The following is a 72,089-nucleotide window of genomic DNA, read 5'->3' on the forward strand; positions in this document are numbered from 1 at the left end:
CTCTTGCCATGAAGCAAGGTGTTACCTGAGATTGGCTTCCTATAGCTGGTGGTTTCAATTTTGCCATCAGCGTTACCCTTAATAGTGACATCCAGATAGTTAATCTCTTGTTCATTGATGTCAAAAGTAAAGGTCAGATTAAGTTCATTCACATTAACCAATCAATAAAACTTTGGACCTGGTCTGTATCTCCCTTCCATACCAGAAACAGATCGTCTATGAAACGACGGTATACAATGATGTTCTCAAGAAAGGGATTACTCTGTGCAAAGACGTGGGACAGCTCCCACCACCCGAGATATAAATTGGCGTAGGATGGGGCAAACTTGGCCCCCATAGCTGTCCCACATCTCTGCAAAAAGTACTCCCCCTCAAACTCAAAGTAATTGTGGGTCAACAAAAATAGAGTTCTTGAAACGGTACGGTGAATGTGGTGTGATCATTCAAAAAGTAGCGTATTGCTTTAATCCCTTCATTATGGGGTATAGTAGAATAAAGATACACCACATCCACAGTAACCCACATATACTCCGGTTTCCACAACAATTTCTCAAGGATACTCAGCACATGTGTGGTGTCTTTTAGATAGCTGGGCAGTTTCTGTACCAGTGGTTGGAGAACCGCGTCGAGCCACTGGGACAGATTCTCAGATAGAGAGCCAATACCGCTCATGATCGGACGGCCCTTTACCTCCTCCAAAGATTTATGCACCTTTGGTAGGTGGTGGAAGATTGGGGTGACAGGGTGTTTGACTAATAGATAGTCAAACGTTTCTTTATCCAGGAAACCCAATTCCAGTCCTTCATCCAAAAGGCTTTTCAATTGCTTCTGAAATAGCCACATCAGATTGTAATCCAATTTCGTATAGCTTTCTTGGTCATAAAACTGCCTGTGTGCTTCCCTGATGTAATCAATCCTATTCTGCACCACTACAGATCCTCCCTTGTCCGCGGCATTTATAACTATACTCTTATCCTTACTAAGTTTGTTGAGGGCTGCCCTTTCTTTGTTAGAGAGATTACTCTTACCTTTAAATTCAGTTTTACTCAATTTGATAAGGTCAGCCTCTATGCGACTATAGAAGGTTTCAAGGGTGTTACCTCTGGACTGTATTGGATAAAAAGTGGAAGGTTGCTTAAATAGATAGACTTGTTGTTCAGATACATTTTCATTCATTTGTTGATCTTCCCCTGAGTCTCCTTCACTATCACTGAATGTAACCTGCCTGCCACCTCTGCCCCTTGACCTCCTATTGCGTCTATTGCGACTGTTGTTTCTCTGTCTGTTTTGTTGCTTACGTGCCAAAAACCTCTGTTGTTTATTCCATATATAAACAGTATTGGATTGGTAATCAGAGTTATCCCTAATGAATTTAGATTGTTTGTGTTTCATTACTTGTACTTTTACATCAGCTACTATTTTAGATAGTTGTTGGACAAAACAAAGCATCATTCCATTCCTCAATAAATGATTTGTCATCTGTTTCAAAGGCAGGGAACTTTTGTAGTCTCAGTCCTCTTGGAATCATCCTTTGTGAGAAATATCTCTCCAAAGTCCATAAGTCCCACTGTAATTTCTGTTCTTTGGTTAGTATAGTTTCCATCTCCATAAACAAAGCACTTAAAGTCATTACAGTCCTATCGGTTGAAAAAACTTTATCAATGTCCTGGGGTGAACAATTCCTTTCAGTAACTGGGATTAATGAATAAAAAGTCTGTGTCTGTTCTTCCATGTTTGGGCAAAATGATGATGAAAACTTGAGCAAAAATAGGCTAGGTAAATATAAAAAACCTTTTAATTGCACACTTCATAGAGACACCTAAGACATAGCCAGTTTGTGTCTAATATGAAAGGAGAAATATGGAATTGAAGGAACTCCCTTAAATGTGCTTTATTGGCCTACCGTACCCCTAAAATACAAAAAATGACAAAGGGGGTACCAATCCTGGGGGTACACAAAACTGGTGGAGCGGATGCATGTGTGCTCAAATTCACTATACAATACTGACCGGCAAATGTATAAACAAAACAGCCAAATCCTTCTCATATAAAAGATTTATGCAAATGGTGCAATCAAAGTGCCGCCCACTGTACTGCCCTGGTCAGGTGTAGTGAAAAACGTATATGCAAGTGTGACCAGAGTAGATACGGCAAACAAAGCAAGGCAATATACAAAACACTGTAAATACTTGTATTCCTCATTAAATCACAGCATAGATCTTGAAGACGGCAAAAAACACAGTCTTAGGACAAAATTCCCACTTCCTCCGGTTATGCTTACAATGAGACAAAAAGCGTTACTCACGTATTAGGATCCTTGTTGGGCTGGATGGAAGGTTAATCCGTTTCAGCAGGGGTAGCATATACGGCGGTCCTGGGCAACAAACCTCTCTTTTTACACACCTCTTGTGATAATTTTGTCTCACCAAACTTCAGAGAGAATTTAATAAAAAATAAAATAAATGGAATGTAGCTCTATTCTTGTAAACAGCAAGTAAATATAACTTATTCTACTAGCATGTACAAGGTGAGCATTTACTTTTAGTAATTGAAGTGAAAAGTATGGTTTAAACCTCTATGAATGATAATAATAAATCTTATGAGAGATACTTATTTAGCCTCTATAATATAAGCAATGATTCATTAATATTATCAAAAAAAAGAAAAAATGAGAAAAAAATCCTTTATATTCAGGATAAGAAACGAAGTGATAGAGTTCAACTCTAGATAAGTAATGTTCAAATATCTTTCCTTAAGTTTCACGCACTCACACAAACACTCTAAAATATATATACAAAGTTCCAGCACACACGCAATATTGACCAGCAAGGAGGAGGTTAATTCAGTGTAATACACCTCAGGTAAGTAAAAACACTTAGCGTTATATTTGGAAACCTTATGATTTGTATACAATACGATACCCAAACCAGCGTGGTGACAAGACCAGATTTTCTCAGGAGCGATGGTGTAGCGTGGAGAGCGGTAATAACAGCAGAGTAAGTGCTAAACCGGAGATTAGTAGAGAGCGGCGTTCCGGTAGCAGCTTGTGTGAGTGCGGCTTCAGCCGCGTGTGATAGAGTTCCGGTAGCGTAGGGATACGATTAGAAGTATCAGTCCAAAAGATTCAGGAAAGAAGTGCAGCAAACTTTGAGATACAAACAGCCTTCAAAAAATAAAATACTTAAGACCTGAAAGGGAAAAGTAAACTGCTTGGAAAGAGCAGTAACCAGGATGAGAGAATCCACTTTAATTTTCAGGCACTGAGTAATGGAAAAGTACTTCCTTAAATAGGAGGAAGTGCTGATAGTCAGAAAGTCTTAAAGGGATATCACATCCCCCCCTTCTCAGGGAATCACCCCCGGGGATTCCAGACCAGGTTTAAGGGGGTAACGATGATGAAATGACTTCACCAGACGAGGGGCATGAACTTCTGAATGAAGATGCCAGGAATCATCCTCTGGACCGTAACCCTTCCATCTGATGAGATATTCTAATCTTTGTCGTCGAATCCTAGAATCCAGTATTGATTCAACTTCAAATTCCTCTTGAAGATCCACTGAGATAGGAGGTGGAAGATCAACTGCCGTGCGTGTTATTGAATGAAAAGGTTTCAATAATGAAATATGGAAGGTGGGATGAAACTTGTAATCCTTGGGTAACGTGAGCTTGACCACATTGGGATTTATTATCTGCTCTACAGGGTAAGGTCCCAGAAACTGGTTAGCCAATTTCTTGCTAGGGACCTGAAGTTTGAGGTTTTTAGTAGATAGTAACACTAAGTCACCTATTTTATATTCAGGTCCAATCGAATGTTTCCGATCATAGTATTTCTTTTGGTATTCCTTAGCCTCAGCTAGATGTGTTTTCAATACTTTCAATCGATCTTGAAGTTTGGAAGAAAAATCTAAAGCTGAAGGGGAATTCACTGTTTTGTGGGACAAGGTTAGGGTGTTAGGATGGTACCCATAAGTTGCGAAAAAGGGGGATGTTTTGATTGAGGAACACAATGAATTATTATGAGTAAATTCTGCCATAGGAAGGTAAATTAACCAGTCATCTTGTAAATGTGAAATATAACAACGTAAAAAGTGTTCAATGGTCTGGTTCAGTCTTTCTGTCAACCCATTTGTCTGTGGATGGAAAGCAGTAGTGTAGTGATGATCAATTTTCAGTAGCTTACACAAAGATCTCCAGAAGGAAGAGGTGAATTGGGTACCCCTATCAGTAATAATATTAGAGGGTAAACCGTGTAGTCTTACAACCTGATCAAGAAATACTTTAGCTGTAGTCATGGCAGTTGGTAATCCCTTGAGTGGAATAAAATGAGCCAGTCTTGTTAAATGGTCGACTACTACCATGATAGTGTTATATTGTTGTGATGCAGGTAACTCCACTATAAAATCCATGGCAATAGTACTCCATGGTTTATCTGGAATGGGCAGAGGTCTGAGTAACCCTATGGGTTTTTTATGTTCAATTTTATTTCTAGCGCAATTCTCACACCTAGAGACGTAATCATAAATATATTTATTCATCCCTGGCCACCAAAACTTACGACGGGTAAGTTCAATGGTTTTCTGTATCCCTGGGTGACCAGATATGGTGTCATCATGGGTGTGTGTGAGAATGGAAGATCTTATTTTCTCAGGTACGTATAACTTTTCCTCATGATAAAAAAGACCTGTAGTAGGATCTTTTGAACAATTCTGTAGTGGTATTGAATCATGTTTTAGAGCAGTGTAAATCTCTTCTTCTAAGGGTGTTAAGGTACCTATTATCTTTTCTGGAGGGATAGTGAAGTTAGGTTGTTCATGAGGAAGTAACTCATGAATACGAGAAAGTGCATCTGCCTTTGTGTTTTGACTCCCTGGTTTATAAGTTATTAAAAAGTTAAAGCGATCTAAAAAAAGTGACCACCTTGCTTGTCTAGCTGTTAAAGTCTTATTCTTCTTTAAGTATTCTAAGTTTTTATGATCAGTATAAATAAGAAATGGAATTACTGATCCTTCTAGTAGGTGTCTCCATTGTTCTAGTGAACACTTAATAGCAAGGAGTTATTTATCTCCAACACTATAGTTAGCTTCAGCAGAAGTCAAAGTTCTTGAATAGAACGCAATGGGATGAACTTCACCTGTCTCCTTATTTTGTTGGGAAAGAATAGCCCAAATGCCTGTGTTCGATGCATCAACTTCCAACAGGAATTGTTGATCAAATTTAGGCAGTGTTAGTATTGGAGCTGTTGTGAACATTTCCTTAAGACTATCAAAAGTCTTCTGGGCTTGTTCAGACCACTTAAAGCGATGTTTTATACTAGTTAATTGTGTTAATGGTCTTATCACTGAGGAGAAGTTTTTAATAAATTTACGGTAATAGTTTGCGAAACCAATAAATCGCTGTAATGCTTTTACTGTAGTGGGTATAGGCCAGTCTTTAATTGCGGCTACTTTTTCAGGATCCATTTCTATTTTGTTTGGGGTAATTATATAACCCAAAAACTTTATTTTAGAGACATGGAAAACACATTTTTCCAGCTTTGCATATAACTTATGCTCCTTGAGACGAGTAAGAACCCACCTAACATGTTTTTCATGTTCTATGGAAGATTTCGAATAAATCAGAATATCATCTAGATATATGATGACACAGATATCCATTAGATCATGAAAAATCTCGTTGATAAAATGTTGGAAGGTTGCGGGAGCATTGCTTAGACCAAAGGGCATTACGTTATACTGGAAAAGACCATAACGGGTTCTGAACGCGGTTTTCCATTCGTGTCCTTCCTTTATGCGAATAAGATTATAAGCGCCCTTTAGATCTAATTTTGAGTAGATTGTGGCCTCATTTAATCTTTCTAGTAACTCTGGTATGAGAGGTAGAGGATACCTATTTTTAATTGTTATTTCATTCAATGCCCTGTAGTCAATAATAGGTCTTATTGTTCCATCTTTGTTGCGTACTAAAAACAGTCCTGCAGCAGCAGGGGATGTTGAGTGTGAGATGAACCCTTTTCGCAAGTTTTCATCTAAATATGATCTTAGATATACCAATTCTTCTTGTGAAAGAGGGTAAATCTTTCCATGTGGTATTTGAGATCCCGGTATTAAATCAATGGGACAGTCAAATTCCCTATGTGGTGGGAGGTTTTCTGCCTCCTTGAGGTCAAACACCTCTGCCAGGTCCTGATAAATTTGAGGCAGCTCATGTTCTATAGTAGAGATTACCTGATAGGGAAAACAAGTCTTTATACAATAGTCAGAGTCAAAGTTTACTTGTGGTGATGACCAGTCAATATGAGGATTATGTATTTGTAACCAGCTAAATCCTAAGATGATAGTATGCATGTAGATAGGTATGAGGTCAAAAGTAATATATTCAGAATGTCCTTGGTCAGTTGTTATGAGTAAAGGGATTGTCTGATGGGTAATGGGGCCCTGTTGTATAATAGAACCATCAATAAGTTTAACTGAAACAGGATGCGTTTTGACAACAGTTGGAATTTTATTGAGCTTAACATATGCTATATCTATATAATTTCCTGACGCCCCAGAATCAATCAAAGCATTAGACCGCACGTTTTTCGGATCCCACTGTAAAGAAAAGGTGAGAGTGAGATGTGGATTTTGGGTAATGTGAAAAATATTGTGATTGAAACTACCCTTACCCTTTTTCTGTCTCAATAGAGATGGACAATTTGTGACGGAGTGGTCCTTTTGTCCACAATAAAGACAGAGATTTTCTAATCTGCGTCTGTTTTTTTCTTCTGGGGTTAGAGGACCCCTTATCGTTCCAATCTCCATAGGAACCTGGTTTGAAACAGCTTTCCATAGGAACCTGGTTTGAAACAGCTTTTTCCATGGTTGTAGAACAGGGATAGGAACGTCTGGGCACATCTTCATAGGAAGCTCTTTCAGCCTTTCTTTCACGTAACCTTCGGTCCAAAGTGGTGCTTAATTTCATCAACCCATTCAGTGTGTCAGGCATCTCTAATCGTGACAATTCATCTTTAAGGGATTCAGAGAGACCCAATCTGAATTGGTTCTTTAAGCTGATCTCGTTCCATTGAGAGTCATCTATCCACATTTGAAATTCAGTAATATATTCTTCAATGTTTCTTTTCCCCTGTCTCATAGATCTTAATTTATTTTCAGCTGTTATTTGAGTGTGGGAATCCTCATACAAGGCAGTCCTAGCTAGAAAAAATTCTTCAAGCGAATCTAATATTGGATGTTCACTTTCAAAGAATCTATTGGCCCAGGAGCGTGGCTCCCCCTGGAGGAAGGAAATAGTGGTACAGACCTTTATCCTTTCACTATGGTATGTTTTAGGTCTAAGTGAGAAAAGAAGTTTGCATGCACTTTTAAAATCCCTGAAATCGCTGCGCTTGCCAGAGAAGGGTTGTGGGTATTGTATGTGAGGTTCAGCAATTCCTGCTTCTTTCCCTGACATACAATCTTTTATTAAGGTTTTGAGAGCTTTATTTTCAGTTTGTACCTCTGTTAAGGCTCTAGCAAGATATTCTAGTTTTTGATGAATATTAGAAAATTCATTTTTAATTTCATTTGGATCCATCTTCCAAAAAATAAAAAAAAACTTTATTTTTGAGGCCTGAAAATTCTGTGATAATTTTGTCTCACCAAACTTCAGAGAGAATTTAATAAAAAATAAAATAAATGGAATGTAGCTCTATTCTTGTAAACAGCAAGTAAATATAACTTATTCTACTAGCATGTACAAGGTGAGCATTTACTTTTAGTAATTGTAGTGAAAAGTATGGTTTAAACCTCTATGAATGATAATAATAAATCTTATGAGAGATACTTATTTAGCCTCTATAATATAAGCAATGATTCATTAATATTATCAAAAAAAAGAAAAAATGAGAAAAAAATCCTTTATATTCAGGATAAGAAACGAAGTGATAGAGTTCAACTCTAGATAAGTAATGTTCAAATATCTTTCCTTAAGTTTCACGCACTCACACAAACACTCTAAAATATATATACAAAGTTCCAGCACACACGCAATATTGACCAGCAAGGAGGAGGTTAATTCAGTGTAATACACCTCAGGTAAGTAAAAACACTTAGCGTTATATTTGGAAACCTTATGATTTGTATACAATACGATACCCAAACCAGCGTGGTGACAAGACCAGATTTTCTCAGGAGCGATGGTGTAGCGTGGAGAGCGGTAATAACAGCAGAGTAAGTGCTAAACCGGAGATTAGTAGAGAGCGGCGTTCCGGTAGCAGCTTGTGTGAGTGCGGCTTCAGCCGCGTGATAGAGTTCCGGTAGCGTAGGGATACGATTAGAAGTATCAGTCCAAAAGATTCAGGAAAGAAGTGCAGCAAACTTTGAGATACAAACAGCCTTCAAAAAATAAAATACTTAAGACCTGAAAGGGAAAAGTAAACTGCTTGGAAAGAGCAGTAACACAGGATGAGAGAATCCACTTTAATTTTCAGGCACTGAGTAATGGAAAAGTACTTCCTTAAATAGGAGGAAGTGCTGATAGTCAGAAAGTCGTAAAGGGATATCACACCTCTCTTGTTAGGTACTGATCGGGTATCTGTGATGCCTGTTCACCCATATACAAACAGTCCCCTCTGCTTGCTGGTCGCTGTTCTCCGACTTCCTGGTCACATGACACGCACACCTGCATTCCCCTCTCCACCTCCTATTGGCTGTCCGGTCCCCATGATTGAATGCTCAGGCACTGAAAGGATTCCAATATGATACAACCGGCAAAGTAACATGAGGTGAAGAAAGCAGGAATCCAAATGCCAAGATTAAAAGTTCAAATGCTTTATTATCCAAAAAATTAAAAAATCAAAACGCCATCAGTTAATAATGCACAAAAACATGGTAGATAGATAGAGCTTGGGACACTGAGTCCTTGCTGCACTGGCTTACGTGTTTCAGCCGTAGACTATGTACGAACCACAAACATACATATATGCCCGTGGTCAGACCATGACCAGGTCGTAATGGTTCTAGAATCCAGGAACACTACCACAACCAGACCCTTATGGAGGTTGCCTCACCACCTCTTAGCTGATATTCCCTTTAGGGAAGAACTTCAGTCCGAAATAACAACTACACTACAGATTAAGGACACTCCCGAAATTTGTGATGATATAATTTGGGGGGCATTTAAGGCCACCACTAGAGGCCTATTTATTCGCAAACAAGCACACCTCAGGAAACAGGCGAGTCTCACTCTATCTCAAGCTCATAGTAGGTTACATACACTAGAAACGCAACAACGCACCTCAGGTAACGTTGACCTAAGTCAGGAGGTCAAGGACCTTAAGAGACATATATGCCAAATAGAATTCAGGAAGACACAGAATAACCTTTTAAGATTAAAGCAGCATATGTACTCGAAGGGCAACAAGGCTGATACCATTCTTACCAACAAATTTAGACAACGTAGAGGTGTTACACTCATACATGAACTTAAACATGGTAAACAGGTATACCGGTTGCTGTCCTTAATTGGCCAGCAGTTTAGTGACTACTATTCTGCACTTTATAATATCCGGGAACAGGCAGGACTCATGCAATCACCCTCCACACAGATAGGTACATTCCTACAATCTTTGAAACTCCCTGCCCTCGATGAGGCGCAAAAGGGATGTATAGACGTCCCAATCACCTGTCAAGAAGTGAAAAAAGTCATTAAAAATATGAAATCTCTAAAGGCCCCGGGCCCAGATGGATTCACTGCAATCTTTTACAAAACATATTGCAATGAAATTTTACCTATCCTTACTAGATTCTTTAAATTGGCAATGGAGGAGGGTAACTTAAGGAGGGAATTTCTGGAGGCCTCCATTATTGCTATCCCCAAACCTAATAAGGACCCAACGTCATGCTCTAATTACAGACCAATATCGCTAATTAATACAGATATTAAAATTTACGCGAAAATCCTGGCCAATAGGCTAGCAAAATTATTGCCCTCCCTAATTAACCCAGACCAAGTAGGCTTTATCCTGGGTCGAGAGGGCCCAGACAATACTAGGAGACTGTTAAATATTCTATGGGAAGCTCAGAGATTAAATAAACCCTTGGCTGCCCTTTCTCTTGATGCGGAAAAGGCCTTTGTCCGGGTCCGTTGGGACTATTTATGGAACATCCTAGAGGCCTTTCAGTTCCCAGCACAAGTTATACTCACAATAAAAGCCTTGTATTCAGATCCCACTGCCTTGGTCAGGGGCCTTGGGTGTTGTTCCCCATCTCGAATGGTACATGACAAGGGTGCCCTCTCTCCCCCATCCTTTTTGCTCTGACCATCGAGCCCCTTGCCGCAGCTATTAGAGAAGATAAAGACATAGTGGGAATTACTTTACATGGCACGACACACAAGGTGGCACTATTTGCAGATGACACCACTATCTTCACCTCTAAACCAGTACAAACTATACCCAAACTCTTATCCTTACTGGAGACTTTTAGCACCCTCTCTTTCTATAAATTAAATCAAACTAAATCAGAAATCTACTTGCAGGGATTCTCGGAAGATATTTCCACACATATACATAACAAACATCAATTTGTATTTAATACTTCTCACGTATCTCACCTTGGAGTTAAAATTTCTAACTCCCTTCCCCAGACTCTAGAAGACAATTATAAGCCTCTCCTTTTGGAACTCAGATCCTTAGGCCGGAGGTGGAACTTTAAAACGGTCTCATGGCTAGGTCGTATTGCCGCCCTTAAAATGAGCTACCTCCCTAAACTCACATATGTATTCAGATGCCTCCCACTCAGAATCCCTCGCTCCCTCATTCTACAATTCCAGAGCGCATGCACCAAATATATTTGGCAGGGTAAACCCCCTCGAGTCGCCCATAGATACTTGCAGTACTCCAGAATGGATGGGGGGATGGCCTCCCCATCCATATCTAGGTACTATGAGGCGGCAATGCTCACACATATTTCCCAGTGGGGCGTAATTGGCTCAGATAGTAGATGGAGGAACGTAGAACAGGCGTCACTGCCATTTGAGCTGTCATTAAGGGACCTAATTTGGACACCTCCTCAATGCAGGAGACTCCTTTGCATAACAAACCTAGTGATAAAAGAATGCCTTGCAGTCTGGGATCAGATACGTCATTATAAACAAATAGCTCCTTACCCCTCTCCTATAACTGCCCTAACTGGGCTCCTCTCGGGCCTTCCAGACTCACACCCAGGCACCTGGGCTAAATTAGGTTTCAGTAAAGTCGCGGATTTATGGTCCTTGACCTCCCAGGGAGCTTATGTGGACCTAGCCCACATCGACAACCCTATGCCGATGCCATCATATATGGCCTTTGAATATATTAGAGTAATAAGCTTACTCTCCAGATGGGGCTTCAAACCCTCCTCTTCTCATTAGCTAACTATTTGGGAGACCAGGTGGCAGCAGGGCCGTCGGTTGGGCAAACCGTTATCACTACACTACACTCTTATAGAAGGTGCGACTCCTGTAGATAAGGCCCCTCACATCCTTAAATGGGAACAGAGGCTGAACATATCAATCCCAGTGGAGGAATGGCACCGCACACTCCTACTTACAAAAAAGGTATTACACTGTGTCAATATATATGAAACGTACATTAACCCCTTAATGACCGTACCATTTTTCAGTTTTCTTACCCTTAATGACAATGGCTATTTTTACATTTCTGCAGTGTTAGTGTTTAGCTGTAATTTTCCTCTTACTCATTTACTGTACCCACACATATTATATACAGTTTTTCTCGCCATTAAATGGACTTTCTAAAGATACCATTTTTTTTCATCATATCTTATAATTTAATATAAAAAATATATAAAATATGAGGAAAAAATGGAAAAAAAACACACTTTTTCTAACTTTGACCTCCAAAATCTGTTACACATCTACAATCACCAAAAAACACCCATGCTAAATAGTTTCTAAATTTTGTCCTGAGTTTAGAAATACCCAATGGTTACATGTTGTTTGCTTTTTTTGCAAGTTATAGGGCAATAAGTACAAGTAGAACTTTGCTATTTCCAAACCACTTTTTTTCAAAATTAGCGCTAGTTACATTGGAACACTGATATCTGTCCGGAATCCCTGAATATCCCTTGACATGTATATATTTATTTTTAGAAGACAACCCAAAGTATTGATTTATGTCCATTTTGGTATATTTCATGCCACCATTTCACCGCCAAATGCGAGCAAATAAAAAAAATTGTTTACTTTTTCACAAATTTTGTCACAAACTTTAGGTTTCTCACTGATATTATTTACAAACAGTTTGTGCAATTATGGCACAAATGGTTGTAAATGCTTCTCTGGGATCCCCTTTGTTCAGAAATAGCAGACATATATGGCTTTGGCGTTGCTTTTTGGTAATTAGAAGGCCGCTAAATGCAGCTGCGCACCACACGTGTATTATGCCCAGCAGTGAAGGGGTTAATTAGGGATCTTGTAGGGACCTTGAAGGGTTAATTTTAGCTTTAGTGTAGTGTAGTAGACAACCCAAAGTATTGATCTAGGCCCATTTTGGTATATTTCATGCCACCATTTCACCGCCAAATGCGAGCAAATAAAAAAAAAGTGAAATTTTTCACAATTTTAGGTTTCTCACTTAAATTATTTACAAACAGCTTGTGCAATTATGGCACAAATGGTTGTAAATGCTTCTCTGGGATCTTCTTTGTTCAGAAATAGCAGACATATATGGCTTTGGCGTTGCTTTTTGGCAATTAGGAGGCCGCTAAATGCTGCTGCGCACCACACTTGTATTATGCCCAGCAGTGAAGGGGTTAATTAGGTAGCTTGTAGAGAGCTTGCAGGGTTAATTTTAGCTTTAGTGTAGAGATTAGCCTCCCACCTGACACATCCCACCCCCTGATCCCTCCCAGACAGCTCTCTTCCATCCCCCACCCCACAATTGTCCCTGCCATCTTAAGTACTGGCAGAAAGTCTGCCAGTACTAAAATAAAAGGTGTTTTTTTTTTTTTTTTTTTTTTTTTTTTAATTATTCAGCTGTGATGGACCCCTGCCTTAACCCCCAACCTCCCTGATCCCCCCCCAAACACCTCTCTAACCCTCCCCACCTACCTATTTGCCACCATCTTGGGTACTGGCAGCTGTCTGCCAGTACCCAGTTTTCCCCAAAAAATAAAGTGTGTGTTTTTTTTTATTTTTAGTTGTTTTTTCATTTTTTTCTGTAGTGTAGCTGCCCCCCCCAGTACCCCCACCCCCCTAACCCTACCAGATCCTATTATTTTTTTTTTTTTAAAAAAGTTTGCTGCCCCCCCTCCCTCTTAACAGAACTCATTGGTGGCAGTGTTTGCCACACGCACGCGCGCACACGCAGGCCCCCCCTCCGCATGCTCCCAGCATCCGGCGTGCACAATGCACTTGTAGGAACCGGATGCCGGGTAGCGATGGGCCGCCCACCCTCCTCCCTTGTAAGCTCCCACCCACCAACGAACGGCCCCATCGCTACCGGTGCAGAGAGGGCCACAGAGTGTCTCTCTCTGCATCAAGTGCTTTTTAAAGGGTATTGCAGGATGCCTCAATATCGAGGCATCACTGCAATACCCTGAGAGCTGCTGGAAGCGATTGCGATCGCTTCCAGCACTCTCTTAGACAACTGACGTACCAGGTACGTCCATTGTCACTAACTGCTAGTTTTTGCAGGACGTACCTGGTACGTCAGTTGTCATTAAGGGGTTAAGCTTCTCATGCATTGGTACTACGTGCCAACTAGGTTGGCCGCACTCTTCCCAGCAGCCTCTGCAGCCTGTTGGAGGGAGTGGGCCCATAATGGTGACATGCTCCACATCTGGTGGCATTGCCCCAAACTCCAATCGCTATGGAATCAAAGTTTCGCTACATTAGCAAGCATGGGAATACATATCCTCAAAACACCTGGGGTGGCCCTTTTTCATTTAGGTACACACAAACTACCCAGACACCAGGGTACACTATGCATCTATTTATTCTCTGCTGTTAAGCTTTCAATAGCTAGGGCCTGGAAAAGAACCAGCCCCTCCGCTTGGTCGGACGTAGTCTCCTTGATGGCCTACATTTACTCAATGGAAAAAAATATATACTAAACCAGGGATAAGTTAGACTCTTTTAAGTTAATCTGGTCAGACTGGAAGGACAGATTTAATACCCATTGGCTGCCAAACTTTGAGGCGTAAATAAAAATCTCCTATCCGAGGGAAGGAGGCAAGGCCTTCTCTCTCTTTTCGACCTATTCCCCCTCATAGTAGAAGTGATCTTCATATACTCTGGTGAATTCAACCCTTAAGACGTCCCCTCACCCCTCCCTTTCCCCCCCCCCTTTTTCCCGGCCATCCTTCCACCTCCCCCCCTCCCCCCCCCCCCCCCCATTTATGCTATGGTATCTGGATCCAGCTGGCTCCCCTTTGTGTGTTGGGGAGAGCTAGAATCCGCATTGCTAAGCCATTTTTGTTATGACATTAATACTTGTTGTGATTTGATACTTACCCATTGATGTACATGTAACCTGTATTTGTAGTACGCTTGGATCGTACTGTTGTTTGTACACTTTTATTGTTGAAAATAAAAAACATTTGAAACAAAAAATAACAAACTAAATACTTACCTGTAAATTAAACCCTAAGCTAGCTACAATATAACTAATAGTTACATTGTATCTAGCTTAGGGTTTATTTTTATTTTACAGGCAAGTTTGTATTTATTTTAACTAGGTACAATAGTTATTAAATAGTTATTAACTATTTAATAACTACCTAGCTAAAATAAATACAAAAGGACCTGTAAAATAAACTCTAACCTAAGTTACAATTACACCTAACACTACACTAATTACCTAAACTACCTATAATTAATTACAATTAATTTAAATAAACTAAATTACAAAAAACCCCACTAAATTACAGAAAATAAAAAAAGAATTACAATTTTTTTAAGCTAATTACACCTACTCTAATCCCCCTAATAAAATAAAATAAAAAAAAAATACTAAAATTCCCTACCCTATACTAAATTACAAATAGCCCTTAAAAGGGCCTTTATCAGCTCTTTTACCTGTAAAAAAAACCAATACCCCCCCAACATTAAAATCCACCACCCACACACCCAACCCTACTCTAAAACCCACCCAATTCCCCCTTAATGAAACCTAACACTACCCCCTTGAAGATCACCCTACCTTGAGATGTCTTCTCCCAGCCAGGCACAAGTGGACCGCCAGAGGGGTAGAAGTCTTCATCTGATCCGGCCAGAAGAGGTCCTCCAATCAGCAGAAGTCTTCATGCAGGCGGCATCTTCTATCTTCTTCCATCCGGAGTGGAGCGGGTCCATCTTGAAGACATATGATGCAGAGCATCCTCTTCCTTCTTGATCCGACGACTGAATGAAGGTTCCTTTAAGTGACGTCATCCAAGATGGCATCCCTTCATTTCCGATTGGCTGATAGAATCCTATCAGCCAATCGGAATTAAGGTAGGAAAAATCCTATTGGCTGATGTAATCAGTCAATAGGATTGAAGTTCAATCCTATTGGCTGATCCAATCAGCCAATAGGATTGAGCTCGCATTCTATTGGCTGTTCCAATGAGCCAATAGAATGCGATCTCAATTCTATTGGCTGATTGCATCAGCCAGTAGGATTTTTCCTACCTTAATTCCCACTACTTCCCCTCTTCTTTGCATATGTTAAAGGGACAGTCAACACAAAAATAGTTTTAACATATATCTATAAAGTTGCCCTAGATAATTTTTTCCAAATATATGCCAGTTTTTAACGATAATCCATTTTCAAGTTAAATCACTTACTTTTCACCCAGCTGCCATTTTAAAATATCTGTGTAGGGGGGCGGAGCCTTGAGAGGCACTGGAATGGTCGCATAAGTGCCGAGCTCCGGGCAGATAGTATGGATTAAAGGCGAATATGGCTTAATAGTAGCTGTTACAAAGGGCTGAAAGTATTATGAGACTGACCGGACCATCAGTGTGCCTTTCAAAGTAAAACAGCACGACAGATCAGTCGACAAGGAGGACAAGTTTGCAGAGCGCTAAAGAGCCGCAGGCCGGCGGCCATATTTGAAAAAATCCCACGCGGCAGGATTGAACGGTCTCCTCTCCTGGGAGATGGGCATCGGAGTGTGCGGTCACTCAAATAGCTCCGTAGATGACACCGGAGCATGCAAGTGAGGAGTAAGAAACATTTAAAGGGAGACTGCATGAGGCTAGAAGGAGATTGACGACAGAGCACGGGACAACCAGAGCCTCTCACATAAAAATTGGGGAGAAAGAAGCAGGTATGCTGAGCGGCTAAAAGATAGCTATGTAACATATTTAACACCCATAGACTCTCCCTAAACCTGCTTGAAGGGTCACGATGTGCCATAATGTAAAAACGTCATAATAGTTATTGTTAGCACGCAACATACAGAGATAAATATAAAGTTTGCAGAAGACATATAAGTAAAGGGACCTGGCAGACACACAAGACGAGAAAAGTCAGACCACACACCAGAATAGTTTTTAATGGTGGATACCCAGACTTTTGAGTGATCAGTGGGAGACAGTTTGCAAGCAAGGCAGAAAACAATTAAGTGTCACCATATTGCTTTCATAACGGCTGGGACTGAGAAGAGGCCTAAACACATAGATGAAAGATTACATCATGGCAGCTAGACGGAACATAAAGGCTACACCTGTAAGCAAACAAACATCAGCCTCAATGTTCTTTAAATCCTCAAGGGGTGAAAAATCCCCAGAACAGCATTCTCCACAGTCAGATGAGGAGAGAGACCTAGTTACCAGACAACAAACTGAGGCAGATAATCAAGCACCAATAACAAAAGCTGATCTTGAACATCTAATGTCAAAGCAAGACATTTCCACTAATTTTGAGAAATTGTTAGATAAAATGGAAACCCTGCAGAATACTGTAACTAACAGCCTTGCGGAGCTTAAGCAGGAAATAGGTGATTTAGGCTCCAGAGTGGATTCGCTTGAAGAAAGTGGTGATGCATTGTCAGAGGGCCTGAATGATGTTACATCTCAAGTGTCTTTGCAGCAGCAAGAAATTGAAAACATTCATGATAAGCTAGAAGACCTTGAGAACCGCAGCCGATGCTGTAACATACGCCTGAAGGGCGTCCCCGAATCTGTGGGCCCTAAAGATCTCAACACATATCTACTCAACTTATTTCAGGGTATCACTGGTGCTGGAGGAGAGGAAAAATTTCAGATGGAGAGGGCCCACAGGGCTCTTAGGCCAAAGCCTAAAGGAGAAGAACCGCCAAGGGACATTATTGTTCGGATGCTCAGATATCAAGAGAAAGAGGAAATCTTGGCTGCAGCCCGCAGAAACCCCACATATAAGCACCAGGGAAACATCATACAATTTTTTCAGGACTTATGTTTGAGGACACTACAGAGGAGGGGGGCCCTCAGGCCTCTCACATCTATGCTGAGAAAGAATCAAATCCCATACAGATGGGGATTCCCGTTTGCCCTCCATATCTCATGGGAAAATAAGATATTCTCCATCAAGGATCCGGAGGAGATACCGGAGACATGCCAAAGATTGAAGCTAGATCCTCCGACCCTTCAACCACAGAGGTCTACTATTGGAAGCGATTTCCAGAATAAGCAGCCGTTTCAGAAGAAATGGACTAAAGTCCCGGAAAAGAAAAGAAAAACGTGAAGACAAGGAAGCGGCATCATATCGGTAATGTTGTGACGAGTTTTGCAGAGCTCGCAGTAAGGACTAAGGATCAATGGTTCCTTTTTCCTGTGGACATTGACTATGCACACCCAATGATTCGACGGACAGATGAGTATAATATTTAGACGTTTGAATGTTTTTTCACTGTTGCAGGATATGGCTTGACAAGGCCTTGGGGCCTTCTATTACAGAGGTGGACCTAAACAAGTGGCGAAAGACCTAGTTCACCGGGAGACTTATCTATTTGTACACCAAATTGGGTAACCACCCGGAACTATCTAACAAAACTTTGAAGGGTCCATCTCTCCCCTTGACGGGGGGCCCGAAACAGGACAAAAATCCATGAACACTATACAGAAACAGAAACAGCTATTAGATTTATAGTTTTAATGATTAAAAAGCCAATGACATGGTTTAAGACAGAAGAGGAAGTTTTGTAACTGCCATTTTAGTTAAGATGCTTTGTTGGTCAGCTATGACTGAAATTGTTATTGTTCATATTCAAGGTTATTATTTGTTATTGTTATTTTTATTTACTCATTTTTTTACTCAGGTGGTGCCGTACAATGGTAAGGTCCGGGTTTCTAGGACTCAGAGAAAGGTATGGTGGCTAGAGGGGACATGGTGCTCCAAGTTAAAAAGGTACGCTCATAAGACAGGCCGACTTTCCAGACAAAGAGAGATTAGGGGACTGGAGGACAAGAGGGGAACTACGTTTAGATGACAAATAGCTTAGCCTTAATTTCTCACAATGCAAGGGGTCTTAATACAGATATAAAGCGCAGAACAGCTATGTCGCAATATCTGAAATTAAAGGCTAAAATAATATTCTTACAGGAGACACATTTCACAGAGTCGGCCATCCCAAGATATTGGTCAAATCATTTTCCACACCACTTTCACTCTACAACTGACTCCAAAAAAAGAGGGGTATCTATATTGATACATAGATCTTTAGACTTTATAGTGGATAAAGTATGCAAGGATAAGGAAGGTAGATTTGTGATAGTTCAGGGCACGATGCAAGATACAAAAATAACGCTTTGTAATATATATGCTCCAAATGAAACTCAAAACGCCTTCTTTTCTCAATTGTCACAAAGACTCACACAGTGGTCACAAGATAGAATAATTCTGGCGGGTGACTTTAATGTTAATATGGCTCCTTTAGGGGGATCAGACAGCGGGAAATTGACAAGCAAACAACACAGAACTAACAGCATAATAAAGTCCATTAAAACCTCACTGGCAGAACATAATTTGGTGGATTCGTGGGAGGCAGTGGGCAACTCAGGACATGATTATACTTACTACTCTCCAGCGCATAAAACTTATACCACTCTTGACTATATATACGTGAGCCAGATCCTCACTCCTAATTTAGTTAACTCAGGTACCCAGGCATGTGCCTGGTCAGACCATTCACTAGTATACTTGGAACTCTTGGGGCTCTTAGACTTTTCCAGGCAAAGATCTTGGACATATAACCCAACATTATTAGGGGACCCCGGGGTTCATGGGAGAATTCAAAAAGCACTGAGGGAGTACTGGGATATAAATGAAAACTCAGTCAGGAACCCGTTAGTAAGCTGGGCCGCTCATAAACCTTTCCTGAGAGGACTTCTTATAAAGGAGAAGTCGATCAAAAACAAACAGTCAATTAAATTAATAAACACACTTCAGGGGGAGGTGGAACAACTGGAAAGGGAACACCAACGTACTCTATCTGACAGGACATATAGAACACTGACCGCTAAACGGAGGGAATTGGCCAAAATACAAAACGACGCATCTATAAGAGCGGCCTTAAGGCTGAAAGCCCAGTACTTTGTGTTTGCCAACAAACCGGACAGATATCTAGCACATAAATTAAGAGAACGGAACAAGTTCTTCTCTATACCTAAATTATTTCAGGATAACGGGGTCCTGACCTCGAATCCGCAGGAAATATCAGATAGCTTTGCTCGGTATTACGAGAACCTTTATGACGGGAAGAAAGTGGCCCCAGGGAATATAGCACAACAGACAACTAGATTCTTAGACAAGGCAGGACTAAAAGTGATAGAGGACAGTGACCTTAAGAGTCTCAATGCGAAAATCACGAGTGCAGAAGTCTTAGGGGTGATTAGAGATCTAAAAGTGGGGAAGGCGGCAGGACCAGACGGACTGACAGGGGAATACTACAAACTCTTTAAAAAAGAACTACTACCTCATTTAGTCAGTTTTTGTAATGGGATTATGGATGGGTGGACGTTACCACAAGAGTTGCTGCAAGCAAAGATTAGAGTGATACCAAAAAACGGGAAAAATGCAAAATACTGCCATAACTACAGACCGATATCTTTGATAAATCATGATATCAAAATATTCGCAAAAATTATGGCAAACAGACTAAAGGTGATCTTGCCCTCGCTGATCCATCAAGATCAGGTGGGGTTCGTTATGGGGAGGGAGGCCCCGGATAATGTAAGGAGAGTGGTGACCCTAACAGACTACTTGATGGCGTCTAAGAAACCAGCTCTACTACTGTCGCTAGACGCAGAAAAAGCGTTCGACAGGGTAGACTGGGATTTTATGTTTCGAGTGTTACATACCATGGGTTTCAAAGGAGAGTTTATACAGGCACTTAGAGGCATCTACTCCAAACCGACGGCGATGGTGGGGGCGGCGGGATACCTGTCGAGACCAATAGATATTTTGAATGGAACCCGTCAGGGGTGCCCGTTGTCGCCGTTATTGTTCGCAATATGTATAGAGCCACTGGCTTCGTACATCAGGAACGAGGAAAATATCTCAGGGGTGCAATTAGCCTCCTCTGAATATAAACTAATGTTGTTTGCGGACGACGTTCTGTTGACACTTACTAAGCCACTGTATTCCCTACCTAATCTGTATAGAGTATTGGAGGAGTTCTCAAATATTTCAGGGTACAAGATCAACCGAGACAAATGCGAGGCTTTGCCGATTTTTCTACCCCCCCACACTAAGAAGGCTGTGGAGCTGAACTTTGCTATTACCTGGGCAAAAACTAACATAACATATTTAGGGGTTAAGATGAACGGAAAGATTGAGGATCTATATAGGTTAAATTATATACCTATCTATAAAGCTATTAAAAAGGATTTGGGAAGGTGGAAAAAGGGTTACTTTTCGTGGTATGGGAGGCTCATGTCCGTCAAGATGAATGTCCTGCCTAGGCTAATGTACCTTTTTAGAGCCCTACCTATCAAAATCCCAGTATCGGAACTAAGAGGCTTACAGGAAGATCTGTTGAGATTTCTGAGAGGAGATGGGAAGGCAAGAATAGCCTCTCAACTGTTGAAACAACATAGACGGGTAGGGGGAGTGGGAGCCCCTAACTTAGTGGAATATTATCAGGCCTCCAGATTGGCACAGACGGTGGTATTGGGCAAATCTAATAATGACTTAATTTGGCCAAGGATCGAGGCGGAATTGGTAGGTTGTAATAGCTCAGCAGATATTTTATGGGACCCGGAGATACATAAAATGTCGAGGGGGTACAAATCCTCAGTTACTTTGGATTCAATCAACTTGTGGAATAAGATTACGAAGGAATTAAAATTATGTAGGACAGAATCTCTAATTATGCCAATTAAATTCTTATTGCCCACAGAATTGAGAAAAGTAGTGAGCAAGTGGGAAAATAAGGGCCTGTACAGGGTGGCAGACTTTCTAAATAGCTCAGGTAAACTCACGTTTGTCCAGGCCAGAGAGAAAATAGAACCAGAACAGTTAAAGTGGTACATGTACTTGCAGATTTCCTCTGCGATATCAAAATACATGACACACAAACAGGCACAACCGACAACGGGACTTGAGAGATTGATTAGAGCCCCCACTAGGGGTAAGCGACTGATTTCCCAAATCTACCTGTTAATTCAGGAGGCCAAGTATAGCACCAAGTCACCCTTACTAGAGAGATGGGAAAGAGATACATTGGAAACTTGGGAAAAGAGCGAGTGGGATGAATTGATGCTAGATGCGAGCAAGGGACTGATTAGTGCGGACATGAGGGAAAACTGCATTAAGGTTTCTTTTAGATGGTACTTGACACCTGTAAGGACAGCACACTATACCTCATCACAACAAGGCAACTGCTACAGAGGTTGCCAAGACAGGGGGACTTATAAACATATGTGGTGGGATTGCCCGGGGGTCCAGTCACTGTGGAGGAGACTCTCAGACCTGATAGGGTCTCTGCTAGATGAAAATGTAAACTTGACGATGCCTCAAGCACTACTACACGACAGGGTGAGGCCATTCAATGCGTCTATTAATAAGTTTATTAAAATTCTTTGTACATGCTTGAGAATTTGTGTGGCTAGGCATTGGAAGGTAGGGACACCCTCATGGCAAGAGGTAGAGGATAAAATCTCGGACACATTTAATATGTCAGAATTGGCGGCCTGGACACAGGGTCACCCTGAACAGTTTCAGAAGGTATGGTACTATTGGATATTGAGGAAAAAGTAGACGGAGTAGGCAGAGGAAGCCAGTATAGGGGAAGTCACCCAATAGGACACATGATAAGGGAACCTGATGTCGTTACATTTATATTTAGAGACTTTAATGAGTATTTTATTCAAAACATACACAAATTGTAATTCACTTCAAACTTAGAAGAATTGGCACCACCTGAGGGGGGAGGTTGGTTGGGAGGGGAGGAGGGGTTATAGGATGGGTTTAGTTAAGGTTTATGGTACAGGTATGGGGCTCACCCTACAAGACCGATGATAAATAAAGTAAGGTGTATTTAAACAACAATGGTTTGGCAAGGTCTGTAATGTATATATGGCAGACTACCTCATATGTACTAGTTATTGTACTGTTTGATTAATTTTCATGTTTATAAATTGTAAACCAATAAAAACTATTTCAACTAAAATGTCTGTGTAGCTCTACCCCTTTTTAATAATCTGTGACATCATTAAAATCCTGTGTTCCCTGTAATTGTTCTAAGTTACTTGTAACATTTTTTTTGCGCATGTGCAATGCGCCTATTGTACTCGGGCCACGTTCTTCACAATAATATAAATGTCATCTACTCCTTTAGGATTCAACTTTTTTTTTTTTTTTTTTTATCCTAAAGTAATTTATTCTCATTTTTAAGCCACCAATATCAGATTAATGTTTGTTTGTTTTAGTAATATTTTCCAAGAAATACCTTACAAGTAAAACATAGGGCAAAATCCATATCACTAGCAGAGAAACACTGTGGCATCTCTTTACAATTTTGATATTAATAAAAAGATCATTTTTCTTTATTTTTTAAATAAATATTTGCATGCTGCATTTGTTATTCAAAACACAATTTGATAAATTTCAAATTTAAATGAGCACAAATCCTTTTAACTTTCAAATTTATATTTAAATGACTGAACATTTCTTTGAAGTATGCTTCTCACGCCATTATTTAAAGTTTGTATTCTATTTTGAGTGGCACTAGTGTATATTTCATCACATAGTAAATAGTTATATATGCAGACACTGGTCCCTAGACATATACAGAACTCAATATTTATAGATAGGCTGTAGAGTGGAAGGCTGGGTAAGGTGTTATGTAATGATATATGTTTGAATTACACAAATCCTTTTTTTTTTTTTTTTTTTTTTTTTTAAAAAGCTTTATTGAATGTCCAGAAGTAGAAGTTTTACAATCATTGATAAACAAACAGGAGTTACAGATCACATATTATGCATATCTCTAGAAAGAAAGCAATTGTGTCAGTTAAAAAGTAAGTCTTTCTTTAACAAACCTCCTAGTTCATGGTGCTGGTACATTGTTCACAGTTGTCAGCGTGTTTTTTAAGCAACATATTTTTTCAAAGTTGTATCCAAATGTTAGGATAGTAAACTAGCTCGGGTATTTAGTCATACCCAATTAGAGGGGTGAGAAGATAGAGAGGAAAGAAGAGGGGGGGAAGAATGAAAACATAGAAAGACAAGCAGGGGGAGGAGAGAGAAAAAAAAAGGGGGGGGGAGGAGGGGGGGGACAGGGAAGGAGAGGGAGGGGATGAGATCCTGCTCTCAGTGTTCCGCCCATGCTAACAATTTTGAAAATCTTATTTCAGGATTCTGATGTCAATTTTTCCTGTATCACACATTGTTCCATGGCTCTTTTAAATATGTGCACCTCCAGGGCCACACCCCCACTCCAGTTAGGTTAGCTATTTCCGTTTGAAGTTAAAATATTTTTCAAATATCTTTCCCTTCCCAGATTAACCCCTTAATGACCGGACCATTTTTCAATTTTCTTACCCTTAATGACAATGGCTATTTTTACATTTCTGCAGTGTTTGTGTTTAGCTGTAATTTTCCTCTTACTCATTTACTGTACCCACACATATTATATACCGTTTTTCTCGCCATTAAATGGACTTTCTAAAGATACCATTATTTTCATCATGTCTTATAATTTACTACAAAAAAATAATAAAATATGAGGAAAAAATGGAAAAAAACACACTTTTTCTAACTTTGACCCCCAAAATCTGTTACACATCTACAATCACCAAAAAACACCCATGCTAAATAGTTTCTAAATTTTGTCCTGAGTTTAGAAATACCCAATGTTTACATGTTTTTTGCTTTTTTTGCAAGTTATAGGGCCATAAATACAAGTAGCACTTCGCTATTTCCAAACCACTTTTTTTCAAAATTAGCGCTAGTTACATTGGAACCCTGATATCTGTCAGGAATACCTGAATATCCCTTGACATGTATATATTTTTTGTTAGAAGACAACCCAAAGTATTGATCTAGGCACATTTTGGTATATTTTATGCCACCATTTCACCGCCAAATGCGAGCAAATAAAAAAAAAACTTTACATTTTCACAATTTTAGGTTTCTCACTGAAATTATTTACAAACAGCTTGTGCTATTATGGCACAAATTGTTGTAAAAGCTTCTTTGGGATCCCCTTTATTCAGAAATAGCAGATTTATATGGCTTTGGCATTGATTTTTGGTAATTAGAAGGCCGCTAAATGCTGCTGCGCACCACACGTAAATTATGCCCAGCAGTGAAGGGGTTAATTAGGTAGGTTGTAGGGAGCTTGCAGAGTTAATTTTAGCTTTAGGGTAGAGATCAGCCTCCCACCTGACACATCCCACCCCCTGATCCCTCCCAAACAGCTCTCTTCCCTCCCCCACCCCACAAATGTCCCCGCCATCTTAAGTACTGGCAGAAAGTCTGCCAGTACTAAATAAAAGGAGTTTTTTTTTTTTTTTATAAAAAAAATAAAATATTTTAGCTGTGATGGACTCCTGCCTTAGCCCCAACCTCCATGATCCCCCCCCCCCAGCTCTCTAACCCTCTCCCCTATCTAATTGCGGCCATCTTGGGTACTGGCAGCTGTCTGCCAGTACCCAATTTGCCCCAAAAACAAAAGTGTTTTTTGTTCTTTTGTTTTTTTTTATGTTTTCTGTAGTGTAGCAGCCCCCCACAATACCCCTATCCCCCTCCCCTTCCCAGATCCTTTTATATTATTTTATTAAAAAATCTTCCCCCCCCTCTTCCCTCCTCATTGGTGTCAGTGCCAGGTAATGCGCATGCGCATGCACGCCCCCCCGCACGTTCCCGGCACCCGGCGTGCACATTGTACTTCTAGGAACCGGATGCCGGGTAGCGATGGGCCGCCCACCCGCCTCCCTGTTACGCTCCCACCCACCAACGAACCGGCACCATCGCTACCGGTGCAGAGAGGGCCACAGAGTGGCTCTCTCTGCATCAGAGTCTTCTAAAAAGGTATTGCAGGATGCCTCCATATGGAGGCATCACTGCAATACCCTGAGAGCTGCTGGAAGCGATTGCGATCGCTTCCAGCACTCTCTTAGACAACTGACGTACCAGGTACGTCCATTGTCATTAACTGCTTGTTAATGCATGACGTACCTGGTACGTCAGTTGTCATTAAGGGGTTAAGTTCATATGTTCGTGTAAGTCAAGTTTCCCTATTTTAAGGTAGTGAAACCTCTCCAGACCGAGCAGATCTCTTACCCCATTTTTCCATTCATTGAAGTTTGGCACGGTCACCGATTTCCAGTGTTTTGGAATTAATCCCTTTGCACAGTTCAGCATCAGTAGGAAAAGTCTATGCTTTGCTTCCACCACAATCTTAGGGAGACCGTGGTATAGCAGGTATTGAGGGTTCGGGGGTATAATTACCCCAAGAAGCCGACTACTCTCTGCAAGAACTCTCTCCCAGAATTCACAAATTCTCGGGCAAGTCCACCAAACGTGCAAAGTGGAGCCCATCTCCCCACATCCCCTCCAACATTCATCACTTGCCTGTGGATAGATCTTATGCAGTCTTTGAGGGGTCAGGTACCATCGGCTAAAGAATTTAAAATGCATTTCTTGCAACCTCATAGATACTGATGCCGTCTTTGCCTTATTAAAGATCTGCAGCCACTCCTTGTGGGTGATGTTTAAGTCAAGTTCTGCCTGCCAAGCTCCTGTGTATGAGGGCAGCACCTCATCATTACCTGTCAGTAGTAGCTTATACAAACGGGAGATCAAATGACTAGGTGTTTGAGCCAGTGTGCAAATATTTTCAAAGGCGGTCTTCTCTCTCGTGAGAGGGGTCACATCTTTATGTCCCTTGATATAGTGGTGAAACTGTGCCACCCTAAACCAGGATGAGAAAAGCCACCGATTCCATTTCATAAGATTTTCCTGAGTTTGAAGCTTGCCTTCATCGAAGGCATTAGATATGGCGGCCTCTGCTAGAGTGTAAGTATTTTTCGGGGATCGGGCTTCGTTTGCCAGAGCGTTATCTGGGTTTTCAAAGGCCAGTGTTACCGGTGATGGTCTAGAGGAAATGGATATGTCTTTTTTGACCCATGAGTCCCACTCATGGAGGACATCATTTAGGAGGGGGTATTGATGTATCAGAGGGGTCCGATTCTCAACTGATATCCACGCAAGCGCGCCTACATTACCCCTTTGTAAGATGTCTCGGTCCAAATGAACCCATGCTTTGTCTGCATTATTATGGCACCAGTGAACTAGGCGCTGGGCATTTATTGCTTTAAAATATGTTTTCAATAGGGGGACTCCTGCACCTCCCCTGTCTCTAGGCAGATACATTGTGTTCTTTCTAATTCTTGGTCTTAATCCATTCCATATATACGCCTCCATTTCTGATTGAATCTGGTGAATGAGGGGCACAGCCGACAGGAGGGGAAGCGCCTGCATGACGTACAGGACCCTTGGTAGCACATTCATTTTGACCGCATGGATACGGCCCATCCATGAAATGGATTTATTTTTCAATCTGGCCATATCTTCAGTCACTGCATCTCTAATCAGCTTGTAGTTCATCTCAACAAGTTCGGATAGAACCGGAGTCAGATATACCCCCAGGTACTTTAGGCGATGTTTCGCTATACTAAGAGGACATTTGTCGCATGTCTCACGAAAGGCATCAGCCGGTACAGACACGTTCATAATCTCAGACTTAGACAAATTCAGTAGAAAGTCCGAGACCCTTCCAAATTCCTCAAATTCAGCTAATAAGGCCAGAAGTTATACGGATGTGTCGGACAGTGTCACGAGGACGTCATCCGCATACATTGCCAGCTTGTGCTCCCTATAGCCGACCACCATTCCCGAAATGCTAGGATTATTACGAATCTTACAGGCCAGAGTTTCCATTACCAGTGCAAATAGTAAGGGTGACAGGGGACACCCCTGCCTCGTCCCGTTAGTGATCGAAAAAGGTTTTGAGAGCATACCATTTACCCGGACCCTAGCACTGGGTATGGAGTATAACGAGAAGATCGTACGGATGATGCCGTCACCAAATCCCAGCTTGACCAACGTATGTCGCATAAATGACCAGTTGATTCGGTCAAAAGCTTTTTCAGCATCCGTGGACACAAGTGCCAACGGTGCTGAATTATTATGCGCATAAGATATCAATTGAGTTACTTTGAGGATATTATCCCGGGCCTCTCTACCCGGGACAAACCCTACTTGGTCTGTGGAAATGAGCTGCGGTAGGAGCTTAGCAAGGCGATTCGCTATGAGTTTTGCTAGCATTTTTAGATCCGAGTTTAAGAGTGATATCGGCCTGTAGCTACTAGGCTGCTTTTCAGGTTTCCCTGGTTTATGTATGACTGAAATATGTGCCTCGAGCATAGATTCCGGTAGGACAGCCCCCTCTTGTAGCTGATTAAACATCTTTAATAGATGAGGTATCAGTTTATCCTGAAATACTTTATAATAACGCATTCCGAACCCATCTGGGCCCGGACTTTTACCCCCTGGGAGTAATTTGATCGCCAGTTGAATCTCCTCTACCGTGAATGGGGCCTCAAGTTGCTCAGCCTCTGCCTGCGTTAATCCAGGCATCTCTACTCCATCCAGATAGTCTAAGATAGCTTTCTCTCGAGTTTCTTCAAGTGCCCCCTCTTGGCTCCCTGAGCCTCTAGGGTGTAAGTTATATAAGGTTTCATAATAATGTCCGAAGGTACCAGCAATTGCAAGGCCTTCTTGCTGATCCTTACCAAAATGGTCAGTAACCTCATAGACATAGGTTTTGAGTCTCTGGCGTGCCAGTGCTCGGGCGAGCAGCTTCCCCGCCTTATTTCCATGCTTGAAGTAATGTTGTCTAAGCTTGAGAGCTTTTGCTTGTTGTTCTGCCTGTATGTAGCTCAGAAGAGCTGATCTCGCCCCCGCTAGATCCGCCTGTAGTGCGCTGTCGGTCGCGCCTTATGGGCGGTTTCCGTTTGTGCCACTTTCTCAAGGAGAGCGGCGTAGAGGGACCGTTGCTCCCGGCGTAGAGCCGACACATGTCTGATCAAAACGCCCCTTAGGACGCATTTATGCGCTTCCCATACTGTGGTATCAGCTATTTCCTCTCTCATGTTATTTCGGAAGTATTCTTCAATAGTGCCCTCTAGTTTTTGTTTTAATATGTTATCATCTAATAATGATTCGTCTAAACGCCAGACAAATGAAGTGTTTGGCTTCTCCGGCCACTCTATGGAGCATTTCACGGGGGCATGGTCAGACCAAGTGATTTGTCCTATACTACTGCTAGTCACGAGAGGCAGCCCCGCTGAGTCTGTGAAAATGTAATCGATCCTTGTGTACTTCCCATGTGGATGGGAATAGAATGAGTAGTTCTTGACAGTTGGGTGCATTGTGCGCCATACATCATGGAGAACCAAGTCTCTCATACATTTAGTTATCTGCTTGACTACTCTGTGCTTGGTACTGGATAAGCCATCTGAAGCATCCAAAGTGGGGCAGAATGAGACGTTAAAGTCTCCCCCTAAGAATATAATCCCTTTCTGTGCTTCTAGGATCTCGTTCTTTAGTTTTTTTGAAAAAATATCTTGTGCCAGATTTGGGGAGTAAGCATTGACAAAAGTTACATATTTCCCATACAGGGTTCCGACTAAGATCAGGTATCTGCCATCTGGGTCTTTTATAGTCTGCTCCATCTGGAAAGGCACACCAGTCCCAAACAGGATTCCCACCCCATTTTTTTTAATCGGGCCAGAGGCAAAGTATGCAACTGGAAAGTGTTGGTTATACCACTTGGGTTCTCTATACTTGGAAAAATGTGTCTCCTGGAGGTACACAATATCCCCACCCATCCTCTTAAGATCTTTAGTTACAATTGATCGTTTCCCTGGGTTATTGAATCCTTTAACATTAATTGTGATAAGTTCCATGGTAGAATTACCAGTAATTCTCATTTTGCTAATCAGGTAATAAATTGTGATGGGGAGGTAGGCTATTTAGTAATGAGAGGGCTATTTGACCACTAAGTTAACGGGGGGGGAAGGAGAGAGAGGAAAAAGAAAAAAAAAAAAAAAAGGGGAGGGCGGGGAGGTAAGAGAGAAGAAGGGTATGAGAAAGAAGAGACTAAAGTATAGTCAATGAGCAGCACAAGCAACAGATAAAGATAAAAAAAAAGATAAGCAAAGTAGGGACAGAAAAGGGAGATATAGCTGTCCCCGGAGGGACTTTTAGAAATAGAGAAGAGGTAGGAAGTTAGTAAGAGAGGAACAAAGTGGGGAAAGTATAGTCAATCTCCACTAAGAACAATTGTAAATAAACAAATAAACAAATAAGGGGGGTAGTAACCCCTATACTCTCAGCAAATGAATTATGTTTTTTTTTTAACTGTATAACTTGTGGATAAACACAACAACTTGGTGCTAACACATACATTTTGATTTACCATATCAGATAAAGTAGGTACATTCTGCGAGTAGCTGCCCATAGACTATTTACAGTGCCTATAAGGGCACTTAGCGCTGCAACATAACCCAAGGCATCCCCATCCCATGAACTAAAGGGCACCGGCCAGTCTAGGTCCACCATTGCTGCATTTTAATTTAGTGGTCGGTGTTGACTAGTCGGTGTCATATGTTATTTCCCTAGATGGGGGCGAGCGCGAAGGACTTATCTCCTGGCGCTGTAGGGGATTAAAGCGTTATCTAGTTTATATTTATATTTTGGCATCCCTGTTGTTATATGGCATACACAGCTAGAAGTGTCATGTAGCGCGCGGGAACAAGGCAGTTAAGGGCCAAGGTACCCTAGTGCCCAGGGCGGGGCTCGTATGGCGAGATAGACCCAACCCCAGGCCAGAGCACTGAGCAACAGAAAAGTACCATTGTGTCCAAAATCAGAACATATTCCTACAAACCTTAATTGAAAACATGGTATATTAATTACAATAAAGAGGTATGAACTGGCTTAAACAGTGACATTAAACATTAAGGTGTTAAATTTCTCAAAACAGAGATTGCGATGACCGTACAGCCATGCCAGCCCATCATTTACAGATAAGCAGCATCGCCCCATAGTCAACTCATATATGTCAGCCATTATTGTCCACGGCCAGGGTAGCGTATCAGGCACGATGTTACATCATATGGAGCATCTGTGAGAAGCCGCAGACATAACTATCCACAAACTTAACTGCACTTTTCAACATCCAGGAGCAACACATATTAGTCAATGGCCAGTACAGAATAATAACTACTTGCTATAGTGGCATCGTATCTGTAGCCAGGTCCAGGTATCTAATGTCTCCCCCTATTGAGGGAGTCTATTGTGTACATCAGTAAAAGTCTACTTTATAAATATCAGAGTGTAAATATAAGGGGCACAGCAAACATTATACTTAGCTGCCAGATGTGTCGGTCCAAGTCCTGTATATGTGGTGTCCGCCATATTTGGTATATGGCCGGCCTCGTAGTTCTACCTACAAGCCCATGCCATGTCTATACCATGGAGAGGCGTGTGGTTCAGGGAGGCCCCCTGCCCTGCTGGATTCTTTCTGCTCTGTTCTTTGAGCTTGTTCGGCCAGGGGTTCAATAGGCCTAATTTGTAATCCAAGGGCTTGGTTAAAGGCTGGCAGGTCAGCTGCCGTGCGATATGTGGCTGTAACTCCATCCTTGGACGCTATCAAGCAGGTTGGGAAGCCCCACCTGTATGGGATTCTGTGTTCTTTGAGGTTCAAAGTAAGAAAGCGCATTTCTTGCCGCTTTTGTAGTGTTGCAGGGCACAGATCTGTGTAGACCTGGATCTCTACTCCCTCATGTGTTAGTGGCTGCCTGTTTCTGGCATGTCGGAGTATATCTTCTCTATCTCTGTACGATAGAAGCTTGACAATAATGTCTCTAGGTGGAGCTCTAGCAGGCGGTTTAGGCCTTAAGGCCCTATGAGCTCTTTCCACATGAACATCTGCCTCCTCTGGGTTGTTTTTAATGCTTTTAAAAAGCTTTTGAATATATTCGTTAATTTCTGCCGGTGCCACAGCCTCAGGAACACCCCTTATTCTCAGGTTGTTCCGTCGGCTCCTATTTTCTAGATCTTCAATTCTTTCATTCAAGGTCAGAATAGTTGTGTCCTGTGTCTGTATGCAACTGGCATTGTGCTGCACATCAGAGCGTAGCGCCTCCTGTGATTCTTCCACTAACGTGACTCTGTGGTCTATATTGTTCTTTCTTAAGCTCACCGAACATATTTCTCATCTCCATGATGGCTTCCTTTATATCATTTTTAGATGATAGATGCTTTATGTCATCTTTTGTGATATAGCCACTGTGCTTAGGGTCAGTGTTGTGGGCAGCTGCTGTTTCCTGCATGTTAACAGAATCAGGGGTGTCCTTATGTGATCCCTGACTTAGATCTACCGGTATGAGGTAGCTATCCATGTTGGATGAATGTGTGGCCTTATTAGGTTTGGTACCTCTTTTGCTTGTCATTCTTATAGAGTGTACTGCATGTGTCTCAAAAGATAGACTTTTCTGCTCAGTCCTTAATTAGTTAATGTAAAGGCGTATGGCTCACACGTGGCGTTGTATAAATGGCAGCCTAGTAGCATCTATTATTTCCCCACCGTGCTATACTCTTATGCCCCAGCAGTTCCGTGCCTCTAAACAGTAAAACCACTATGCATGTAAATTTTAATATGCTTTCTTGTTTCAGTCTTTCATGAAAATATTTGGGCCAGTTCTTTGTCAATGGCATATATCTGCCCTTCTCTATGTTCAATGTGTCTTGTTCTTAGGAATCTCAAGCGCCAAGTGACGCTACTCACCGCTCCACAGATTGTCCTCTCGGTCCGTAGGCAGGCCACCGGCAGCCGCGCTGCTGTCTTTTAATTTTTTCCTCCTTCTCTCAAGATCGTCAGCTGCCGGGACACGCCGCGGCCTAACTGCCTCTTCACGGGCCTATGTGAGCCGCAACTTCTTTCGCGAGAGCCGTATCCCAGCAAGCGTAACTTTATGACCGCTGCTTCAGATGTAGAGAATGTCCCTCAGGCAGCATCCCAGAATACCGGTCAGTCAGCGCACCGGCTGTGGCTAATCTCCGCTGTTAGTTTGCTTTGCCTGTTCAGGTAGGAGGATGCGGGAACCAACAGGGCGTAGTTCCGATCCGGCAGTTTGTAGGCCTCACCTTATGCTGCCCCTGTCAATCAGTCCCCGTGTTATATTTCGCCTCAGACCCTTTATGGCCATATGCTAGGGCCAGCTGTGTCCAAATATGTCAGGTTTTAGTGCTGTTTGCCGTGTTTATCCTAGTGCTGAGAGTATTAGGGTATCAGAGCACTATCAATGTGCAGCCATTCACTTTAACAGCCAGGCTCCGCCCCCCAGGATTCAACTTTTTAAGTGTTCAGTAGATCATAAAAGGAAACAGGTGTTATTATGAAAAAAACGATCTAGGGCAACTTTATAGATATATGTTAAAACTATTTTTGTGTTGAATGTCCCTTTAACATATGCAAAGAAGAGGGGAAGTAGTGGGTGTGGTATGGGTTGGATCAGAAGTGACGAGGAACAGTTTGTCCTGGCTATTAGCTTAGGACTTGAAATTTATATATATACCAGTACTTTATAGTGATGCTGTATCACTTTGATTTAGCATATGAGTATAATGTCCCTTTTAGTGAGTTCTGCCCCTGTAAAGTCTGCACTATAATTTCTCTTCTAGCTGTTTTTGAGAATCAGGACTTTAGTAGTCTGGAGAAGTGAGCACAATAAATAGGGTCCCCCTGCTGGCAGACAAGTGCACTGCAGATAAAATTGATAATGTTCTGAAGCATTCTGCCTAGCCTGTCAGGTGTCGATATAACTGTGCAAAATGGACTGCTGCAAAACAAAAGCTAGTTTGAATAAAATAACTAAAAATAATAGGAGTTATAAATTTCAAACTATCAAAGGGAATTGGATCAAGCCCTAAGGCAATCAGCATGCAAAGTTCCATGAAAATACATTCAGCCATGTCAGCTGTAGAACTGACCTAAAATCACAAATATAAGTCAATGAAATTGTTCTTAAAAGCAGCACTTTTTTCTTCATTAAATAGCTTAAAAATGGCATTACCCATTTAATCAAAATTTGGCATTTTTGTAGTAAATAGTAATTAGTAATAGCTACAAAACTGCCGAATTTCAGTACAAGAATATTTTTGCTTCAAAATTATGCAACTTTGAAAACTGAAATGTAAACAGAAACTTTGGTCAACTATAGCTGCACAGTGTGTGTGTGACAGGTGTTATTTACAAATACTTATACCTTAATATATTTATAAAAATGTTATTTCCCATAGAAGCTAGTAAACATAAGCTACCACACAAAGGAATAGATTTCGAGTGGTGCGCTAACAGTTACAGATGAGCGATATCGGGTTTATTGTGGCTGTTGGCGTAAGTCGGATGGAGCGTTCGTATTACAAGTTAAAAGAAAATGCGAACATGTGAGAGCATTTGTGATTGTACTAGAATGATTACCGCATCCTCAGAACTCTGGATAACTGTTTTGCGAAACAATAAATTGTCACAAAGCACATCAAAAATATACTTTAACGTAAAGATACATACATATACACAGAACAAAAGATGATAGATAGATAGATAGATAGATAGATAGATAGATAGATAGATAGATAGAGAGATAGCTATGTAGATATATATGTTTATATGTGTGTACATATGTATGTTTTTATGTACAGTGGGGCAAAAAAGTATTTAGTCAGCCACCAATTGTGCAAGTTCTCCCACTTAAGAAGATGAGAGAGGCCTGTAATTTTCATCATAGGTATACCTCAACTATGAGAGACAAAATGTGGAAACAAATCCAGACAATCATATTGTCTGATTTGGAAAGAAAAAACAGAAGCGTCACATGGCCCAATATTGTTTGGTCCAGAACTTGTAGATCTTAGAGTAATAAGTAAACTCACATTTGGTAGAGCACCTCAATTAGTGCTAAATATGCAGTCTGGGATCTATTCGGTCACCCAGAAGACCAACTTACTGCACAGGAGCTGATGTCTGTGTGGACAGAAAGGAGACACAGGTGCCTATATGGCCTAGTAATGTTGGTACAAAGATACAGATACAAACAATGAGAGGAATGGTACTCACAATAGATAAAGCACCTCTTGTGATGCTATAGCATCACAAGAGGTGCTTTATCTATTGTGAATAGAATAGATCCCAGACTGCATATTTAGCACTAATTGAGGTGCTCTACCAAATGTGAGTTTACTTATTACTCTAAGATCTACAAGTTCTGGACCAAACAATATTGGGCCATGTGGCACTTCTGTTTTTTCTTTCCATAGATTGCTGCTCCTGGATCCTGGCCTGGATCATCACAGATAGCTGCCTTCTTTCCTCTCCAGAGACTTTACATTATTTATCACTCTTACTGCCTCTTTTTACTGCCGTATATTTGATTGATTTGATTGATTTTTTAGGCATTAAGATATATGCTCACTTATTAATTGTATCACATTGTTATTGTTTAACACTGTTTAACACTGTTTATTGTATGATATATTTTCTTATATTATCTGCTATACATATAGTATTATTTTAGATATATACATGTGTATATATGGTTTAATATATGATATTTAATGATATTGCTTATTTTGATCATTAGTATCTCCTATAAATATTTTTATCACTCAACTTGATACCATACTGTTGGTTATATTTTCACACCCACAATCATTCACTTTTATTAATTTTAATATATCTTTTTGACACAATAGGAAAGATATTTTCTTTAGAGTCTCTAATTGTTTCACTTGTCTATTAGTAGGGCGCCCCCTCACTTTCTTTGCTGATTTGGAAAGAATTTATTTGCAAATTATGGTGGAAAATAAGTATTTGGTCAATATCAAAAGTTCATTTCATTATCTTTGTTAGATATCCTTTGTTGGCAAAGACAGAGGTCAAACGTTTTCTGTAAGTCTTCACAAGGTTGTTACACACTGTTGCTGGTATGTTGGCCCATTCCTGCATGCAGATCTCCTCTAGAGCAGTGATGTTTTGGGGCTGTCGCTGGGCAAAACGGACTTTCAACTCCCTCCAAAGGTTTTCTATGGGGTTGAGATCTGGAGACTGGCTAGGCCACTCCAGGACCTTGAAATGCTTCTATGAAGCCACTCCTTCGTTGCCCGGGTGGTGTGTTTTGGGATCATTGTTGATCATGCTGAAAGACCCAGCCACATTTCATCTTCAATGCCCTTGCTGATGGAAGGAGGTTTGCACTCAAATCTCACAATACATGGCCCCATTCATTCTTTCATGTACACGGATCAGTCATTCTGTTCCCTTTGCAGAGAAACAGCCCCAAAGCATGATGTTGCCACCCCCATTCTTCACAGTAGGTATGGTGTTCTTTGGTTGCAACTCAGCATTCTCTCTCCCCCAAACACGATGAGTTGTGTTTCTACCAAACAGTTCTACTTTGGTTTCATCTGACCATATGACTTTCTCCCAAACCGCTTTTGGATCATCCAAATGTTCTCTAGCATACTTCAGACGGGCCCGGACATGTACTGGCTTAAGCAGGGGGACAAGTCTGGCACTGCAGGATCTGAGTCCCTGGCGGTGTATTGTGTTACTGATGGTAGCCTTTGTTACGTTGGTCCCAGCTCTCTGCAGCTCATTCACTAGGTCCCCCCGTGTGGTTCTGGGATGTTTGCTCACCGTTCTTGTGATCATTTTGACCCCACGGGGTGAGATCTTGCGTGGAGCCCCAGATCGAGGGAGATTATCAGTGGTCTTGTTTGTCTTCCATTTTCTAATTATTGCTCCCACAGTTGATTTCTTCACACCAAGCTGCTTGCCTATTGCAGATTCAGTCTTCCCAGCCTGGTGCAAGTCTACAATTTTGTTTCTGGTGTCCTTCGACAGCTCTTTGGTCTTCACCATAGTGGAGTTTGGAGTGTGACTGTTTGAGGTTGTGGACAGGTGTCTTTTATACTGATAACAAGTTTAGACAGGTGCCATTAATACAGGTAATGAGTGGAGGACAGAGGAGCCTCTTAAAGAAGAAGATTTGTTTCCACATTTTGTCTCTCATAGTTGATGTATACCTATAATGAAAATTACAGGCCTCTCTCATCTTCTTAAATGGGAGAACTTGTACAATTGGTGGGGCGGCTGACTAAATACTTTTTTGCCTCACTGTATTTATATGTGTATTTATGTGTTTATAGACATACAGTATATGTATATATAAAGTAAGAAAAAGGCTTGCACTCGCTGGATTTGTGAAAAGTGTTTTAATTAGCACAAAAAGTATGTAGCACATACTTTTTGTGCTAATTAAAGCACTTTGTCACAAATCCAGCGAGTGCAAGCCTTTTTCTTTCCTTATCATCATATTTGCCTGCACCCTGGTGGATGCTTTTTGAGTGGGAGTGCACTCTTTTTGCTACATTATATAAATATATATATATATATATATATATATATATATATATATATATATATATATATATATATATATATATATATATATATATGCACATTGGAGACCTTTGCGGTTAAATAGATGAAAACATGTTAAAACATATTTATGCAATATTCATATTAAATAAAGTATAATACTCTGTGTTTACACAAAATATATTTAACATTCTAGTGCTCTGCACGTAGGAGCATATGTTATATGTATTAACTACATATATGTTTTTAGAAATAAATAGAACATATTCTGCTATGTAAAGAACATTAGAACATGAAATATTAATATTTTCATGTCGGGTTAGCGCAAATGAGAATATACGAGTTGGGTGTTTTTTTCCAACTTTTTTGTTCCATTGACTTCTATGGGGGGAATACGTTAATGCGCGCATGATATTCTAGTTTTGGCTTTTTGCACGCATAAGGTTAGTACACAAGCAAATACTTTTAACTTTCAACTCAATACGAGCGCTACCCGAAAAGCACAAAAATCTTACTTGTAGCAGAGTTAGAGCACAAGCAGAAGCGTTAAATACTGCTCCACTTGTAATTTGATATTAAACAGCTTAAAAATGAATGACCAATTTAATTGAAATTTGGCATTTTTGGAGTCAATAGTAATAGCTACAAAAATGCCAAGTTTTTGGGCAATTATATTTTTGTTTCCAAGCTATGCAACAAAACTGAAATCTAAACATAAACAATCGGCTAGATTACGAGTTGTGCGTTAAGATAAAAAAGCAACGTTAAGAGGTCCTAACACTGCTTTTTTACGCCCGCTGCTATTACAAGTCTTGCAGGTATAGGTGTACCGCACACTTCTTTGGTCTTACTGCAAAACGACTTACGTAAACTTCGTAAAGTCTTTTTTCTTTGGGACTTCCATATTGCCGGTATTACGACTCTGTCCTGGGAGGCCAAAAAGTGAGCGGTACACCCTACCCCGTCAAGAGTCCTAATGCATTTAAAAGTCAGTTGTAAAGAGTTTTATGGAACAACGCCATAACATAAAACTCATAACTAAAGTGCTAAAAAGTACACTAACACCTATAAACTACCTATTAACCCCTAAACTGAGGCCCTCCCGCATCGCAACCACTAAAATAAAACTTTTAACCCTTAATCTGCCGCTCCGGACACCGCCGCCACCTACATTATATTTATGAACCCCTAATCTGCTGCCCCCAACATCGCCGACACCTACATTATATTTATTGACCCCTAATCTGCCGCCCCCAATGTCGCCGCAACCTACCTACACTTATTAACCCCTAATTTGCCGCCCCTAACGTCACTGCCACTATAATAAACATATTAACCCCTAAACCGCCACTCTCCTGCCTCGCAAACATTAGTTAAATATTATTAACCCCTAATCTGCCATCCCTAACATCGCCTCCACCTACCTACATTTATAAACCCCTAATCTGCCGCCCCCAACGTCGCCGCAACTGTAGTCTAACCCTAACTCCCCCTAATTGAAATATAATTTAAATAAATCTAACTAAAAATTCCTATCATTACCTAAATAATTCCTATTTAAAACTAAATGCTTACCTATAAAATAAATCCTAAACTAGCTACAATATAACTAATAGTTACATTGTAGCTAGCTTAGGGTTTATTTTTATTTTTTTACAGGCAAGTTTGTATTTATTTTAACTAGGTAGAATAGTTATTAAATAGTTATTAACTATTTAATAACTACCTAGCTAAAATAAATACAAAAGTACTTCTAAAATAAAACCTAACCTAAGTTACAATAACACCTAACACTACACTATAATTAAATAAATTAACTAAATTAACAACAATTAAATAAATTAAATTAGCTAAAGTATAACCCCCCCACTAAATTACAGAAAATAATAAACAAATTACAAGATATTTAAACCAATTAAACATAATCTAATAGCCCTATCAAAATAAAATAAGCCCCCCCAAAATAAAAAAACCCTAGCCTAAACTAAACTACCAATAGCCCTTAAAAGGGCCTTTTTGCAGGGCATTGCCCCAAAGTAATCAGCTCTTTTACCTGTAAAAAAAAAATAAAAACAACCCCCCCAACAGTAAAACCCACCACCCACACAACCAACCCCCCAAATAAAATACTATCTAAAAAAACCTAAGCTAACCATTGCCCTGAAAAGGGCATTTGGATGGGCATTGCGCTTAAAAGGGCAGTTGGCTCTTTTGCGGTCCAAACCCTAACCTAAAAATAAAACCCACCCAATACACCCTTAAAAAAACAATGCTAACCCCCTGAAGATCGACTTACAGTTCTGAAGACCAGACATCCATCCTCAAGGAAGCAGCAGAAGTCTTCCTCCAACAGGGCCGAAGTCTTCAACAAAGCCATGAGAAGTCTTCATCCAAGCCGGGCGAAGTGGTCCTCCAGACGGGCAGAAGTCTTCATCCAGACGGCATCTTCTATCTTCATCCATCCGATGCAGAGCGGCTCCATCTTCAAGACATCCGACGCGGAGCATCCACTTCTTCCGACGACTACCCGACGAATGAAGGTTTCTTTAAGTGACGTCATCCAAGATGGCGTCCCTTAGATTCTGATTGGCTGATAGAATTCTATCAGCCAATCGGAATTAAGGTAGAAAAAGCCTATTGGCTGATGCAATCAGCCAATAGGATTGAAATTCAATCCTATTGGCTGATCCAATCAGCCAATAGGATTGAGCTTGCATTCTATTGGCTGATTGGAACAGCCAATACAATGCAAGCTCAATCCTATTGGCTGATTACATCAGCCAATAAGATTTTTCTACCTTAATTCCGATTGGCTGATAGAATTCTATCAGCCAATCAGAATCTAAAGGACGCCATCTTGGATGACATCACTTAAAGGAACCTTCATTCGTCGGGTAGTCGGATGGATGAAGATAGAAGATGCCATCTGGATGAAGACTTCTGCCCATCTGGAGGACCACTTCGCCTGGCTTAGATGAAGACTTCTCCTGGCTTCGTTGAGGACTTTGGCCCGGTTGGATGAAGACTTCTGCTGCTTCCTTGAGGATGGATGTCCGGTCTTCAGAACTGTAAGTCGATCTTCAGGGGTTAGAGTTAGGTTTTTTAAGGGTGTATTGGGTGGGTTTTATTTTTAGGTTAGGCTTTTGGCCGCAAAAGGGCTAACTGCCCTTTAAGGGCAATGCCCATCCAAATGACCTTTTCAGGGCAATGGTTAGCTTAGGATTTTTTAGATAGTATTTTATTTGGGGCGTTGGGTGTGTGGGTGGTGGGTTTTACTGTTGGGGGGTTGTTTGTATTTTTTTTTTTTACAGGTAAAAGAGCTGATTACTTTGGGGCAATGCCCCGCAAAATACCCTTTTAAGGGCTATTGGTAGTTTAGTTTAGGCTAGGGGTTTTTTTTATTTTGGGAGGGGGGCTTTTTATATTTTGATAGGGATATTAGATTCGATGTAATTAGTTTTAATATCTTGTAATTTGTTTATTATTTTCTGTAATTTAGTGTTTGTTTTTTTTGTACTTTAGCTAATTTAATTTAATTTATTTAATTGTTGTTAATTTAGTTAATTTATTTAATTATAGTGTAGTGTTAGGTGTTATTGTAACTTAGGTTAGGTTTTATTTTACAGGTACTTTTGTATTTATTTTATCTAGGTAGTTATTAAATAGTTAATAACTATTTAGTAACTATTGTACCTAGTTAAAATAAATACAAACTTGCCTGTAAAATAAAAATAAACCCTAAGCTAGATACAATGTAACTATTAGAAAAATTGTAGCTATCTTAGGGTTTATTTAATAGGTAAGTATTTAGTTTTAAATAGGAATAACTTAGTTAATGATAGTAATTTTTAGTTAGATTTATTTAAATTATATTTAAGTTAGGGGGTGTTAGGGTTAGACTTAGGTTTAGGGATTAATACATTTAGTATAGTAGTGGGGACGGCAGATTAGGGGTTAATAAATGTAGGTAGGTGGCGGCGATGTTAGTGACGGCAGATTAGGGGTTAATAATATTTAACTAATGATTGCGAGGTGGGAGGGCGGCGGTTTAGGGGTTAATATATTTATTATAGTGACGGCAATGTTGGGGCAGCAGGTTAGGGGTTAATAAGTGTAGGTAGGTTGCAACGACATTGGGGGCGGCAGATTAGGGGTTAATAAATATAATGTAGCTGTCGGCGATGTTGGGGGCAGCAGATTAGGGGTTCATAATTATAATGTAGGTGGCGGCGGTGTCCAAAGCGGCAGATATGGGGTTAATAAGAATATTGTAGGTGGCGGCGATGTCAGGGGCGGCAGATTAGGGGTTAATAATTTTAAGATTAGGGGTGTTTAGACTCGGGGTTCATGTTAGGGTGTTAGGTGTTGACATAAATTTTATTTCCCCGTAGGAATCAATGGGGCTGCGTTACTGAGTTTTACACTGCTTTTTTGCAGGTGTTAGACTTTTTCTCAGCCGGCTCTCCCCGTTGATTCCTATGGGGAAATTGTGCACGAGCATGTACGACCAGCTCACCGCTGACTTAAGCAGCGTTGGTATTGGAGTGCGTTAAGGAGCAAAATTTTGCTCAACGTTCACTTCTTGCCTTTTAACGCCGGGTTTGTAAAAACTCGTAATACCAGCGCTACATGTGAGTGGTGAGACAAAACTGCTCGTTTGCACCACACAGCTCAAAATGAAAAACTTGTAATCTAGCCGTATAGCTGCACAGTGTATGCGTATCAGCTGTTGTTTACAAATACTTATATCTTAACCACTTCATGCTGTTAGGACATTTCATGCCATCCTAACAGCACTGGGCTTCAACGACACTAGGACGGCATGGGACATCCTACCATATATGGCGTCCTGCAGATTCCCCCTTTGATGTAGGCAAGGATCGGCCTGGGGGTGTGCCTAGTAGCAAAGGCAGTCTCCATAATCCGATCATGGCCTTGAAATCACCTGATTGCGTCAACAATCATGTGATTTAATTTTACTAATAGTGTTTACATATGAACTTTGTTCCAATGTGAACACTATTGTACTGGCACTAAGCAGTTAATATGTTTATAAATAAGTTATTTCCCATATAAGCTAGTAAACACAAGCCACCGCACAAAATAATCACAACGAATTCAATGCAATACACTGCACTGCATTTATTTTATGAGATAAATGAGATTCCCTTGTGCCTATATCTTATTATTAATTTATCTGCTGAATCAATGAATGACTCCAAGATATTATGTGTACCATACATTATACATCAAAATAGAAAGTTAACAAAGGTGCTAAAAATCAATAGGATGAAAAAATATCAAGACAAATAACTCAAGAAAAAAAATATCCTTGATAGATGCTGCATACTTCAGCAACTAAAGCAGAGCTCTTTTGGAATTGCTTATTAATTTGTCCTAAATACTGTCAGCCTCTATCAGTATATTAAAGCAGGTACTCTGCATAATTACCATCTTAATTTAATCATTATGAAAATGACATTTAAAAAGAGTATGTCAGTTTTTTTGTACCTTAAATAAACGATGTAATTAATCAACACATTGTAAATTAATTTATAGATATGCCATATTTTAATTAAATTATTATTATTATTATTTTGTGTAAATTAAATTGATGCAAACTGTACTTATTATAATGCACTTAGCATTTTTGTAATCATGTTTTAGTCTATTCTCAGCACATATACATTAGTAATGTGGCATTTACTGAATACAGGTTTGATTTATTGGCTATATAACATTGTCTAACACAGGATGTCAAATTTCTCATTTAAACTAACAATGACAGATAATGTAATAAGACAATATATATATATATATATATATATATATATATATATATATATATATATATATATATATATATATATATATATATATATATATCATTTTTGTAAAATGCGTTTGCTTTAACACTTTCACTGCTCAGACAGTTTACTCTTCTGTGCTTAAAGGGACAATAAACACTTTGAGATGGTTATGTAAAATGATAAATCGTGTATATGTATATATATATATATATATATATATATATATATATATATATATATATGTATGTATGCATGTATATATATATATATATATATATATATATATATAAAAACCTCTTCTTTCATTATTTTTTGATCTTCTTTTCCTGTAAATCCATTCTGAAATTGTGAGCTTTTCATTTCCTGTCAGAAATAGAAGTGCAGATTACTGTTATATTCCCCACAGCCATTGGCTGCACACTCTAGTGATTTATTTATGACAGTCCATAATTGGCCACATCATAGAAAGAAACCTAAGTTCCAACATGGCAGCTCCCATTGTTTTATTGACACTAAGGGCTAGATTACGAGTGGAGCACTATTTGGTGCTTTTGCTAAAGCTCTAATTGTGCTAGAAGTAAATATTGCGCGCATCGGGTTGCGCTAATATTGCAAGTTGAAAGTAAAAAGTTATAGCTCTTGCGTTAACCAAATGCTGGCAAACAGCTAACTTCTAGCACAACAGCTAACTTCTGATCACCTGCATAATAGAGGAAGAATGAACAACTCAAGAAGGGATTCTGCCTTTTAAAATAATGGGATAACTGGTTCTTCTAACACAAACAAGGGGGTGGGTAGGGGTTCAATTAGAGTCTCTCTCCCCTTCTGGATAAACAGCTTGAACAGGTTTTTCATGTTATGGTTATAATCACCTGCAGACTCTTTTTTTTCTTATCTCTTGTTCCTATTAGTGGTCTGAGGGCAGAGCTCTCAAAGCCCTCTTCATCTCCCAGCTGCTGATTCACTATTACTGAATCCTTGCCTTAGTAGGGATTTCTATGCCCCTATGACATCACTTGGCACATTCCCTGTGACATTTGCAGGTGTTCCAACAAGATAGTTGTAGAGGGAGACTTTAGTTACCTATTTCTGCTGCAGTGTGTGGGGGCTCTTCAGGATCTGAATGGGAATGAAGACCCCCAGAAGGAAAACATGTTGGACTTAAATTGGGTTAAATTTACTTTTATACTGAATTGTGCTATCAGCAGTTTCTATTTGGGCCAAATCATTGACTATTTAATTTATATGTATTTAACACCCAATAGGACATTAGGAATTATAAAAAAAAATAATTATCTAAATTGTGGTCTAGGTAGAATGGTTATTATTCTACCCTACCCTTGAATCTTCTTAGGGTAAGTTAGATAACTTTAAAACTACTTATTTGTACTTACTAGGCATTGGAATTTATATTGTTCATGACAAGTATTGCTTCCCAGATTTGTTTTTTTTTTTTTGTTTAAAACAATGTTCCACATGTTTTAGAAAAAAAACAATTTCTGTAAACCTTTATTGATCTACTATATACTGACTTCGTGAAACATTCTTGTAACTGTCAAGCCAATTTTTTTTTTTTTTAAGGCTTTGTCATTTACATCAATATGGATTTTTTCTAAGACCTTCCATTATACTTTCCCAGTGCAGAGTACATATTTGAGATATCCTCTCATCGCCCCCACTTGTAGTCTAGGAGGTAAATGACAAGGGACTGAATGTTAACTGTAATTTATAGATATTGTTAGGTGTAGCAGTATGTGCAATGTCATCACAAACTCCATGATGATGTCAAACATAGGGCTAGATTATGAGTGGCACTCTAATGGTTGAGCTCGTCGGAAGCAGCACTTGTATTACAAGTTGAAAGTAAACAAATGTGCTTGAGTACAATTGAATTGATACAGATACGTATATATATTGTGACAGATACCCCGGCTACCCCGACTGGATAGCTCGGCCAAACGGGTCTTGCTTCCTCCCTGCTGACTGCAGCTGTGTAGCTGGCAAGTGACCACAGCCTGTAGCCACCCCTGATGCCCGACAGCACCAGTACTTAGGGTCTCACCCTGTGGCAGACTCTGGCTACCCAGACTAGGTAGCTCTGCCAGAGTGTCCTTCCTCTGCCTGGAACAGGCTGCTATGTAGCCCAGGAAAGTGATTTTAGCTGGAGCCCACCCAAATAACTAGACATACTAGCATTTAGGTGAAACAGGAACAGCTTTTTATTGAAAAACATACACTCTTTTTTACACACAGCTCATCTGGATAAGACATAGGACAATCCCACAATATTCCCGCCATTCCCGTCCCTCCAGACTGACCGGCACTTCCATAGCAGCCACAGTCCCACAGAATCCAATGCCTAGGGGTGGAGGTTTCGGGGTGATCCAGGGTGTTAAAGGTCTCAGGCCCCAGATGCCACAGTCCAAAAATCAGCACGATTCGTTACTGGGGACCGGAGTTACAGTTTGTTAAAGTTATGGGGTTAGGGGTGTCTAAAACCCCCAGTTCTCTAAGGAGCTCCCCTCCGATAATTTCCCCAGCTCTTGTCCTCCTTAGGGACTACCAATCCCCAAAAAAAGAGTAGAGCTCTGGGGCAAAGGGCTGATGGAGCGACCAGGGGTAAAGTTAATGGGTGTCCTGCTGTCTTGTGGCCGACCGGGAGTTCCAGAAGCCCGGGCAGCCTGAGAGGGGTAAGGCGTGTGTCCATTGTGAGGCGGCCAACCGGGAGTTCCAGGAGCCCGGCCAGCCTAGGAGGGCTTTCCTGGTCATACACCAGCTCTTCTCTAAACAAGTTTAGAACACAAAACCATGCAAACAAAAGCTTCCAGAGATTGTGGTTGCTCTGAGGAGCCCAAAACCACTGAGAAACAACAGGGGTGAGGTAATAGGGGGGTAGGGGGTAGTCTTAGCTGTCTGGTATCCATGACATCTCCCCCCCTCCAGTTTGGCAGACCCAGCTAGACCCTTAACGGGTCAGCCTGGGGCTGTCCGACAGTGGCCCTCCACTTCTCAGTTGCTGGGGAAGGTTATCCCATCCCTCCTGGGCTTTGGGCCTCCTGGGGTGTTTCTGCTGCATTTATCCCCTGCGCCCTAGTGTCCTTAAGTTCTATGGCCACGCTGCCTCCCTCTGTGACACTCTGTTGAGTACCAGCTGACCCACCCACAAACAATGCCAGTGCCGGTTTCCCGGCTGTATCCCCACCCTAGACTGTAGGTTGAGGTGGCTCCTTGGTGGGGCAGGCAAGACTCGGGTGCCCAAACTGGTGGCACCAAATGCAGGGGCAGGTATCCAATAAAGCCATTGCCGGTTTCCCGGCTGTAGGTGAAAGTTGCTCCTTGGTGGGGCAGGCAAAACTCGGGTGCCCAAACTTGTGGCACCAACTGCATGAACGGGTACCCCCCTGTGAGAAATACTCTGGGACAAGAAAAGGTTAGAGACCCTGCCAAGCTACTGAGGGGAGAGACCATCTGTCTCTTCTCCCGAGAAGGAGATCTACCACTGGGGAGGGAGGTGTGCAACCTCCGTTCCATGGGAAACTGCTCTGCCGCTGGGGAGGGAGACCGACTGTCACTTTCCCTGGGATGGGGTTCTGCCACTGGGGAGAGTTATCGACATCCATCTCTCCCTGCAAGGGGTTCTGTGTAAGGGGAGGGTGGATGACTACCTAAAATCCCAGGGGATGGCTCTGCCACTGGGGAGAAAGGCCGACTGTCTCCTCTCCTGGCTCTGCCGCTGTGGAGAGAGACCAACTGTCTCCTCTCCCAGGAAGCGGTTCTGCATAAGGGGAGGGAGGACGACCACCTCCTCTCCCTGGAGATGGCTCGGCCGCTGTGGAGGGAGACCGGTTGTCTCCTCTCCTTGTACCTGGTTCCGCTGCTAGGGAGAGAGACTGACTGTCTCCTCTCCCGGAAAGGGATTCTTTGTAAGGGGAGGGAGGATGACTACCTCCTCTCCCTGGGGATGGTTCTGCCACTGGGGAGAGATACCGACTGTCTCCTCTCCCTGTACCTGGCTCTGCCACTGGGGAGAGAGACCGACTGTCTCCTCTCCTGGCTCCTGGCTCTGCCGCTGTGGAGAGAGACCAACTGTCTCCTCTCCCAGGAAGCGGTTCTGCGTAAGGGGAGGGAGGACGACCACCTCCTCTCCCTGGAGATGGCTCGGCTGCTGTGGAGAGAGACCGGTTGTCTCCTCTCCTTGTACCTGGTTCCGCCGCTGGGGAGAGAGACTGACTGTCTCCTCTCCCGGAAAGGGATTCTTTGTAAGGGGAGGGAGGATGACTACCTCCTCTCCCTGGGGATGGTTCTGCCACTGGGGAGAGATACCGACTGTCTCCTCTCCCAGCTTCTGGCTCTGCTGCTGGGGAGAGAGACCGACTGTCTCCTCTCCCAGGAAGGGGTTCTGCTTATGGGGAGGGAGGATGACTACCTCCTTCCCAGGGGATGGCTCTGCCACTGGGGATAGAGACCGACTGTCTCCTCTCCCGGCTCCTGTCTCTGCTGCTGGGGAGAGAGACCGACTGTCTCCTCTCCCGGGAAGGGTTTCTGCCGCTGGGGAGAGTTATCGACATCCGTCTATCCCTGCAAAGTGTTCTGTGTAGGGGGGGAGGATGCCTTCCTCCTCTCCCTGGTTTCCTGGAGCTGTTGCAGGTGCTGGACAGAGGCCGGCGGCTCTCTGCCCTGTTGCCAGCACTTCTGCTAGGGTGTCCCCCTTGTCCTAGACCATAAGCTCTGAGCCAGACTGCTGATCAGGATCCAGCAGCCCTGGTTCCCTTTTTCTTTGTGGCCACTCCTCCATGGTCAAGTTCCATGAATCCCAGAGGACTGCACCCCAAAGTTGTATATCCTTGGCACGCTGCTTAACGAAATCCTATCAGCCTCTTGTATTCCTCGACCAGTGCTTCGTCCTTGTCACTTATAAAATCCAGATCATCTAGTAGCCAGGATTCCTCCAAGAGATCGAGCAGTTCCTCTTGGAGCCCAGAGATTTCCCTCCAGACCCTGGTCCATCTCGCTCCCAAACTGTGGGTCCTCTGTCCTTTTTGCAAACAGTAATCCAGGGCCGCCGAAGCCAAAACCCTCTGTGGGGGAGCCATCCTCCAGCCATGGCTGCACTTGCATAATGAGCCATCAGAGGGCCCAGTAGCCGTCCTCCACCCACATCTCTTGCTGGACCAGTCTATGTAGAACAGATAGCCATTCCTTCTTTGACATAGCCATTCCTTCTTTTGTGAATCAATCACTAGGGGGCGCTAATAGTACAATACATAGTAAGGAGACACCTGGAAAATAAAATGTCTACTATATAGCGATGAGATTCAAATTGCTAAAATATGTATAAAAAAATGGGGATGATATGTAAATCAAGCACCCCTATTCAACAGTTGATCTGTTATATGAATTAGTAGTAGTGATCATTTAATCATTGATAAAACATAAAATCCTTCATATACAAGTAGGTGAAAGGTGTACATCAATAAAAATTGCTACGCGTTTCTCAGCTCAATCGGCCGTTTCCTCAGGCATAATAATAATAATTATGCCTGAGGAAACGGCCGATTGAGCTAAGAAATGCGTAGCAATTTTTATTGATGTTCACCTTTCACCTACTTGTATATGAAGGATTTTATGTTTTATCAATGATTAAAGGAGAATTTTATTTTTTTAAATCATGGTCTGCTATTCTTAACAAGTAAGGTGCTCATTACCAAACCGCTGTGGAGTTCCAGTGAGTCTGCTGTTGTCTGGCTTCTTTGGGGAGAGTGCTGCCGGAGAGAGCAAGCTGGTTTGCTCTGATAGCCAGTCTGTGTCCACAAGCACATTGGTGTGCTCGGCCAAAGTATACATCTGCCATCATCTGAAGAGAGGATACATCCCTGCAGCTATTGGGAGGCTGTTGTGGTCAGCTGAAATTACTTTGGACTCCTATTGATCCAACAGACTGTTTGCTTGTTTTATGCCCAATGGACTCTATCACTGTGTTGCCTAACATTTAATGAGGTGCCACTTTCCATTCTTTTTATATTTTATTATCTCTGCACTATATATTCTAGTATTATTTGTATAGTATATCTTACGGTTACTTTAAGATGCATTAGCGCCCTCCGGTGTTATATCACACTTGTTTTGTTTTTGCCATTCCTTCTTTGGCTGTTTTCCCAGAAAAGGCACTCTCAAGGTCCACCGAACCTGAACATTTGTGGGGAGGACCTTTCCATCATCCCGCTCCTGTTGAAGAGCCTCCCCCCAGAGGTCTCGGAGGGCAAGGTTCCTCCATCCCAGAACATCCTGTTCCGAACAAGGATCATTTATTCCGGTCAGCATCTTTTGTACTCTCCCTAGTAACTCTGCCTCCATATTTACCGGCTACTGTGGCGCTTTTCCTCTATCAGCAGGAACCTTGTAAAAGAAGCAGATCCCACCGCTGCCAGCCAATGTGACGGATACCCTGGCTATCCCGACTGGGTAGCTCTGCCAAATGGGTCCTGCTTCCTCCCTGCCAACTGAAGCTGTGTAGCTTGCAAGTGACCACAGCCTGTAGCCACCCCTGATGCCCAACAGCACCAGTACTTAGGGTCTCACCCTGTGGCAGACTACGGCTACCCAGACTAGGTAGCTCTGCCAGAGTGTCCTTCCTCTGCCTGGAACAGGCTTCTATGTAGCCCAGGAAAGTGATTTTAGCTGGAGCCCACCCAGATAACTAGACATACTAGCATTCAGGTCAAACAGGAACAGCTTTTTATTGAAAAACATACACTCTTTTTTTACACACAGATCATCTTGATAAGACATAGGACAATCCCACAATTTTCCCGCCATTCCCGCCCATCCAGACTGACCGGCACCTCCATAGCAGCCACAGTCCTACAGAATCCCAATGCTTAGGGGTGGAGGTTTCGGGGTGATCCCGGTGGAGCGGGGTGTCATTTTAAAGCTCTCGGTCCTCAGATACCACAGTCCAAATCAGCGTGATTCATTACTGGGAACCGGAGTTACAGTCCGTTGAAGTTATGGGGTTAGGTGTGTCCAAAACCCCCAGTTCTCAAAGGAGCTCCCCTCAGATAATTTCTCCAGCACTTGTCCACCTTAGGGGCTACCAATCCCCAAAAGAGTGGAGCTCTGGGGCAAAGGGCTGCTGTTGCGACCAGGGGTAAAGTTAGCGGGTGTCCTGCTGTCCTGTGGCCGACCAGGAGTTCCAGAAGCCCGGCCAGCCTGAGAGGGGTTAGGCATGTGTCCGTTGTGAGGTGGCCGACCGGGAGTTCCAGGAGCCTGGCCAGCCTAGGAGGGTTTTCCTGGCCAGAACCAGCTCTTCTCTAAACAAGTTTAGAACACAAAACCATGCAAACAAAAGCTTCCAGAGATTGTGGTTGCTCTGAGGAGCCCAAAACCACTGAGAAACAACAGGGGTAAGGTTATAGAAGGGTAGGGGGTAGCCTTAGCTGTCTGGTATCCGTGACATATATATATATATACATAAATATTTTACCAAAAAACACCATATACAGTATCAGTATCAGGATGTATCTGTTAATTTAAATTGATATGTACATTTTGTAGTAACACTGTAGCTAGATCGACTAGCCTTAGTTCTAAGAATTTATGTATTCCATTTTTTAGCCTTTCATCCCTTTATGAGCACTCGTATTTTGGTAGTACTGGAGTATTTGCGAGTAAAGCGTATGGGATAGTTAGACAGCAATGAATACATATTGTGTCATTTTTATTTTAACTATATACCACTATTCTGTTTTCTGTTTTTAGGCACGCTGCTTCCGGTAACCATGGCAATGGCTGTGCCTGCACAGTGGAGCGGTCATGACGTCATGGAAGTTCCGGTTTGTGGCTGAGGTGTTTCGGTGTTGGGGTTATAAGGAGAGGTATGTTTTAATGCACTGTGTACGGTCAGAGGACGGGGCTAACACCCCCAAAACGTTACTGTGAATACATTTTGTTATATTTTATTATACAGACCCAGTAAGTGCTTTCAATTGATGTGGACTATTGCTACTTTAAATGCACCCAGGAGAAACTGTATTTGGAAGAGTGAGAGCGGAGCCCTAAGCTGAATTTCTTGATATATATATATATATATATATATATATATATATATATATATATATACTGCATATGTATATATATATATATATATATATATATATATATTTGTGAATAAATATAGCATATTCTGCTATGTGAAGAATATTGGAATGTGAAATATTAATATCACATATTGGGTTAGTGCACTTGGTTTATTGTGATCAGGGTCTGCTTGACTTTGGGTGTTGGGTGTTCGTTTTTTCCCACTTTTCGTGCTGGGGAATACATTAACGCGGTCAAGATTTTCAAAGTTTTATTTTTGCGGGCATCAGGTTAGCACGTGGGCAAAAACGTTTTACTTTCAACTTGTAATGCGCTGCAATAACGCTATTGCTTTTATAAAAGAACTGTATTTTTATATGTGTAGTTATTCCTACTTATGCAGTTTGCAATGGGTAATGTAAACTGATACCTCTTAGGAATAACTTATGAGATAATAAAGGTATGAGTGAGATTATTGTCACAAGTATTCAGGATAGAATATACTTGGACAGGAATGACTCACTAACTTGAATTTTAGATAATTATACTTGACATCTTTCTCTCAGTGAACAAGCTCAATACAGGAATCCAATATTAGTTTCAGTTTGTGAGTTTATATTGAAATAGTTCTTAGTAATCAGTATGAATGAGGTAATTGTTAGATGAATGGTTTGTAATGAGCATAAGATTCCAGTTCCTATAATATGCCAGTAGGTATGCGAGGTAGTATTAGGCTAATCCACAGGTTAAACAGATACAAGGATATGTAAGCAGTTCATATATACAGATAATCCTTATAATAATATCAGTCTCTGTAAGCAGTCTGTTTTATCATATACAGATTTTCAATAAACAGGAAGTCAATCCGGAGAGCGCTCAGACTGAGCCACTGAAGCTGCGGTATTCAGACCCGGTGAGATGTGATCAGAGGAACGCTGTTCAGACCCGGTGAGAGGTGTACAGTGAAGCGCTGCTGGGAGCTGTGTAGCAGCGTGGAGCGTTATCCAACTTCCGGTCCTGCAAACGGCTTGTCTGATGATGTCAGCAGATAGTGATAGAGAGTGTCCGTTCCTACGGCAGGTTATTTGGGATGAAATAAGTGAGAGAGAGGTTAAAGTAATTTTCTGTAGATGGAATTTGCAAGAGGTTTATTCCTAAAACTTCTCCTTAGATAATAGGTTTGTTTGTTTAGGTAAGTTAGGTGTAAGGTAACGATCACAGCAGTAAATCATACACCCTACATTTGCAATTATCAAGCAACCTGAGAGTGCTTGAGTCCCTCCTTAAATAGGAGTTGCCGTATTCTAATACATGAACCTTAAAGGGACAGATAATACCTTAGATGTACTAGTAGATGAGCTGGATATATGACATGCGCACATAGGGCAGCGCACGTATTACAAGTTGAAAGTAAAAGGCCGAAGTTGAGCCCAGTAAACACACGAGTGGGATCGATAAATAGCGCTCCACTCGTAATTTAGCCCATAATCAGAAATCTGTAGAGGCAGGTATTGTTTGTTATGTTTATGGGGTGGGTCTCCAGGGTACATATTTTGTTCCCCACTCCGCACACCTAACCATTAATTTGTAAGTTAAGGGTCTTCAGTTTAAAATGTGTTTGTTTCTCTAAGGACTAGATTAGAAGTGACAAAGTAACATTTACCCAATCGATATTTATTTATTTATAAAATATTTTACCAGGAAGGATACATTGAGATTTCTCTCGTTTTCAAGTATGTCCTGGGACCACAAAACATTGCATTGATACAATAAGGTACAATAAAATACAAAAACAATAATAATACACAATATATGCAAACATTTAACATAGAGCAGGTACGAAATATTTAATCATTCATGACAGGAGCATTCTGTTTTGAGATATGTATAGAGGGATCTCTTAAAGGATATTAGGCTTGGGGAAGTTTTTAAAATGTGAGGGAGGTCATTCCATAAGTGTGGTGCTCTGTAGGAAAAGGAGGATCGAGCTGCTTTCTTTTGTATTGAGGCAAGCTAAATAATGTGCTGTTATTGGATCGGAGGTTATAGGAGGTGGGAATAGCAGGGGAGAGCAGTCTGCTCAGGTAGGGTGGGAGCTTCCCAGAAAGGCTCTTAAAGACAAGGCAGGAAAGATGGAGGGTGCGTCTGGATTCCAGCGACAGCCAGTTTAGTTCTTTTAGCATGTCACAATGGTGGGTCCTGTAGTTACATTGTAGCACAAAGCGGCAGAACGAGTTATATAATGTATTTAGTTTATTAAGGTGAGTTTGCGGAACAGGTGCATATACTATGTCCCCATAATCCAAGATAGGTATCAGCATTTGCTGTACAATCTTTTCATTTACTGTAGGGCTGAGGCAAGATTTGTTTCTGTACAGGGCACCTAGTTTTGGATAAAGTTTAGAGGCAAGTTTTTCTATGTGGAGTCCAAAAGATAGATTGGGGTCTAACAACATACCTAAGTATTTTTAAAAAGAGTAGACTGCGGTCAGCGTGCAATTGGATTTTGTTTTGATGCGAAGATGGGAATTTTGTAATTTTTGTAATTTAGGTCCCATTCCAAAGATCATTGTGACAGTTTTGTCAGTGTTTAGGAAGAGTTTGTTTTTCGAGATCCACTTTTCTAACTCTGTGAACTGGTCTTGGAGCACTGCTTCAAGCTGCGGCAGATCAGATTTGTTTGCATAGATTACTGTGTTGTCTGCGTACATGTGTACAGTTGAGGATTTGCAGACATTAGGCAAATCATTTATAAATAATGTGAATAGTAGGGGGCTGAGAATGGAACCTTGGGGAACACCACACGTGACTGGGAGAGGGAGGGAGTCACTGTTAGAAACAGAGACATATTGTGATCGATCTGATACATATAATTTAAACCAGGTTAACGGGCGATCAGCAATACCAGAGTTTTTTAATTTGAGAAGTAGTATGTCATGGTCCACTGTGTCAAAAGCCTTAGCAAAATCAAGGAAAATAGCTCCAGTTAGGTCTCCTTGTTCCATGCCAGTTTGGATGTCGTTGCAAACTTTTAGGAGGGCAGTTGTAGTGGAGTGATTCGGTCTAAAACCTGATTGATCAGGGGTCAGATAGTTAGAAAGTTGATAATACTCGCATAATTGCGTATGGACGCATTTTTCTAAGATTTTTGACAACACAGGGAGCAATGATATAGAGCGATAGTTAGAAACCAAGGTTAACTCCCCACTTTTATGAATAGGCACTACTCTTGCAGTTTTCCAGAGTTTGGGTATGTATCCAGACACCAAGGATTCGTTAATTAGGGTTGTGACAGGCTTAGCAATTTCCGGCGCACTGAGCTTCAACAGCATTGCTATTGGGTTTTTGCGTACAAGTTAAAGACCGCTCATATTACAAGTTGAAGGTAAATATATTTGAGAGCGCAGTTTCATTTTACACTCTCCGGGTTAGCATGACTGAATAGCTTGTGTAAAGGGTATGAGTTCAAAAAGTTGCACTAAACACAACATAAATACAATTACATTTGCAGTTGCAATCATATAAACACTATCTGATAAAAAATATTGATTAAAATATTTAAAAAGTATACATATATATATACTGTATATATATATATATATATATGTGTGTGTGTATGTGTACATATGTATTTATATATATATATATATATATATATATATATATATAATCCAAGAAAAAATAAGTAGTCTCAGCACTGCTTTATCAAAGTAAATCATTTATTGAGGTGTAGAGGGCAAAAAACAGCGATGTTTCGGCCTGCATAGCCCTTAATCATGCTGTAGTTTAGAGGTAACAATTTCCTTTTATAGCACGTGACCTGACACCAAATACATATAATCACACACACACATATACAAAAATTGGAGTTCTTTGCAGTTGAATACCTACACACATGAGAAATCATATTTGTTTAATATTAATATTTAATAATGTGGTTTACTAATAATTAATAATTGGATACTTGTATAGCGCACAACCTCAAACTTAATCGGCACTGATAACAGGTATTATTTACTGTGTATTTACTGTAAATATTTCACATTCCAATGTTCTTCACATACAGGAAAATTTTATTTTTATTTGAAATACATATTTTTATATATATCTGTATATACCTATTATATTCCTATTTATTAACATTATCAAGATCTATATAGAATTACAATTTTAATAATAAAAAATATAATTTTTTCTATTTGAAGAACATTGGGTTGCGTGCTGCTAGTTCACATAAAGAATTAGTTATCTTAAGGCGCTTTATGGAAACATGAAATATAAAATGTTAAAAAACATTATAGATACTGTAAAATATATATATATACTATATATATATATATATATATATATATATATATATATATATATATATATATATATATATTAAACAAAAAAAGCGTGTATGTCAAAGGGTTAAAAAACCTCTCTTTCAAAACACAGAACTGCGCTCTAAATAAACCTATTTTTTTAAAATACAATATAAATATCTGGATGATGCCAAAATCAAAACATTCAAATAATCAAATAATATTGATTCATTGAAAATATATAACAGAATGAAATATATAATGATAAGATAATAAATCACAATAAAAAGGATAAGTTGGTTGGATCCCACGTAATAGTGCAGATCAATTGTAGGTGTCGGCTGCTGTATCTTATTAATCCTCCGGAATCTCACGGAGTAAGGTAGAAATCTAAAAAAATGAGAAAGAAAGCGCACAAAGGCACCTACATAGTGCAAATCAATTTAATTTAAACAATAATACAGGGGTATATTAAAACTGCTCCCCGTAGGGTATCTACTCACAAGAGTCAACCTCAAACTTGTGAGGTATGTTTGAGCATGTAGTTTGAAAGTTCCGCTCAGAACCGCTTGCTATGAAAGTGCTTAATCAAAGAAGTCAGGACAAATCCAACCTGAATGCCGGGTGTCGCTGTCTGTAACTCGAGATCTGGACAAGTATTTCTCCCGGCCTCTTATTCCACTCACATCCCTTTTTGGTAGGAGTTTTTTTGGGATACAATCTTTCTTGAGCAAAATGGTCCGTGCAGATACAAACACAGCTGATCGCAAATAGTGCTGGCAGAATGGTGAACCGCTGAGGGATCAGCTGTGTTTGTATCTGCACGGACCATTTTGCTCAAGAAAGATTGTATCCCAAAAAAACTCCTACCAAAAAGGGATGTGAGTGGAATAAGAGGCCGGGAGAAATACTTGTCCAGATCTCGAGTTACAGACAGCGACACCCGGCATTCAGGTTGGATTTGTCCTGACTTCTTTGATTAAGCACTTTCATAGCAAGCGGTTCTGAGCGGAACTTTCAAACTACATGCTCAAACATACCTCACAAGTTTGAGGTTGACTCTTGTGAGTAGATACCCTACGGGGAGCAGTTTTAATATACCCCTGTATTATTGTTTAAATTAAATTGATTTGCACTATGTAGGTGCCTTTGTGCGCTTTCTTTCTCATTTTTTTAGATATATATATATATATATATATATATATATGTAACACAGAAATGGACTGCTCTCTCAAACTGGATTGGGTACACATCCATGCACCTCCAAAAACAGTTCATCCCAAACAAGCCTGGGTGCAAAGCCCATAGGGAAATTACAAAACAGAATTATTAACACAACACAGAGAAAGTCTGGTGCTCTCTTGCAAGCACACAGCTAGATTAAAAGCAAAATGAAAGAGAGTTAGATACATTATTTGACCAAATGATGATAGGCCAAGGACCACATCTAGGTATCTTAATCCATGGGTCCCTAACCTACATCCACACAATGCATGCCTTCAACCCAACACACTGAGATACAAACTAGGGTGACACAGGCCCTTTGTAATTTCCCTACATACATACAAAACACAAAAATAGACTGAACTCTCAAACTGGACTGGGTGCACATCCCATGGCCATGCAAAACTCACAACCCTGGTTTCTCACCAGCACCCACAGCCAACTGCACAGCTTTCAATGAGAAACCTGTGTGCAAATCACATACTGTAAAAAAACAATATATGTATACATATATATATATATATATATATATATATATATATATATATATATATATACATATTTTTTTTTTTCCTATGGATTATTTAGAACATTCAACAGTATGTTAAATAATTGTAATAATTTGTATTAATATATTTTATATGTAATATTTCAATATCACACCTTTAGATTACTATAGGCTCATTTCCATTGACCTGTAATTCGGTTTGCATGTGCTCGCAAACTGTTAAATAAGCTGTCAGAAGCAATATCGTTCACCAACTATTCCCAACGGCCCATTATAACTCAATTTTGCAACCGAACATCCGGCTGCCGAAAACATTATCGTGTCACATACAAAGTATCAGAAGCCGCTAACCATTAAATTATACCCGGTTTACAATGCCCGCGCAAACCGTTAAAACACTGACGGAGGCTGCCGATACATTAACAAAAATTACACCCAGCTCAACTAGGTGTAAAACAGGAAAAATGTGCTTTTTGAGACCTTTTTCCCATTGAAATCTAAGCTGACACGTCAAAACCTCTCTATCCGCCTTCCCCCACATCGCAATTTATAATAAATATATTAAACCCTAATTCGCCATGCCCCCACAACACAATTTAGCTATTTAAACTATTAACCCCTAATCCGCCATGCCCCCACAATCCGAATAACTAATCACTAAGCCTCCTAACCTAACACCCTCTAAATTAACGCCATTACATAAATTAAAATAATCCTAAATTACAATTAAAATTAAAAAAAAACTAACATTTACTTTAAAAATAAAAAAACTAACTTTAAATTAATCTAAAATAACAAAAAAAATAAAAAAAAGTCTAACATTACATAAAATAATAAACCAAATTATCAAAAATAATAAAATTAAATCTAATCCCTATGGAAATAAAAAAGCCCCCCAAAATAAAAACACCCCTAATCTAATACTAAGATATCAATAGCCCTTAAAAGGGCCTTATTGCCCTAAGTTAAACAGCTCTTTTACCTTTAAAGTAACCCCCCACCCACCAAACCCCCCACAATTAAAAAAAAAATAACACTAAAAAAATCCTAAACTACCCAATTGTATAAACATTGCCCTTAAAAGGGCATTCAGCACTTTTACCACTTATTAAATCCCTAATCTAAAATAAATAAATAAATAATAATAAAAAAAAGCCTAAGTCTAACCCCCAGATAGGTACTCACGGTTCCTGAAGTTCGGCAGTGAAGTCTTCTTCCAAGCGTCAACCTCTTCTATCTTCACCCAGGACCACGGAATTGAAGAACAGCGACCGAGGAACTGAAGAACGGCAACCGCAGAGCCAAGGAGCGTGGAGGATCCTCTTCATACAATCACCGTCGTACACTGAATATTTAATGCAAATTACGTGTTTAAATATGGCGTACCTTGCATTCCTATTGGCTGATTTGATTCTTCAAATTTAAATCAGCCAATAGGATGAGAGCTACTGAAATCCTATTGGCTGTTTAAATATATATATATATATATATATGTGTGTAATTTTAAAAGTAATTTTAAGTAGTTTTTTTATTTTAATTGTAATTTAGGATTTATTATTTTAATTGTAATTTAGGATTATTTAAATTTATGTAATGGGATTCATTTAGGGGGTGTTAGGTTTGGGGGCTTAGTGATTAGATATTTGCATTGAGGGGGCATGGCGGATTAGGGGTTAATAGTTTAAATAGTTAGATTGCGCTGTGGGGGCATGGCAGATTAGGGGTTAATAGTTTAAATAGCTAGATTACATTGCGGGGGCATGGCAGATTAGGTGTTAATAGTTTAAATAGATACTTTGCGATATGGAGGTTGGCGGATTAGGGGTTAAGAGTTTAAATAGATACTTTGCGATATGGGGGCATGGCGGTTTAGGGGTTAATATTTTAAATAGATACTTTGCAATATGGGGGTTGGCCTATTAGGGGTTAATACATTAGTTATTGCGGTGGGGGAGTTGCAGTTCAGAGGTATACATTGTGCATGCGTTAGGTGTTTGATTTTAACAGTGAGCAACAGGTAAAATATACGCCGTATATGCGATCGAGTGTAGTGTAAGGTCGGGTTAACATAGTAACCTACTAATGTTTTAGAAATCAGTCATTGGGTGGAAGCATTAACACAGCTCTAACTTACATCTACGCGAAAAGAGCAACCGCACGCAAAGCGGAAACTTTTTTAATGAAAACCTGGTACTAAAATGTAGCCGTAGATTACTTTTAGCTTTCAGCTGCTTCAGTAGTTTACGGCTCCATTTTTAACGGCTCAATGGAAACGCCCTAAGTTTTCATGTGCGCTAATCTGACCTCGTTAAATATAAATCTCGAAACCCGATGTGCAAAGCACATATTTTACATTTCTATGTGCTTTACATAAAAAATAATGTACTTCTTATTATTTAATATTGTGGTGAACAATCTTCTAAAGAATAATCTAATTTACTGCTTGACTGTGCTATGGAACTCTTTGCTTTCTATTGAACCAGAGGATTTATCAAAATTAAAGTTAGATATCTTAGAAGCATAGAATGCAATAAAAATCAGAAGTACTTAGCAAATGGACAACAGCTCTTGGCAAATGGACAGCTTATATATGGGAATTTTATATAATAGTTCCAACTAGGCAAGAAACATTGTATAGGGTTTCTTGAAACGATACATTTACCTGGGTAAGATTTGTAGATGTGTATCTTAAATTTCAACTCTAATATCCAATAGACCTCTCTTTTTAATAGTAAGCTTAATCTGTCACCACCTCTAGAGCATCGGTCGCCAACCAGTGGTGCATGGACCACTGGTGGTCTACGAGAAGATGTTGGTGGTCCTTGACACCATCAAGCAGGAATTAATCTCCTCTGATGGTGTCACCCTCATTACGCCGAAACTCCAGCTGGACATCAGTGCCTAGCTGGACATCAGTAAAAACCGACGGAGGAGAAGTTAAATTACAATCTTCCAATGCACATTGCGTAGTAATGCGCAACTTGCGTAGCTAGATTATATTTTTAACTCCTCCTGCCTGGAACGCTGATCAGAGAAAGATGTTTCCATTCTAAAGCCAGCAGAGGTTGTTATAGTCTTGGCTTAAAATAGTGGAAATAAAGTATATTTCTTTCCTTTACCTGTCTCTTTGCAGTAGTTTTCCTAATTCCTTCAGATGGACTTACATCATGACTCCAATTTATGTCCATGATCATAAGTAGTTTTGAATAATTCCTAACTGGGGAGGAAATTTAGAAATCTTGTAGCCCTCTTAAACATGGTTCTTTTTTTCTGCCTCTCTGTTTCCAGCTCAAAAGTTAGCACTCACCCTTCATCTGTCATTTGGAAGTATTCTCTTAGTTCTGTCATTCAGTCAGTTAATTCCAAAAATAATTCTTGAAAATGTGTAAATATATACATAATGTAAACTTAGCTATGGTTATACTGGTTATGTACAGTATGCATGTATATATATATATATATATATATATATATATATATATATATATATATATATATATATAGTATACAGGTTTGTACCTTTAAAAAAAAAAATCATGTTAGTGGTCCACGGGATTCAAAATTGTGAGAATAGTGGTTCCTGAGGTCCGAAAGGTTGATGACCCCTGCTCTAGAGGACCTGTGTATCATTTATATCCCCATAAATTAAAAATGTTTAGTACCTGGACCATGAAGCCTAAAATGTTTGGCTACTGGTGCTCTCACTACATCCTTACCCAGGGATAAGAGATGCTCACCTATTCTTGAGGGAGCGGGTCATGATCGTACAGAAATGTACAGTTTTATATTAAAGGGACATAATACTCAGATGTTAAATCCCTAGAAAGTGATGCATCATAACTGATGAAAAATGAAAATATCACCTGAACATCTCTATGTAAAAATATATTTTACCTCAAAATGTCTTCAGCTCCCCAGAGTAAATGTTCTGTGAACAGTTATACTTCAGCTACTGTTCACCTGCAAGTTGAAGAAATAAACAAACAAAAAAAAAACAATAGCTGAGGTCATGCATTGCTGTGATCTCATGAGAATTCAAGGGTTATGTTATATTTTAGCAGGGATTTTTACCAGCAATTATAGTATCCTTTACCAAAGATAATGTTCAATTATAATAGGTTTTAGATCTAGTTTTAATCCTGTGGTTGTTGGACAGGTTTACACAGCAGTCATTTTCTATTTCTTGAATTTTTCTCTGGCAGAAAAGAAGTTAGGGGACTTCTCAAATATATTTACTTGTTTGATTTCAGACAGTCAGTGCCCAGACAGTAAATTAGAACCACATATCTGTACCTAGACGCTCATTAGAACAGGTCTTGTTTACAACAATGTCTATCCAAGACTTTTAACTGTTGACTAATGAGAAGGAATCAAGAACATGTTTATTCATTGCAAGCTGAAAAGTATGAAAATAATTTAAAAGAAGCTAAACATTTTAGTCAAAGAGGATAAATCTTTGTCTGTATATTTTCCAAATACAATCTGTTTTATGGACCTCAGCCTTCAATTTAAAATACAATTAATTTGGGGTAGAACATGTATAGATGAAATGGCAAATGTGTAAGAATAAAAAAAAATGTCTAAAGTTTGAAAGCAGAGTTGAACATTAGAAGGGCCGAGTGGTTTGTCTCTGCTGCCAATTTCTGTTTATGTTTAATTACTTTGCATACCAGCTGCGAAACGCGTCTTAGATTTGAATATAATATAGCTAAATGTCAAGACTATTTAATTACATTAAATTAATGCTATGGATATTTTTAACCTGTCTACTCAGAACATACATGGTTCACTGTTAAATCTGTTATAAGTACAAGGAAACAAAAGACGTATTTTAGGAAACTAACAGCTTTGAATAAGAGAAAGCTCTGAGCATATCAATTAACAGAGAAAGGCTATAGTTAACACAGCGTCTTTTTGCTTTACATAGAAAGCTAGCTCTGATTAATCTTTTAATTTCAGATTCCAGCATGATACATAAAAGTACATGCTGTACAGAATTGCCATTTAAAAGTTATCTGGAGTTTGTAAATGGTGTGAGATTAATTGTATACTTTGAAGTCTATTGTAACGTAACATACCAGGTGTACACGTTGGTTAACTGTTGAAAAATGTATTCTTGAAGATATTCACCTTTTAAATGAATAAAACACAACCATTACTGATTAACTTAACATTCAGAAACGTGATATCCATGCTTAATTGAAACACTGGCCATGGAACAATCTTCTAAAGAATAATCTAATTTACTGCTTGACTGTGCTAAGGAACTCGCTGCTTCCTATAGAAGCAGGGGATTTATCAAAATTAAAGTTAGATATCTTAGAAGCATAGAATGCAATAAAAATCAGAAGTACTTAGCAAATGGACAGCTCTAATAGACTATCTGCCTTAAAGTAAATGTATCCAGCACAAACCTTATAATTTATTTTGTTTACATCACATCTGAAAGTTTCCAAGCTGTTTTTTTCTGAATAATGATGCTATATTTTAGTCAGAGATGGGAAAACTCAGTACTCATGGGCAACAATCAGAATCTATTTACCTATTTATAAGCAATGCATTAAAACACCTGAGATTTACATAAACGTCAAAGTGAAAAATATATATTTTTTATTTTCTTTGCATCAAAAATCTGCTTTAAATTCACTTCTAATAGAGAATCCATTTTCATGCAACTGTAATAGCATATTAGCTCAATGTTTACTTAGGGAATGCTACAGTAAGGAGCACACATCCGCTTTTGCAAGGTCGGATTGGTCTACCAGGATACCAGGAGATTTTCTGTTGGGCTGCAGCAGCTGGGGCTGTAAAGCTACAATTTAAAGGGGTGATTAATGTATGCAATTTTGCTTTAGAGAGATTATAACAACAATCTGGAGTTTTTTTTAAATTCAAACTAACATAATATATTTCTGAAACAAAATATTGGGGGAAGGAGTATCCCAGTAATCCCCTTTGAGAAAAATGGTGTGTGCTCATTATACCGAGTCAATGGAAAATAGGGCTGGTCTCCAAATTTTCCATGGCTGCCTTTTATTCCCAGTCTGGCCCTGCCCTTTGGACTACCCCCATGACCCCTATGTATATGTAAACTAGGGATGGGCGAATTCGAATGTTAGAACGAATGTTATTGTAGAAATTCGATTTACATAATAGAATGTTGATAAGAACGAATATTCTTTAAAATTCGATTTTCGAATGTTATTTACAGTTTTCGAATGTCACATTCGAATTCGAATGTCACATTCGAATTCGAATGTCACATTCGAATTCGAATGTCACATTCTAATTCGAATGTTACATTTGAATATCACATTCGAATTAGAATATTACATTTATAAAACACAATTGTAGACTAGAAACACTATTTTGAATGTCACATTCGAATCGAATATCACATTTGAATCGAATGTCACATTCAAATATTACATTTATAAAACACATTATTAGACTAGAAATACTATTTCGAATTCGAATGTCTCATTTGAATCGAATATCACATTTGAATCAAATATCACATTTAAAACACAGTATTAGACTTGAAATACTATTTCAAATTCGAATGTGACATTCGAATTCGAATATTACATTTATTAAACACAGTTGTAGACTAGAAATACTATTTCAAATTCGAATGTCACATTCAAATTTGAATATTACATTTCGAAATTGAATGAATACATAGCTAAACATTCTATTATTCAAACAAATATTTTCAAATTTTATTGAAAAATTCTAAAACGAAAATTCGAAAATAGAATGTTAGAATGTTATATAAACATTCGAAATTCGATTCGAACGAATAAATGTATCAAAATTCGTTTTAAATTTCGAATTTTTAGAAACATTTGCCCATCCCTAATGTAAATTCAAATGCAATGTCCTCAGTACTCACAGACTATACACTCACCCCACGAGTATGTGCAAGACACAGTGGTATGGAATGGAGGCCCCTTTGAAATAGAAGAAGCAGATTAAAAAAAAATAAAAAAATAAGTAATATACAGTCTGGGCCATAGTGTGAATGTAGGGGAACAGTTGGCTCTCTGACTTTATATATTCTGTCCCATAGCCCTCTGAATTAGGGCTGCTATTCCATAAAGCTAAGGTGACCAGATTGCCCACACCCAATTCAGGACACCTCAGACACAAATTTAGGACCTCTCATAAGTGCTGCAGAGGTGGTATTGATTTATTACTACCTGTGAGCAGAAATGATTATTTGTTAGTGTAAAAGAACAGCAACACTGCTATAAATGTACAACATACACAAAGAGTAATGCAGCAAACAAGCTTACAGGCCTTCCAACATACCACAACAAACTGAATAACCAAACTAGCCTCTGACCTATACAGTAATATGACATGAATGTTCACTCACTTTCTATAAGGAATAGTGATTAGTTGCAAAAAATAAGTAGAGCTAATTTTGGGTTATCTTGCTCTAAATAAGTAGCACCCATTTGGGGCCATTGTGTGCCAAATAAGCACAAAGCTCTGGAAGGCTAATTTGGGAGAATCCAGGCCACCTGAAAAATAAGGAACAGCCTTACAGTCAACTTAAAGTACAGTGCACTGAAAACCACGTAATTTGATTTGTATTAAGCATAATATTTATGTTTTAAAACACACCCGTTCCCCCCTCTGTAAAACTCCCTCCATTGCAAACTTTTACCTAGCAGAGAGCTCTCATAATTTGTTTGGGAGACATATCGCTAATCGCAGGGACATCCCCTTTTTCTTTATAGAATTCCAAGAGGGCTGCCCCTGCGAGTGTTGGAGTGGAAAACCATGTATTGACCGGCAAATTATTTAGAATTGGGGCTTCGATAATAAGAGTTTAAATATAGTCTAAAGTGTCAGAACCATACAGACCATGTTTTTGTCTCACTGCAGAGACCGTATGTTCACAAACTCACCATAGACACAAAGAACTAACTTTACATATCATGGCTTCAAAACCTCTCTCTTACTGTACGGAACAGATAAAATTTGTCAAGTGTAAAATGGTCTTGAATGCCTGTTCAAAAGTATCTAGAAAAGGGATTATCACTGAGAACTTGTAGAATCACTGTTAAAGGGACACTGAACCCCATTTTTTTTTATTTTGTGATTCAGGTAGAGCATGCAATTTTAAGCAACTTTCTAATTTATTCCTATTATCAATTTTTCTTCGTTCTCTTGCTATCTTTAGTTGAAAAAGAAGGTATCTAGGCTTTTTTTTGGTTCAGACTCTGGACAGCACTTTTAATTGGTGGATTAATTTATCCACCAATCAGAAAGAACAACCCAGGTTGGCCGGCATCTAAACTTACATTTTTGCATTTCAAATAAAGATACCAAGAGAATGAAGGAAATTTGATAATAGGAGTAAATTAGAAAGTTGCTTAAAATCTCATGCTCTATCTGAATCACGAAAGAAGGAATTTGGCTTCAGTTTAAATAAAGGGCTTTTATCAATGAGTCAAAACAACTTTCTAAGCTCAGAGAAAAAAAAAAGCAAAATCTAGGACATTGATTGCATCAAAATGAAAAGTTCCCTTTTTTGCCAAAATCTCGCTGAAAAGAAATTGCCTGATATCTTATATAATAAAAGGCCAAGTGTGTTTGCCGAAGCTGTCATGCGCAGTAGAGACAGCACGAGGACAAACACACCTGGCCTTTGAGTCCCTAGCTGAAGATCTGCGCTGCGGCAGAAGTGGGCGTGGCCGGGCATGACCAGGGCGTGGCAGGCTGTGAAGGACGTGGCCGGCCGTGAATGTCCGTGAATGGGCGTGGCCGGTCATGAAGGGGGGCGTGGCTGGGCGCGATTGCGCGATAGATGGAAGATGGGAGAGAGATAGAGAGAGGGGAGAGAGATAGAGAGAGGGGAGAGAGATAGAGAGGGGGGAGAGAGATAGAGAGGGGGGAGAGAGATAGAGAGGGGGGAGAGAGATAGTAAAAGACAGAGGGGAGAGAGACAGCAAAAGACAGGGGGAGAGAGACAGCAAAAGAGAGGGGGGAGAGAGACAGCAAAAGAGAGAAGGGGAGAGAGACAGCAAAAGAGAGGGGGGAGAGAGACAGTAAAAGAGAGGGGGGAAAGAGACAGCAAAAGAGAGAGGGGGAGAGAGACAGCAAAAGAGAGGGGGGAGAGAGACAGCAAAAGAGAGAGGGGGAGAGAGACAGCAAAAGAGAGGGGGGATAGAGACAGCAAAAGAGAGAGGGGGAGGGAGACAGCAAAAGAGAGGGGGAGAGAGCACAAAAGAGAGGGGGAAGAGCGCAAAAGAGAGGGGGGAGAGAGAGCGCAAAAGAGAGGGGGGAGAGCGCAAAAGAGAGGGGGGGAAGAGAGAGTGCAAAAGAGGGGGAGAGAGCGCAAAAGAAAGGGGGGAAGAGCGCAAAAGAGAGGCGGGAGAGAGTGCAAAAGAGAGGGGGAGAGACAGCAAAAGAGAGAGGGGGAGAGAGACAGCAAAAGAGAGGGTGAATAGAGACAGCAAAAGAGAGAGGGGGAGAGAGACAGCAAAAGAGAGGGGGAGAGAGCGCAAAAGAGAGGGGGGAGAGAGAGCGCAAAAGAGAGGGGGAAGATAGAGCGCAAAAGAGGGGGGAGAGAGAGAGCGCAAAAGAGAAGGGGGAAGAGCGCAAAAGAGAGGGGGGGAAGAGCGCAAAAGAGAGGGGGGAGAGATAGCGCAAAAGAAAGGGTGGAGAGAGCGCAAAAGAGAGGGGTGGAGATAGAGCGCAAAAGAGAGGGGGGGAGAGCGCAAAAGAGAGGGGGGGAGAGAGCGCAAAAGAGAGGGGGAGAGAGAGCGCAAAAGAGAAGGGGAGAGAGAGCGCAAAAGAAAGGGTGGGAAAGAGAGCACAAAAGAGAGGGGAGAGAGAGCACAAAAGAGAGGGGGAGAGAGAGCGCAAAAGAGAGGGGAGAGAGAGAGGGGGGGAGAGTGCAAAAGAGATTGGGGAGAGAACACAAAAGAGAGGGGGAGAGAAAGAGCGCAAAAGAGAGGGGGAGAGAGAGAGCACAACAGAAAGGGGGAGAGAGAGAGCGCAAAAGAGAGGGGGAGAGAGCGCAAAAGAGAGGGGGAGGGAGAGAACGCAAAAGAGAGGGGGAGAGAGAGAGTGCAAAAGAGAGGGGGGAGAGAGAGAGTGCAAAAGAGAGGGGGGGAGAGACAGCGCAAAAGAGAGGGGAGAGAGAGAGCGCAAAAGAGAGGGGGAGAGAGAGAGCGCAAAAGAGAGGGGGAGAGAGAGAGCGCAAAAGGGAGGGGGAGAGAGAGAGCGCAAAAGAGAGGGGGAGAGAGAGAGTGCAAAAGAGAGGGGGAGAGAGCTCAAAAGAGATGGGGAGAGAGCTCAAAAGAGAGGGGGGAGAGAGAGCGCAAAAGAGAGAGGGAGAGAGAGAGCGCAAAAGAGAGAGGGAGAGAGAGAGAGAAAAAGAGGGGGGAGAGAGAGAGCTCAAAAGAGAGGGGAGAGAGAAAGCTCAAAAGAGAGGGGGAGAGAGAGAGCAAAAGAGAGGGGGAGGGAGAGAGCGCAAGAGGTGGGACCGCTGTACTGCAAAAAATGGCCCGTGTGAACGGGCTTTAGGTCTCCAATTGTAATAATTGACCCTTTAAATTTCCCAATTTGTTATTACTAAATAATGTTTGAATTCAGTAACCTTTTATAAATATATTTAACATGTAAATTCATACGTTATACAATTGCCTAGCTTTTTAGTGATTTATATTATTCGTTGGTTGTATTATTCAGTATAATTTTACACATACAGTAGGCCAGTGGTATAACTAATTATTTTTTAAAAACATCATATTAATTATTCACAGTTCTCTATAATTTCTAGGATTTAATGAGTCTTTAATTAAAAGGAATCTTAAATCAAAAAATATCACTCAATATTACCTTACATCTTAGACAGAGAACCATTAATCATCAGTGTGCATTGCAAAGAATGAATATAATTTTGTAGTTCCCTGTAAAAGTACAAGAATTGTAAATGTAATGTTAGATGGAGTTTGAAATTATTTGAACTTTAAGCTTTTGTTTTCAACGTATATTTAGAATGCTATTTTTTTTTAATTAGTATTATTATTATAATTCTTATTATTATTATTATCATCAATTATCTGCCCAATTAATTAATAGATCCAGCCACATAAATATAGTGAGTGGAAAAAAGAGAGAGACAAAATAATTACATTGCAAACACTTATACTGTATTAGTAGCTTGCCAAAAGAACTGTAGTGCTAAATAGCCATTGTTATAGATGGAGGTAGCATATATAGATATAGGGTGGTTTGTTCAAATATAGATAGCTCTGTCAGATAGCAATGGAGGAGTAAAACATAATGAATCAATAGGCAATACTGTCAAATAGCGTGAGTGCACTAAAACATAGTAAAACAATAACTCACATAACAAAGAGGACTAACACCATGTTATAAATATCACTGTAGTGCTCTAAACTAAAATAGGTAGAGCTATTACAAGTTAAAGGATTACAATTTTAATTCAGAAGTGCTATACATAATGCCAACAGCACATATCCCTACTTATCTTTTAAAGGAGCTCTAATATGGTGTTTTCCATATAAGACCCTTCCCCCCGTATCACCTGGAAGGGTTGCCCAAAATGCTTGTCCACACAACTCATAGATGGGACTCACAATCCCTATCAAAAGCTGTACTGCAGATATAAAGTTAGAAGATTATCCCCAAAATGAAAGGCAAAAGCCATTTTATTAAATGCATAATAGATTGGGTCCAAATAATCTATGACCAGAATAATAGTTCATAACAGGTCCAATATTTAAATAAAGCTCTGCCAACTTGAGTGTACATTAAGTGCCTTAGGGGTCAAGATCCATTTTATGTATTTTTTCAATAATAGTTTAGATATGTCACCACCACATCTAAGGGGAGGTACATGGTTTATTAGGATACATCTCAAGTCTGTAACACTATAGAAAGCTTACACAAAGAGGCCTATTTATTAAAGGTCTTGGGGATCTGATCCGACAGTGCGGATCAGGTCCGCAAGACCTCGCTGAATGCGGAGAGCAATACACTCTCCGTATTCAGCATTGCACCAGCAGCTCACAAGAGCTGCTGGTGCAACGCCGCCCCCTGCAGACTCGCGGCCAATGGGCCAACAGCAGGGAGGTCTCAATCAACCTGATCGTACTCGATTGGGTTGAATTGTGGTGATTCCTGTCCGCCTAATCAGAGCAGGCGAACAGGGTTATGGAGCAGCGGTCTTTAGCCAGAAACACGGGCCCTCAAGCTCCATCCGGAGCTTGATAAATGGGCCTCAATGTGTCTGGTCACCAGTTGTTCTTACATCCTAGTGACACATTGTCATCCTCTGCACAAAGTCTTGAATATGAAGTATAACAGTGTGATGTGTCATCCTCCTGGAGGGTTCTTGATCGGATTTAGAACTTCGAATTCCCTGCACTGCAAGGCAGGAACTTCAGTCTCCACTCCTATCGCTGGATGTTGCCAGAACACCAAATGATGTCACATGGTGTGTGATGACATCACAGCAGAATGTAATCTCCCTGCTGATGAAGGGAGTCTAAGAAGAGAATCTGACTGGAGTCAGCCTACATTTCAGCTGGGAATTATCAGATGTCCCAGTGAGTGCACTTTGATTGACTATTATATTTGTTGCACCCCGGGCAGTGGATAAATGTTGTCAGGAGTACTTACCTGTCCAGTTTGAATATATATATATATATATAAAGATTATTAATTAAAATTCTGTTGAATTATATTGAAATATTTCAGAATTTGGTATTAGATGACTAATCAGTAATAATTCAGTACATAATCTAAGGATAAGGATTTTGTTAAATTCTCAGGATCATACAAGGTGGGGATGGTGGACATAATCGGCCACGGCTGGTTGATAATGATAGATTTATAACATTATGGGAATTTGAGTGACTAAACAAAAGTTCAATTCAGTATGTAAAAGTTTTTCAGATAACAAATAAAATTTAGATGATATAAGCAATTTGCATTATTTTCCCAATGCGCTTGAGATAGGCCCCCATTTCTTAAACTACATTCACTGGGAAGGGGGCAGCATCCTATACTGTAGTTTAAGACCGCACAATCACTTGTGAAGCCCCACACCCTGCTCACATGCAACCAATGGGAGGAGAGGTGAACTTGTCAACCATCCCAGACAAATCAACCTGGGATATTTTAAGTTTGCCACCCTTACAACTGTTGCATCTTAACTTGTAATTAAAGGCTCACACAGACAAGACTGCAATGGAAGAGTTCCAAAGTTACATCCCCAGTTTCTTAGTATTTTTACCAATCTTGAGAGTATTGGACATGAACAATTTGTACACAAAAACATGGAGTTTATTGTCCTTTTTACAGTTATTGGTTGTTCAAGTCTGGAACATGTGTTAGTAATTTAGCTGTGTTTTACCCAATGTATAAAGCAGGATATGTTTTATCTAAAATATGTTAAAATAAGGCATATGTGTTTTAATGACATTGTTCAATGTGACTGGAGTGATGCATTACACTTAATGAATCAGTAACATGTTTAATTAATTTAGATTTCTTTAAGAAAATATAAAAAAATGTAATGTTCTTTTTCACCTTATAAATTATTTTATAAATTGGCTATATATTATATTTTATAGCTTATAAATTCATCACTTAGGTTATATTGATTAGAATTATAATAGACTGAATTAATTTAGAATAAATACATAAAAAACAGAACCTTGTGAACTGTAAGATATCAGATAAAAGATCACATATTTAAAATGGTAAGATAATGTACACAATTCAAATCCTTGGTGGATTCTAAATGACTTTCATGGAATATAAAGAATGCTGTTATAGTTCCCAAAGAATTTTAAAATTAAAGATTCTAAATGAAGTATTGAGAGTTAATTGATACGTCAAAGAGCCCCAAAGCATATTTTATCATTTTGTTATATATTGTAAAATTCACAGTAATACAATGCAAGTGGCTAAACTTTTATACATTTTTAAAGGGATATCAAACACTAAGGGCCAGATTACAAGTTGAACGCTCCACTTTCTAATACCAGTGCACGATAATGTTCGCTGGTATTACAAGTTAAACGTGATTCGCATTGCTAGAAAGCATTGCGCTCACAAAAGCCAGCGAACAGGGTAAGTTGTGCAGCGATGGCAGCAATCTAATATATATGTATATACACATATCAACATATAAATATATATGAATATAAGCATATACATATATATTTACATTACAGTCTATGGGAACACACAGACCGCAATGTAAAGGCGTTTTTCAGTGCCTTTTTTTTTCTAACACCCCAATCCCACCAACTTTAAAGCCCCAAAACTGCTTAGTGCAGTTGTTTTTAATTTAAATTAAATTAAATAGTAGATTTTTTTTTTTAAATTAAAAACTACATTTGGGGCACTTTTTGAAAAGTAACCAGATGTCTGACCTCTGGTTAATTTTCGGACTGCTAATTACTACGGCAAGGTTGTATGGCTGGTTAATTATTGCACTGTTTTCATGTGCGTGATAATTTAGCTATCCACTTGTAATCTGACCCTAAGTACAGTGTATAAGCATAATATTGAGGATATTCCCTATCTCCCTCTAGTCATGGGTGCCGCCATTTTAAAATCTTTCACTACATTTTAGTACTGACCTGTTTGCACATGTTCAGCAACTCTCCTTTCCATAGCTCCAATATAACCTAGGTACCATAATGGCAGCACCCATAAAATAGAGGGATGTGCATCAAATGTATTTGGTGTTTAGTGTCCCTTTAACAGATCCTGTATACAAAACATCTACAATACAATATCAAAACACACAGATTTCTAATAGCATCTCATGTTGTTCAATGGTACCATTTTTTGCATTTATTACTACTGGACACCTGCGTATTAGACTACTGGACACCTGCGTATTGCTAATTGGTATGCACCCTGGGCAAAATACCATATACACTATACATATATATAAATACATACAATCATGCAGAATATGGAAAAGCATTCATGTTAATGCCATTAGGCACTGGTATTTTGCCCAGGGTGCATACCAATTAGCAATACGCAGGTGTCCAGTAGTCAATGGAAGCATATACGATTATTTATATATATATATATATATATATTTTTTATTTTTTTTAAATCAGGTGCCTTGTTATACCTACTCTGTTTTTATTGAGGTTCTTTGGGATTTGCAATGTGGGGTATTAAAGTC

The sequence above is a fragment of the Bombina bombina genome, chromosome 10 (genome assembly GCF_027579735.1).
Source record: "Bombina bombina isolate aBomBom1 chromosome 10, aBomBom1.pri, whole genome shotgun sequence".
Taxonomy (NCBI): domain Eukaryota; kingdom Metazoa; phylum Chordata; class Amphibia; order Anura; family Bombinatoridae; genus Bombina; species Bombina bombina.